Source organism: Equus asinus, chromosome X (genome assembly GCF_041296235.1).
Source record: "Equus asinus isolate D_3611 breed Donkey chromosome X, EquAss-T2T_v2, whole genome shotgun sequence".
In the NCBI taxonomy this organism is placed as follows: domain Eukaryota; kingdom Metazoa; phylum Chordata; class Mammalia; order Perissodactyla; family Equidae; genus Equus; species Equus asinus.
In genome coordinates, this window is record NC_091820.1 from 138,081,668 (window position 1) to 138,149,053 (window position 67,386).

At 62.4% G+C, this 67,386-nt stretch overlaps 4 protein-coding genes across 4 annotated transcripts; all 4 read left to right on the top strand.

The window, feature by feature from the left end:
• The first annotated feature begins 2,917 nt into the window (after positions 1-2,917).
• Positions 2,918-6,543, top strand: LOC139042718 (paraneoplastic antigen Ma6E-like). Its single transcript, XM_070502656.1, has one exon. The coding sequence runs from the start codon at positions 2,977-2,979 to the stop codon at positions 5,212-5,214; it is 2,238 nt and encodes a 745-aa protein (XP_070358757.1). The 5' UTR covers positions 2,918-2,976; the 3' UTR covers positions 5,215-6,543.
• Positions 6,544-18,855: 12,312 nt separating this feature from the next.
• LOC139042635 (paraneoplastic antigen Ma6E-like) lies at positions 18,856-22,819 on the top strand. The gene has a single exon (XM_070501798.1). It carries the CDS (start codon positions 18,914-18,916, stop codon positions 21,488-21,490), a length of 2,577 nt encoding a protein of 858 aa, XP_070357899.1. The 5' UTR covers positions 18,856-18,913; the 3' UTR covers positions 21,491-22,819.
• Positions 22,820-35,132: 12,313 nt separating this feature from the next.
• On the top strand, positions 35,133-38,758 carry LOC139039753 (paraneoplastic antigen Ma6E-like). The gene has a single exon (XM_070502654.1). The coding sequence runs from the start codon at positions 35,192-35,194 to the stop codon at positions 37,427-37,429; it is 2,238 nt and encodes a 745-aa protein (XP_070358755.1). The 5' UTR covers positions 35,133-35,191; the 3' UTR covers positions 37,430-38,758.
• A 12,312-nt stretch (positions 38,759-51,070) lies between these two features.
• On the top strand, positions 51,071-55,385 carry LOC139042636 (paraneoplastic antigen Ma6E-like). The gene has a single exon (XM_070501799.1). It carries the CDS (start codon positions 51,130-51,132, stop codon positions 54,043-54,045), a length of 2,916 nt encoding a protein of 971 aa, XP_070357900.1. The 5' UTR covers positions 51,071-51,129; the 3' UTR covers positions 54,046-55,385.
• Positions 55,386-67,386: the final 12,001 nt, after the last annotated feature.

The following is a 67,386-nucleotide window of genomic DNA, read 5'->3' on the forward strand; positions in this document are numbered from 1 at the left end:
TAAATCCAGCCATAGGAGAAACCACACTCGATGTTAACGGGTTAAACCGTGCGATTAAAAGGCAGAGACTGTCTGGATGAAGCCGAGAGCCAGGCTTTTGCTGCCCACAGGCGCTGCGATTGGACAGCAAAGCCTCAGGCGAGCGGATAGTAAGAGGATTCCGAGTGCTGTCCCACAGAAAGAGCAGCTAAGGAAGTCGGAGCGACCGTGCTGACAGTGGACCAAGCCGAGTTAAAGACAGAGGCAGGTCCCTGGGATGGGAGGTCAGAACGATGGCAGGGTCAGCAGTGAGGGACGCGCAGCGCTAGTTCCCAGGAGTGTCTGTGGCCAGGGACAGAACTTTGCTGTCCAGGAAACCGAGGGTGACGGGACAGAGGGAGAGGCGGACCTTCCCAGCACCGCCGATGGAGATGTCACCCCTCCCGCCCGGGATGGGGACACCGAGAGGAGAAGTCAGGAGGGACGTAGACCGTCTGCGTGCCGCTGCCAAGCACAGCAGGGCACAGACGACCGGGCAGCGGGCCCCACGGGCCCCAGCGGGCTCTGCGGGCGAGCCGACTCTCGGCTCCACGGGCGGCAGGGGCGGAAGCCGCGCTGTGCAGCGGTGGCAGGGGCGGAAGCCGCGCTGTGCTGCCGCGGCTGCGAGCCTTGCGACAGCGCCGTGAAGCCCTCGCCGCGCGGCGTCGCTCACGTGCTCCTCGCAGCCAATCGTCGCCCTGCCCTGAGCCACCTAGAACTTTCTCTCCTGCGCCCGGGGGCTTCTGGGAGGCGCGGGAGCTGGCGTGGCCGAGCGCAGAGTGCGTGAGCCGGGGCCACACAGCCGCCCTGAGGCGAGCCCGCCAGGCCTTCCAGGGGACCGGGAGCCGCCCGCGGGGCCGGCGCAGGTGAGCCACGTCGGCGGGGGACTCGCGGGGGAGGGGGTCCGAGGGGAGGGTGAGCGTGCGGGAGCCGGTGAGGGTGGGGGGCAGCCAGCTGGGGTGTGGGCTGAGGGCAGGGCTCCCAGGGGCCTCAGGAGGGGGGGAAGTGGCGGGGGGGGCGGCTAGTGACTGTAGGGGGGCATGGGAAGCGAGCGCTCCCGGGGCTGCGGCCGGACAGGAGGGCGCCCGGCACGGGGGGCTGCCGGCTGGGGTGGGGGCGCCCGGGGGGTCCGCCTGGGGCGGGAGGCGTGGGCGAGGCCGGCCATGCGTGCGGGAGTGGTGGGCGGCCATGCTCTGGGCAGCGGTGCGCCCTGGCTCGCTGGGGTGCTGGCTGTGGGGCGGGGGGTGGCGGGGGCAGGCTGGCAGGCCTGCATCTGTGGGTGGGTGGGGGTGTGGGGCCGGGGCCGGCTGGCAGCCCCGTATCTGTGGGTGGGGGTGGCGGGGGCGGCGGGGGCAGGCTGGCAGCCCTGTATCTGTGGGGGTGGGGGGGCGGCGGGGGCAGGCTGGCAGCCCTGCATCTGTGGGTGGGTGGGGGTGTGGGGCCGGGGCCGGCTGGCAGCCCTGCATCTGTGGGTGGGTGGTGGGGGGCGGGGGCAGGCTGGCAGCCCTGCATCTGTGGGGTGGGAGGCGGGAGGGCAGAGCTCCCACTGCCGGCACTAGGGGGAGCACTCCGGGCTTGGGGAGCCGGATGGGCAGGATAACGTCCAAGCACGTGGGGGCGCCCTGCTTCCCAGGGCTGGAGGGGAGCGCTCCCAGCTGGGGGGGAGGGCGCTTTTCGGGTCGGGGGAGGATGCGCCCGGGCATGGGCAGGGGGATGGGCGGGAAGGTGGGGGGCCACTGGCTGAGGAGGGGTGCGGGAGAGGAGGGCCTGGCAGCATGGGTGCAGGTGCCACAGAGAGGGCGAGGCGCCGGGGAGGCAGTGGTCTGCGGGAGGCTGGTGCCCTGGGCGGTGGAGTGGGGGAGGGTCCGGGGAGGGGCTCTGCCCCCCGCAGCGGGTGTCTGAGAAGCTCCAGGTCGCCTCAGTGGAGGGTGCACAGAGATTGCCGCGGTGGAGGGCCAGGGCCTTGGCCTCCGCGGAAAGTAGAGGCCCTTCGCAGGGGTCACCGGGGGACGCCATACTTCGGGCCCTAGGAGCGTCTCCCTAAGTTTAAAAGGGTTGCGCTTTGACAGAATAAGTTGCCTGGTCGCCGGGGGATTTTATTTGACGTTAACAACGATTAACCCGTCTCTAAAGATTTGCAAACCTGTAGGTGGACGAAGCAATCAGAGGAAATCAGAGGAACTCAGGAAGCGTTTCAAACCGAGTGATAGAAAAATACAACTTCCCCAAAGTAGTGGGAGGCAGCGCAGGAAGCGATCGATCGGAGGAAGACAGACAGCTCTAAGTGTGCGCCGTAGAACAGGAGGAGGACACGGACTCGGGGCCCTGACGTCCCTTGAAGGAAGCTAGAAAGAGAAGAGCAGAGAGAGCCCAACGTGCCCTACGGAAGAGACCAGAGCGCCCAGAGGGGAGGTCAGTGAGAGAGAGCGGGGGAGAGGGAGGGACAGGGCGGGCCCTCCGCGGGCTCTGCTCAGGCAGCGTGGAACTGGGCCGGAGCCCAGCCTAGAGCGACCCCGAACAGAGAGAGGACAGGAGTCACCCTGCCGGGAAGGAAGGAAAGAGGGCTGTCACTGCAGGCCAGAGCACGTGGAAGAGAAGGAGGCAGGATCCTGGGGAAATTCATGCCCCAAATTGGAAAACGTGAGAGTCCTTGGGGAACAAGGCGACCCCCCCAGCCCCGAGGCTAGAGGAGGTAGAAAATGTGGGTAGCCTTCCATCTTGTGAAGCAACGTGGTTTATGATCGAAGAGGTCTCCTAAGATCCAACGACGAAGCCAGCAGGGAGAGGAGGCGCTCCAGGCCCCAGCGTGAGGGGCCCGGGGCTCTGGCTGGGGCGGTGGGGTGGGCTGTGTGGCACAGACACGCCTCTCTCCCCTTTGCACCCGCAGGCCGAGGCCCACACTGCGAGAGTCCGTGCACGCCCGTCCAGTCCCTTCTGGCCGCCCTCAGGTCCTCAGTGATGGTGATGCCACTGGTGATGCTGTGGGACTGGTGCAGGTGGAGTGGCGCAAACGCACAGCGCTCCCTGCTCATCCTGGGCATCCCGGAGGACTGCGAGGACCGGGAATTCCAGGAGGCCGTGCGGGCTGCCCTGTGGCCCCTGGGCAGGTACCGAGTGCTGGGCAACGTCTTCAGAAAGGAGCTCGGGTTCAGGGTCGCTTTGGTGGAGTTCACTGAGTATTTAAATCGAAGTTTGGTCCCCCGACAGATACCAGGCAAGGGGGGACTCTGGGATGTGTTCTTCCTGCCCCAGGGCCCTGATTCTGAGTCACGGGATAGACCCAATTTCCCTGCACAGCCCCAGAGGCAAGCAGTGGCTGGCAGGGCAGGTGTGGCCAGAGCTGCAGGGGAGGAGGCAGCCGCAGGGGAGGAGGGAGCTGAGGGTGAGGCAGGAGCTGGAGAGGAAGCAGGATCCTCAGATGAAGAGGGAGCTGCAGGGGACACAAGAGTTGCAGGCGTGGCAGGATCTGTGAGCATGGCAGGAGCTGCAGCTGAGGCGGAGGCTCCAGGTGAGGAAGGAGCTGCAGGTGTGTCTGAGGCAGGGGCCCCAGAGGAGGCAGGAACTGCCGGTGAGGCAGTCACTGCCGGTGAGGATGGAGCTGAAGATGTGGCAGGAGCCCCAGTTGAGAGGGAAGCTGCCGGTGAGGAGGAAGTTGGAGATGTGGCAAGAGCTGCAGGTGAGGAAGAAGCCACAGGTGAGGGAGAAGCTGAGAGTGAGGAGGAAGCTGAGGGCGAGGCAGGAGCTGCAGAGGAAGCAGGATCCTCAGATGAAGAGGGAGCTGCAGGGGACACAAGAGTTGCAGGCGTGGCAGGATCTGTGAGCATGGCAGGAGCTGCAGCTGAGGCAGAGGCTCCAGGTGAGGAAGGAGCTGCAGGTGTGTCTGAGGCAGGGGCCCCAGAGGAGGCAGTCACTGCCGGTGAGGATGGAGCTGAAGATGTGGCAAGAGCTGTGGCTGAGGAAGAAGCCACAGGTGAGGCTGGAGGCCCGGGAGTCCCAGGTGAGGCAGGAGCCCCAAGTGAGGAAGAAGCCGCAGGTGAGGACAAAGCTGAGCGTGAGGAGGGAGCTGAGGGCGAGGCAGGAGCTGAAGAGGAAGCAGGAGCGTCAGATGAAGAGGGAGCCGCAGGGGACACGGGAGTTGCAGGCGTGGCAGGATCTGTGAGCATGGCAGGAGCTGCAGCTGAGGCGGAGGCTCCAGGTGACGAAGGAGCTGCAGGTGTGGCAAGAGCCATCAACGAGGCAGCAGCCCGGAGCCAGCACTGGCGGCAGACCTTGCAGCCTCTGCTCGATGCTATGGCCTACCGGGTACTGAGAAGGTTTTCTGGGGTGGAAGAGCCGGGCTGTGGAGAAGAGTCTTTTGAGAGCTGGCTGCACCATGCCAACGACACGCTGTACCTGTGGTGCCTCATGTCAGAGAGGGAGAGGAGGAGGAGACTGGTGGAGAGCTTGGGTGGCCCCGCGCTGGATCTCATGTGCGGCCTCCTGGAGGAAAATCCCGACACCCCTGCGCAGGACTGCCTGGCCGCGCTGGCCTGTGAAGATGCTGCCCGGACCCATGAAGATTGCCTCCCAGCCAATGAGGTCACCACTGAGGGCACCCCTGTCACTGCAGAAGAAAGCAAGCCTTCCCCACCCGAGGAAGATACCACCCTGGCTGCCCTTTCCAAGCAAGACACAGCCGACGCTGCCCCGGCACGTGAAGTGGCCGATGGGGCAGTTCCTGTCACAGTCGACCCTGGAGAGGCTGCTCCTGACCCCCATGATGCTGCCCAGGCCGCCTGGGCTCGTGAAGATGCTGCCCAGGCCGCCCTGACCTGTGAAGACACCGCTGACGCTGCCCCGGCCCGTGAAGAGGCCGATGAGGCAGCTCCTGACACCCATGATGCTGCCGTGGCAGCCCCTGCCCCTGAGGAGACCACCGAGTCCTCTTCTGCCACTGGGGAAGGTGAAAATGTTCCTACTCGTGCGGGGCTAGGTCAGGCAGGACACTCGGGGGCCCCCGGGGGCCCCGCCCCTGCTCAAATGGTCAGTGCCTCTGGGGCGGGCCCAGGAGGTCCTGGCGGTAACCCGGAAGGCCTCGCCCAGGTGGGAGACCAGGAGGCCGAGCAGACCCCCAAGGAGGGGCTCATCCAGGAGGAGCCAGGAAACGAGGACGGGGCTGAGGAGATGAGCCGCCCCGAGTCCTCCTCGGGCAAGTAGGCTCAAAAGGCCCAGGGGCCTTCTCTCCTCCCAGGCAGCAGAGCCCTGGAGGCAGGGGGAGGCGAGGCCAGGGTAGCCGCCTCACCCCACATGGGGACCAGGCCGAGGGAGGGGCCCGTCCAGCCCAAACCAAGCCCCTGGCCCCTCACGATCCCCAAGGGGCCATGACCCGCACCGTCAGCCGTTCCAAGTGACCAAGATGACCATATGTTACCCCAAATGGGCAGGGGAGAGGTGTAGCCCCGCTCAAGGCAGCACCACACCGAGCCCAAGCCCCATCCCAAGCCCTGCCAACTCAGGCAGCCAGCCTGGTGGCTCCCCCGAGTGGCAGCCCCGGCCTGGGTGAGGGGCACCTGAGGACGTCTGCCACCACCTGCACGGGCCTGGGAGACGTTAGGAGGTCATCTCAAGGGTGCCAGCTGTCTGGGCCTCCCAACAAGGGGACCCCCGTTCACTGTCACCTGGGGCAGGCTTCTCCCTGTTCTGGGAAGCCCACTTGTATCTCTGTGGACCCTGTAGTTACCCACGTGTCAAGTAATCCACCCCCAAAACATACACACACACGTGCCATCATTTCTGTGCAGAGCCGTTAGGTGTGTGTGCTCCCGGGGTGGGGGTCCTGGCCTAGCAGGCAGCACCCTCTCGGCCCTGGCACGTGCTGTGAGCTTCAGTGCCAGCCCGGGCTCTGCTCACTCTCGTCCGGTGCCGTGAGCTCAACTCTGCCTTCTCGGTGGAGATGTAGGCCAACCGCTGCTTGTTCCTGTGGAGATGTGTGCTTATCTGAGCAGTGGCCCCCACCCCACCCCAGAGTCCCCGAACCCAGTCCCAGGAGATGCCTGGAAGGATGGACAGACGAGGGCGTGGCCGGCGCTCACCCCGGGACCTCGGGAAGGAAGAACTGGAGCAGGGACATGGAGGGGCTGCGGCAGGCTCCACTGGGACTGTGCTCTCATGTGCCAACCTGCTGTTACTTGTGGCTCAGTTTCCTGGGCTTGGTGTGGTGTCCCCCTGTTGTATTTTCCAGCGTCCTGTGACTGTCCTATGTGGCCCATAGGGCAGGGCCCCGCCCCAGAATGTCAGCCAGAGGGGGAGGGGGTGCCCTGGAGTGAGAAGACATTGCCAGTGTCCATCGTTCTGCCAAGAGGCTGACCGTGGGGCTCCCAGGAAGGGAGACTGTGGTGGGAGGGCCTCAGCATGGGGGGCAGCTGAGGCACCCCGGTAGAGACTGACTGTCCCCGAGACCTGTGGGCTGTAGCGGCCGTTAGAAGTTCCTCTCCGTGTTGTCATTCCCTTCTCTGCAATGGTTTCAGTAAGTGGTTCTCTTCAGTAAATTTCATTGATCGTTCCAGCTGCGTGTCGTCCGTCTCTGCTGTGGGCAACTGAGGCAAGGGTCTGCTGGGGGTGGGGGTGGGGGCAACAGTGGCCTGTCACCTGCATTGGGGTATGATCAGGACAGGGGCCAGGAGGGGCTGTGTCATCCCCTGGGCTGGACGGAGCTGAGTGACAGGAACTTGTGGGCATGGGCAGTGGCTGGTTGGGTCCCCAGGAAACTCGGGGTGTCCCCAGAAATAAGTGGGCTAGACGTTGAAGGGAGGGGGAGGAACCACAGGCAGGATCCAGGGCTCCAGGATCCCTGGCACCGCTGTAGGGGCTCAGGGCACCCAGACGGGTCAGAGAGGTCACGTGTGCAATCCCAGAGACCAGCGGGCCACAGAAGGGCCCAGGCCTGAGGTCAGATGCCCCTGCCAGGAGCTGGGCCCAGGACTCTGGGCTGGGGGGTGGTTGCCCGCTCAGCCCACTCCTGCCGGCCGACAAGTGGCCAGCCTCTGTCTAGCCACCGAGGGACGTTTGGGGACCTGCCGGTGTTTCATGGCCGAGGGATGGAGGGCGGGCTGGGCGAGGGCTCCACAGCCCTCATGCCCTGGGTCGGGGGAGGAAAGGCAGGGAGAGCCACCCTCCACTCTTGAGTCCTGGGCAGGGCGGCCCCTCGAGGGGCCGGGGCACCGCCTTCCTGTCCCACTCCCCTCCCAGCCAACTCCTAGGGGCACCAGTCCTGTGTCCTGGGAGCGGGCAGGAGGCAGCGGGTGTGAGTGGGAGGCTGCAGGCAGGAGCTGGGGAGTGGCCCCTTCCTGCCCAGAGCAGGTGGACTCTGGGTCCCTGCAGCCCAGTGAGCCCTCGGTGCCACCTGAGGAGGGCACCCACCCAGGATGGAGGATGCTGCTGATCCTTGAGACCCTCTCTCTGCGCGCCGTGGCTGGAGGGGCAGTGCTCAGAGAGGGTGTCGTCAGGTGTCAGGAGCCAGGAGCCATCTGCCTCCACCTGCCTGGGCTCTGCCCTCACCTCAGGGGGCTGGGAGCCCACCACAAATTGAGGGCAGCCGGCCATCAGGCGCCGAGCTGATTCAGAGTCTTCGGGAGACGGAACGAAGGTGCGGAGAGGAGAGGGGACGGATGGTACCGTTGTCCCAGAAATGGTGAGGGGCCCTCGAGGGCCTGCCCAGTCTGTGCCCACTGGCGTCCTCCAGCCATTCTGAAGGGGCAGAGTCTCTGACCACCCCCACAGTACAGAAGAAGAACACAGTTCCCAAAGCAGGGAGGGCCAGGGCGAGGACCTTGCAGGGAGCTGAGGCCTGGGCTGTGGCCGTCCAACCGGCCTGTGGGAACCGAGCACGTGGGGAGCCCTGAGCTGTGTGGCGAGAGCTGCAGACAGCGGGTCTGCAGGGACGGGGGGCGGGGGGGCCTGGAGATGCTGGGCACGCAGGGCAATGGAGAGGGGGCGGCGAGGGCTGTCGGGACGGAGATCGTGAGGGCCATGCCTGCAGCCTCTTGGGCCCAATGGACTTGGCTCCGTGTTATAGGGACACCTGCACGTGTCCCATCAAGGGGTACTGCAGGATCCGGGGGGCTCCCAGGTGGGCTCTGCTCTCCCTGCCTCCTTCAGGCAAGGCACCATCCCAGGTGGTCTGTCCCCCGTGTCTTGGCAGGGCCATGGCCACTGGCCACTTTCCACCAGCCCCTCAGGATTTGGGGGCAGGACAAGAGGAGAGGGGATGGGAGGGGCTGATCCCTTGTCTCTCCCTCGTGCAGTGTACCTGTGTGGGCGTGTTCCCCAAGCAGGTGTGAGTGTGCGTGTGAGCGAGTGGGAGTGAGCGTCACTGGACGCGTGTGAGAGGGTGTGCGCGTGCGTGAGGCGGGTGGTGGTGGGTTGGAGTCCTTCCTGGACTGCGTGGGACAGCGGCTTCCCCGCCCCGCCCGTGGAGGGGAGCTGCCGCAGGGCCGGCCCTGGCAGGCTGGCCCAACACGGGCCCTGGGAATCAGCCCTCCTCCTTCTGGGGCTGGCACAGAAGAGAGGGGCCCCTGGAGGCCACCCCTTCCCAGCCTTTCCTCCTCTGCCCGCACCCAGCGAGAGATTTGGAAAGAGACGAGCGCGTACTTGTCTTCCCACCCTCATCCCCCTTTTTCCTTTGCATGTTGAGCGGGTACCCCCTACCCCAGGCCCCTGAGTCCTTCGCCCAGGGCCAGTAGGGCAGAGTCCCAAGCCCAAGTGACTGTCAGCCACTTCCCCAGGACTGGGGGACGGGCCAAGGTCTCTTGCTGCTGGGGGCCCCCAGAGCTGTGCAGCCCGCATTCCTCCCCAGCCAGGCTGGCCCCATGCCCGGGAGCCCGCTTTGCCCTCTGAGATTTTCCCTACCCGAAGTCCCTGTCATTTGGGGTTCAGCCCCTCGCAAGGCCACCATCCTCTTCTAGACCCCACACCCCCTCATGGAGCCTGGAGTAGGGCCTGCCTCCCGAGCCAGCAGACTCTGCACATGGGAGTCCTTCCCGGGAGCGTTTGGCCGCCAGCACCTCCAGCTGCCCTGCTCTCAGCCCCAGCTGTCCGCCTGGGCTCAAACTCATGGCCCCCATTCTCACGGTAGAAAGCCATAGGTCCCTGTTTTCCTAACACCTCATTGGAAGCCCTGGTCCCCATCACAAAGAGTAAAGATCAGCCCCCTAAGCAGATTGCTTTCCTATCCCAGAGGCGGGCTGGGGCGGCTTCTCACCGGCAGGGTTGACAGCCAGCCCAGATTACCAAGGAGTACTCTGGGAACTGGGGTCCTGTTCCGGGGCACATTGTACTGCCGAAGCCTTGGCCCTAATCTCCCTGAGCCCAGATCCAAGTGTTCCAGGTCACACCCACCTGGGCTCTGCACAAAGTGACCCCACGCTGCATGCCGTCCCACGCCGTGCTCTCTTTGGCACTGTTCGAGGCAATGCTTTCTATGGCACCCCCACACTTTGCTTCCCGTCCCACTTGGCAGTCTGAGAGCCGTGATCCCACCTGGCCAAACAAAGGACAGCAGAAATCTGGGACTAATGGCCCTACACCCACCAGCTATGTACCCCAAAGGTGCTAAGGGGTTTGGAGCCTGGGAGAAGGGTGAGCCTCTCCCTCAGAGCTTCTGTCTCTGAGCACTGATTTTGTGCCAGGCAGTGGGCTGAGCAACGGGGCCTGCACCCGCTCCACGAGTCCTCAGAGGAGCCCTGGGGGGAGGAGGGTCCTGTAATGACCCCTCTTCTCCAGATGAGGACGCCAGGCACAGGAAGGTTCAGGCACTTACCCGAAGTACCACAGCTCTGCAGTGGAGGCACTGGGATTCCAGGCCAGGCCAACTGACCACACGACCCAGGCCTGGAAAGGACGCTCGAGGTGTGTGGCTAGCAGTGACAGTCCCAGAAACACAGCTGAGAGAGACGCGGCAGATTATTAATGGTGACAGCCCCAGGAGACGGCCCAAGGAAAGACCCATGGTGCGTGGGTAATGGTGATGGACGCTCTCTCCGAGGGGCGAACATGTGTTGCTTCCGCATCTCACCAACATCAGTGCCTTTTTAAAGCCTCCAAGAAAGAGCCTGGCTGGACACGTGCCACACGTTCATGGCAACTGCCTGTGCACGGGGACACAATGGCTGTGAGTTCTCAGCTTTTCTCTCCTCTTGTGCAGTCTGGAGTCATCTGCGAGAGCCCTCGCTCCTAGAGGCGGCGGCAGAAGAGCCCCGGGGAGGAGGCCCTGGTCTTTGGCTCCCATCTGATCCCGGCACGGCCCTGTTGCCGGCCCTCTGCCGGGGCAGGTGTTGGGGTGTCTCTCTGGCGTCCTCTGGGCCCCGCTGGATGTCTCGATGTGCGCCATTTCTCTGTGCACACTGCCCGGGTCACTCTCAGCCAACCACGGACACACGGAGCCCCGGTCCAAGCTTGATGACAACCAAGGGTGGCCAGGTCCTGCCAAAAACGGAAGAGAGAGCGACAGAGGGGCTGAGGTGAGACTGGAACAGGTCATTGACCTCGCCTGGCCAAGCCCCTGTTCCAGAAAGTGCACCAGACGCCAGAGAGGGAGCCTGTAGACGTGGGCTCTAACCCTGCCACGTCTGACCTTGGGGCACTCCCGGGGCGCCCCCCCCCCCCCCAGGCCTGCTGTCTCGTGCTGCGGCTGCCCTCAGGCCACGAGATGCGGGGACCAGCGCCAGGGCTCTGCGGAGGCCCAGGGCAAGATGGGACACGGTGGGGGGAGGGCAGATGGCTGATGTGGGCAGGGGGTGCATATCGGGGAAGACTCGGGCCCCCACCTCCACCCCCACCCCACTCGGGAGTCAGGCCTCCTCACAGAGGCCAAGGAGCAAGACTGATGGGGCCTGGCACAGCCTTGCAGTTGGTGGGGCCCTGGGACACGGCGGGAGGGAGCAAGATGAGGCTGTGCAGAAAGGTGAGGAGCTCCTGCGGGGCTGGCAGGGCTGAGCTTGGCTGAGGGGTCGCCTTTGACCTTCTCATCCCAGAGCCCGCAGGGTCCTTCCCAGGACAGAATGGTCCCTAGGGGAGGCCTGGGGAAGGCCCCAGATGGGCAGCAGGGCCTCGGGATGAGCAGGGCCGGGCCACAGCTCACACGTGTGCTCCAGACCGACCCTGTGACCCCTGCCGCGCTGTGGGCCACAGCCTCGGGCCTCCTGCCTGCCCCCTCAGCCTGCAGCATCACTGCAGTTTGCAACAAGGAGCTCCTGTCCCCTTAGGCTGCACTTGGTGTTCCCAGGACCGTGGTTCCTTGAGCCAGAGCCAAGCACATTGCTTGTTGTTGGGAGCCCTGAGCCTTGTCCGGCACAGCCCCCAGGACAGGCGCCCGCCCTCTGCCCCCTGCCCTCTCCCCTGCAGCCATGGCTCCAGGATGGCTCCTCCCCCTCCTGGGGCTCAGCTGGGGCTTGCCACCTCAGGCCATGTCCCTGTCTCTCCTCTCTCCAGGATTTCCCGAGGGACATTAGACTCTGAGTGCTATCCCCAGGCCCAAGTTGGTGCACACCCCGCTGCCCACCACGTGCACGTGGGGAGAAAGGGTCTTCCATTTCCCTGTTATTCACGTATGGAGGGCTGGGGGCAGCATTCACACCGCCCTAGCTGAGAGGGCAGCATCCCACTGAGTCTGTCTAGTCCCACCCTAACCTGGGCCGATGCTCCCCTCTCATGTCGCCGTCATCCCCACAGAGGCCCCAAGTGCCCCCCTTCTGTTGTGGGCACCTAGGGGTGCAGGGGCCATTGGGCAGTAGGGACAGGTGTCCCCCTAAGGCCACGGAGAAGTGATCTGGGCCTAGGGGCTTCCTCCAGGCAGCCCTTGCCACTTGCAGGAAGGGTCCCCCTTCCCTCCCAACACGGACCTAGCTTTCTCCTCCCTCCCTTCTTCCTCTCCAGCCTCTTTGGCTCGACGCTTCCTCCAGGACCCTCACTCTGCACGCAGGGTCCGGTCCTCTCCCTTCTCTCCAGTCTCTCTGCCTTTGCTGCAGCCCTCAGCTGGGTGACTCGGGGCTAGCAGTGGGACCAGGGGAGGGAAGCGCTCCGGCGGGAAGGCAGAGGACGTGGACTGTATTCCCCAGAACAGCCACTAAGCAAATTACTTAAAAATATAGTAAGAGAAATGCCAAGAGATTAACCTGGTACACTAGAAGGTATCTATTTAACACAAAAGAGGCCGTAATGGAGACATAGTGGAACAAGAATGATGTAAGACGTATAGAAAAGAATGGCAGACATAATTCTACCTTTTCAGGAATTACATTATCAGTGGATTAAAGATTAAAGCTGCTCAGCATCATTAGTCATCAGGGAAATGTAGATTAAAACCACAGTGAGATAGCCCTTCATACCCACCAGGATGGCTGGAACCAAAAAGATGGACAATAACAAGGTTGGCGAGGAAGTGGAGATATTGGACCCCTCAACGTTGCTGGTGGGAACATAAAATGGCGCAGCCACTTTGGAAAACAGTTGGGCTGTTCTTCAAAAGGTTAAACTTAGTGTTACCACAGGACCCAGCAATTCCACTCCTAGGTACCTACCCAAGAGAAATGAAAACATATGTTCACACAAAAACCTGCACAGAAATGTTTGTAGCGACAGTGTTCATAATTGCTGAAAAGTGAAAACAATCCAAATATTCATTGACTGATGAATGGATAAATAAACATTATTTATTATTCAGCCATAAAAAAAGAATGAAGCGCTGACGCATGCTGCAGCATGGACGACACTTGAAAATATCAAGCTAAATGAAAGAAGCCAGAAAATGCAACATGTTGTATGATTCCATTCATACTAAATGTCCAGAATAGGTAAATCTCTAGAGAATGAAAGCAGATTAGTGGTTGGCAAGGCCTGGCAGAGGGAGATGTGGGGGGAGGGTGACTACTGGCTGGGTAGAGGGTGTCCTCTGGGTGATGGAAAGGTTCTGGGGTCGAGGTGATGACCACACAACACTGTGAGTGTGCCGAATGCCACTCAGTTGTCCACTTCAAAGGGTGAGCGGGACGGTACCGGACTTCTGTCTCGATCTGAAAATGAGCGATTGCTTTACACTGGAGGCCACAGCAGCTCCGAAGTCCACGTGCCCCAGCACACACAGAAGCAGACTGGGAGCCACAGCTGACCTCCTGGATTTCCTCACACACATGCGAAAGAACTTCCACGCACACCTCCTAACAGCCCATCCATGCCACATTAGGGAACGTCACCCAAGTCCAGGACTCCAGGGCACAGGGAGAAGCCACATGGAACACCCTCTATTGTCCGTACCACTAAGGATAGTCAGACTATCCTTATGGCGAGGTCACCCTGGATCGCATTCCCACGTAACCATTGCATGTTACCAGATCAAAAGAGCACCTGGAACAAACTCCTAGAAGACCCCGTCCCTGGGTCGGTTCAGCCCCCTGCTTTTGTCGTTCATGCCACCTCTCTTCATGCCCCGCCGAGGACCAAAGTGCAAATGTTCTGGGCAATTCTGCAGGCACGGTCCCAGTGAGCCAGAGCCACGACAGAAATTGCCGTGAGGAGCTGCGGAGGCGGGGGCTGCCCTGGGCTTGAGACGGCACCAGAGGAAGGGCAGTCCAGCTGGGTCGCTCCACGTCCCTGGCAGAGCCCTGCCCTGGTGGCAGTGGGCTGGGACACGCGTGCATCCATTCGTGTTCCTGCACCCCCGGCTCTGACTTACAGGGAGACCGCTCAGGGTAGGGGCTCCAGCTCCAGGGTTGGGTGCTGACTGCCCCCAGAGGGGAGCGGCACTGGGCGGGAAGGCCGCTGGGCACGGATGGCTGGAGACGCAGCCTGGTCATGTGGGAAAGGGCTCCTGAGAGGGCTGGGAGGTATGCGTGCCTCTCTCTCTCCCTCTCCACCCAACCATGCCAGGCAAATCCCCTGGCCTAGTGGGAGCACAGGGTGATGGCCAACAGGTAAAGTGGCCCAAGTGGCCTCTGGGAGGTCCTGGAAAGGGCAAGACTTGGAGCAGGTCGGGGAGAGCTGAGCCCACCCCATAGGGGCAAAGACCCCTGGCACCTGGGGATGGAGGGCGGGCCCCGCAGACCTCAGGGCCCTGGGCTCTGACTGTGGGAAAGTCCCGGCTGATGCAGTCTCTAGGTGCCCCCCCAAAGAGGGGGAATGCCGGGCAGCGGGCGGCGAAGCTGCCAAGGCCAGAAGGGCCTGGAGGGGCAGACGGAGAGAGGAAGGGAGGGAGCAGCTGAGAGATGAATGAGCACCCTGCAGGTGGCCCCCACGGTGACGCAGGGCCCCAGCAGATCTAGTGAGGAGACTGCCTTCCACCTCTGTCAGATACAACTGCTCAACTAGGGGTCAAACACACACCCTGGGGGGCTGTTTCTTTCATTGGTTACCAAGAGGCCCCAGACCCAGTGCTTTCCTCTCCGGGGGATGGGCGCCGGCGGCAGGGGGAGAGGGGGTGAGTGAGGGGGCTTTCAGTGAGGTTTGTTGCCGGCCTGTTCACTCAAAGCTCAGGGTGGCTGTTCTGTTAGGCATGGTCAGCCCCTGCGCCAGCAGCTGGGCACACGGAGAGGGAGGGACTAATGCTGGAGGAGACGCAATAGTGGTGGCAGGACGGACGACAGTGGCCCTCCTTGAGCACTTGCCAAGTGCTGGGCACCTCCTTAGGACTTTGTACACATCGGTGCTTGCTTGACCTGTATGTAGAGGCCTCTGTCCTTTGTTGGAGCAGCACAGACAGAGCAGCTGGGACTGAGCGTGCTGGGCATGGAGTGTGTGCGTGGGCCAGAGCGGGATCCACGTTGATAAGGTGGAACTCAGTCTGGGGGAATCCACAGGGGCTTCGTGGAGGACACGTGTTCTGAGCTTGATCTTAAAGGCCCAGCCAGCATTAAAGGGAGGGGACAGGGGGAGAAAGTGTGGCCAGTTTGGTCAGAGAGGAGAGCCAGGAGCGCCACAATGCATGTGTGCCTAGAGTGCCAGGAACGCCCAGAGAGGGCAATGATGAAGTTTTTCATACCAGATAGAGAGCTCTTTTGAAATTGCCTATGGATGAGCATAATGTGGAAAAATACGCAAGGGTGATCTGCCTCAGGAAAGAGGGGGCCCGCTCCAGTTTTGCTAAGGGAACCAGTGCAATTACAAGTCAAGAGCGGCTAGAAAGCAATTTGGAAGGATGGAAAGATTTTGAGGATAGAACAGAAATAATTCTCTAGTGAATGAAAAATACAGTCTCAAAAGATAGCACTCTAATATCTGTAAGCGTACTTCATGTGGCGACTGCAGCATAAAGGATGGGTGGAGGGGGAATGAATCTGTATGGTGGAAAGCTTCTTACATTTACGTGAAGTGGTACAACATTAGCCACAAGTGGACAGTGAAAAGTTAAGGAAATAGATTATAATCTCTCGAGCAACCCGCAAAAGCATTTCAAAGCGATAATAGCCTCAAAAGGCAATAGTAAGTTAAAATGCAATAAAAAATTTTTGACTATCTCAGGCAGGAAAAGGGGAACATAGGAAGAGAGAGAGATGGGCAGAGAGTGCTGTGCAGCGAATGTCTGTGTCCTCCCCCAGATTCACCTGTGTAATCGACCCCCTCCACGCCATGGTATTTGGAGGTGGAGCCTTTGGGAGGTGATTGGTTCCTGGGGGTGGAGCCCCCATGAACGGGATTAGTGACCTTGTAAGAGAGACCCCGGAGAGCTCCCTCACCCGCTTCTGCCATAGCGAGGACATGGTGAGAGGATGTCTGTGTGTGAAGTAGGAAGCAGGTCCTCGCCGGACACGGCATCTGCCGGTACCTCGCTTCTGGACTTCTCAGCCTCCGGAACTGTGAGAAATGAACGTCTGCTGTTTATAAGCCACCCGGTCTCTGGTATTTTTTCCTCAGTATCTGCAACAGACTCAGGCAGCCGGTAAAGGGCTGGACGTAAATCCAGCCATAGGAGAAACCACACTCGATGTTAACGGGTTAAACCGTGCGATTAAAAGGCAGAGACTGTCTGGATGAAGCCGAGAGCCAGGCTTTTGCTGCCCACAGGCGCTGCGATTGGACAGCAAAGCCTCAGGCGAGCGGATAGTAAGAGGATTCCGAGTGCTGTCCCACAGAAAGAGCAGCTAAGGAAGTCGGAGCGACCGTGCTGACAGTGGACCAAGCCGAGTTAAAGACAGAGGCAGGTCCCTGGGATGGGAGGTCAGAACGATGGCAGGGTCAGCAGTGAGGGACGCGCAGCGCTAGTTCCCAGGAGTGTCTGTGGCCAGGGACAGAACTTTGCTGTCCAGGAAACCGAGGGTGACGGGACAGAGGGAGAGGCGGACCTTCCCAGCACCGCCGATGGAGATGTCACCCCTCCCGCCCGGGATGGGGACACCGAGAGGAGAAGTCAGGAGGGACGTAGACCGTCTGCGTGCCGCTGCCAAGCACAGCAGGGCACAGACGACCGGGCAGCGGGCCCCACGGGCCCCAGCGGGCTCTGCGGGCGAGCCGACTCTCGGCTCCACGGGCGGCAGGGGCGGAAGCCGCGCTGTGCAGCGGTGGCAGGGGCGGAAGCCGCGCTGTGCTGCCGCGGCTGCGAGCCTTGCGACAGCGCCGTGAAGCCCTCGCCGCGCGGCGTCGCTCACGTGCTCCTCGCAGCCAATCGTCGCCCTGCCCTGAGCCACCTAGAACTTTCTCTCCTGCGCCCGGGGGCTTCTGGGAGGCGCGGGAGCTGGCGTGGCCGAGCGCAGAGTGCGTGAGCCGGGGCCACACAGCCGCCCTGAGGCGAGCCCGCCAGGCCTTCCAGGGGACCGGGAGCCGCCCGCGGGGCCGGCGCAGGTGAGCCACGTCGGCGGGGGACTCGCGGGGGAGGGGGTCCGAGGGGAGGGTGAGCGTGCGGGAGCCGGTGAGGGTGGGGGGCAGCCAGCTGGGGTGTGGGCTGAGGGCAGGGCTCCCAGGGGCCTCAGGAGGGGGGGAAGTGGCGGGGGGGGCGGCTAGTGACTGTAGGGGGGCATGGGAAGCGAGCGCTCCCGGGGCTGCGGCCGGACAGGAGGGCGCCCGGCACGGGGGGCTGCCGGCTGGGGTGGGGGCGCCCGGGGGGTCCGCCTGGGGCGGGAGGCGTGGGCGAGGCCGGCCATGCGTGCGGGAGTGGTGGGCGGCCATGCTCTGGGCAGCGGTGCGCCCTGGCTCGCTGGGGTGCTGGCTGTGGGGCGGGGGGTGGCGGGGGCAGGCTGGCAGGCCTGCATCTGTGGGTGGGTGGGGGTGTGGGGCCGGGGCCGGCTGGCAGCCCCGTATCTGTGGGTGGGGGTGGCGGGGGCGGCGGGGGCAGGCTGGCAGCCCTGTATCTGTGGGGGTGGGGGGGCGGCGGGGGCAGGCTGGCAGCCCTGCATCTGTGGGTGGGTGGGGGTGTGGGGCCGGGGCCGGCTGGCAGCCCTGCATCTGTGGGTGGGTGGTGGGGGGCGGGGGCAGGCTGGCAGCCCTGCATCTGTGGGGTGGGAGGCGGGAGGGCAGAGCTCCCACTGCCGGCACTAGGGGGAGCACTCCGGGCTTGGGGAGCCGGATGGGCAGGATAACGTCCAAGCACGTGGGGGCGCCCTGCTTCCCAGGGCTGGAGGGGAGCGCTCCCAGCTGGGGGGGAGGGCGCTTTTCGGGTCGGGGGAGGATGCGCCCGGGCATGGGCAGGGGGATGGGCGGGAAGGTGGGGGGCCACTGGCTGAGGAGGGGTGCGGGAGAGGAGGGCCTGGCAGCATGGGTGCAGGTGCCACAGAGAGGGCGAGGCGCCGGGGAGGCAGTGGTCTGCGGGAGGCTGGTGCCCTGGGCGGTGGAGTGGGGGAGGGTCCGGGGAGGGGCTCTGCCCCCCGCAGCGGGTGTCTGAGAAGCTCCAGGTCGCCTCAGTGGAGGGTGCACAGAGATTGCCGCGGTGGAGGGCCAGGGCCTTGGCCTCCGCGGAAAGTAGAGGCCCTTCGCAGGGGTCACCGGGGGACGCCATACTTCGGGCCCTAGGAGCGTCTCCCTAAGTTTAAAAGGGTTGCGCTTTGACAGAATAAGTTGCCTGGTCGCCGGGGGATTTTATTTGACGTTAACAACGATTAACCCGTCTCTAAAGATTTGCAAACCTGTAGGTGGACGAAGCAATCAGAGGAAATCAGAGGAACTCAGGAAGCGTTTCAAACCGAGTGATAGAAAAATACAACTTCCCCAAAGTAGTGGGAGGCAGCGCAGGAAGCGATCGATCGGAGGAAGACAGACAGCTCTAAGTGTGCGCCGTAGAACAGGAGGAGGACACGGACTCGGGGCCCTGATGTCCCTTGAAGGAAGCTAGAAAGAGAAGAGCAGAGAGAGCCCAACGTGCCCTACGGAAGAGACCAGAGCGCCCAGAGGGGAGGTCAGTGAGAGAGAGCGGGGGAGAGGGAGGGACAGGGCGGGCCCTCCGCGGGCTCTGCTCAGGCAGCGTGGAACTGGGCCGGAGCCCAGCCTAGAGCGACCCCGAACAGAGAGAGGACAGGAGTCACCCTGCCGGGAAGGAAGGAAAGAGGGCTGTCACTGCAGGCCAGAGCACGTGGAAGAGAAGGAGGCAGGATCCTGGGGAAATTCATGCCCCAAATTGGAAAACGTGAGAGTCCTTGGGGAACAAGGCGACCCCCCCAGCCCCGAGGCTAGAGGAGGTAGAAAATGTGGGTAGCCTTCCATCTTGTGAAGCAACGTGGTTTATGATCGAAGAGGTCTCCTAAGATCCAACGACGAAGCCAGCAGGGAGAGGAGGCGCTCCAGGGCCCAGCGTGAGGGGCCCGGGGCTCTGGCTGGGGCGGTGGGGTGGGCTGTGTGGCACAGACACGCCTCTCTCCCCTTTGCACCCGCAGGCCGAGGCCCACACTGCGAGAGTCCGTGCACGCCCGTCCAGTCCCTTCTGGCCGCCCTCAGGTCCTCAGTGATGGTGACGCCACTGGTGATGCTGCGGGACTGGTGCAGGTGGAGTGGCGCAAACGCACAGCGCTCCCTGCTCATCCTGGGCATCCCGGAGGACTGCGAGGACCGGGAATTCCAGGAGGCCGTGCGGGCTGCCCTGTGGCCCCTGGGCAGGTACCGAGTGCTGGGCAACGTCTTCAGAAAGGAGCTCGGGTTGAGGGTCGCTTTGGTGGAGTTCACTGAGTATTTAAATCGAAGTTTGGTCCCCCGACAGATACCAGGCAAGGGGGGACTCTGGGATGTGTTCTTCCTGCCCCAGGGCCCTGATTCTGAGTCACGGGATAGACCCAATTTCCCTGCACAGCCCCAGAGGCAAGCAGTGGCTGGCAGGGCAGGTGTGGCCAGAGCTGCAGGGGAGGAGGCAGCCGCAGGGGAGGAGGGAGCTGAGGGTGAGGCAGGAGCTGGAGAGGAAGCAGGATCCTCAGATGAAGAGGGAGCTGCAGGGGACACAAGAGTTGCAGGCGTGGCAGGATCTGTGAGCATGGCAGGAGCTGCAGCTGAGGCGGAGGCTCCAGGTGAGGAAGGAGCTGCAGGTGTGTCTGAGGCAGGGGCCCCAGAGGAGGCAGGAACTGCCGGTGAGGCAGTCACTGCCGGTGAGGATGGAGCTGAAGATGTGGCAGGAGCCCCAGTTGAGAGGGAAGCTGCCGGTGAGGAGGAAGTTGGAGATGTGGCAAGAGCTGCAGGTGAGGAAGAAGCCACAGGTGAGGGAGAAGCTGAGAGTGAGGAGGAAGCTGAGGGCGAGGCAGGAGCTGCAGAGGAAGCAGGATCCTCAGATGAAGAGGGAGCTGCAGGGGACACAAGAGTTGCAGGCGTGGCAGGATCTGTGAGCATGGCAGGAGCTGCAGCTGAGGCAGAGGCTCCAGGTGAGGAAGGAGCTGCAGGTGTGTCTGAGGCAGGGGCCCCAGAGGAGGCAGTCACTGCCGGTGAGGATGGAGCTGAAGATGTGGCAAGAGCTGTGGCTGAGGAAGAAGCCACAGGTGAGGCTGGAGGCCCGGGAGTCCCAGGTGAGGCAGGAGCCCCAAGTGAGGAAGAAGCCGCAGGTGAGGACAAAGCTGAGCGTGAGGAGGGAGCTGAGGGCGAGGCAGGAGCTGAAGAGGAAGCAGGATCCTTAGATGAAGAGGGAGCTGCAGGGGACACAAGAGTTGCAGGCGTGGCAGGATCTGTGAGCATGGCAGGAGCTGCAGCTGAGGCGGAGGCTCCAGGTGAGGAAGGAGCTGCAGGTGTGTCTGAGGCAGGGGCCCCAGAGGAGGCAGTCACTGCCGGTGAGGATGGAGCTGAAGATGTGACAAGAGCTGTGGCTGAGGAAGAAGCCACAGGTGAGGCTGGAGGCCCGGGAGTCCCAGGTGAGGCAGGAGCCCCAAGTGAGGAAGAAGCCGCAGGTGAGGACAAAGCTGAGCGTGAGGAGGGAGCTGAGGGCGAGGCAGGAGCTGAAGAGGAAGCAGGAGCGTCAGATGAAGAGGGAGCCGCAGGGGACACGGGAGTTGCAGGCGTGGCAGGATCTGTGAGCATGGCAGGAGCTGCAGCTGAGGCGGAGGCTCCAGGTGACGAAGGAGCTGCAGGTGTGGCAAGAGCCATCAACGAGGCAGCAGCCCGGAGCCAGCACTGGCGGCAGACCTTGCAGCCTCTGCTCGATGCTATGGCCTACCGGGTACTGAGAAGGTTTTCTGGGGTGGAAGAGCCGGGCTGTGGAGAAGAGTCTTTTGAGAGCTGGCTGCACCATGCCAACGACACGCTGTACCTGTGGTGCCTCATGTCAGAGAGGGAGAGGAGGAGGAGACTGGTGGAGAGCTTGGGTGGCCCCGCGCTGGATCTCATGTGCGGCCTCCTGGAGGAAAATCCCGACACCCCTGCGCAGGACTGCCTGGCCGCGCTGGCCTGTGAAGATGCTGCCCGGACCCATGAAGATTGCCTCCCAGCCAATGAGGTCACCACTGAGGGCACCCCTGTCACTGCAGAAGAAAGCAAGCCTTCCCCACCCGAGGAAGATACCACCCTGGCTGCCCTTTCCAAGCAAGACACAGCCGACGCTGCCCCGGCACGTGAAGTGGCCGATGGGGCAGTTCCTGTCACAGTCGACCCTGGAGAGGCTGCTCCTGACCCCCATGATGCTGCCCAGGCCGCCTGGGCTCGTGAAGATGCTGCCCAGGCCGCCCTGACCTGTGAAGACACCGCTGACGCTGCCCCGGCCCGTGAAGAGGCCGATGAGGCAGCTCCTGACACCCATGATGCTGCCGTGGCAGCCCCTGCCCCTGAGGAGACCACCGAGTCCTCTTCTGCCACTGGGGAAGGTGAAAATGTTCCTACTCGTGCGGGGCTAGGTCAGGCAGGACACTCGGGGGCCCCCGGGGGCCCCGCCCCTGCTCAAATGGTCAGTGCCTCTGGGGCGGGCCCAGGAGGTCCTGGCGGTAACCCGGAAGGCCTCGCCCAGGTGGGAGACCAGGAGGCCGAGCAGACCCCCAAGGAGGGGCTCATCCAGGAGGAGCCAGGAAACGAGGACGGGGCTGAGGAGATGAGCCGCCCCGAGTCCTCCTCGGGCAAGTAGGCTCAAAAGGCCCAGGGGCCTTCTCTCCTCCCAGGCAGCAGAGCCCTGGAGGCAGGGGGAGGCGAGGCCAGGGTAGCCGCCTCACCCCACATGGGGACCAGGCCGAGGGAGGGGCCCGTCCAGCCCAAACCAAGCCCCTGGCCCCTCACGATCCCCAAGGGGCCATGACCCGCACCGTCAGCCGTTCCAAGTGACCAAGATGACCATATGTTACCCCAAATGGGCAGGGGAGAGGTGTAGCCCCGCTCAAGGCAGCACCACACCGAGCCCAAGCCCCATCCCAAGCCCTGCCAACTCAGGCAGCCAGCCTGGTGGCTCCCCCGAGTGGCAGCCCCGGCCTGGGTGAGGGGCACCTGAGGACGTCTGCCACCACCTGCACGGGCCTGGGAGACGTTAGGAGGTCATCTCAAGGGTGCCAGCTGTCTGGGCCTCCCAACAAGGGGACCCCCGTTCACTGTCACCTGGGGCAGGCTTCTCCCTGTTCTGGGAAGCCCACTTGTATCTCTGTGGACCCTGTAGTTACCCACGTGTCAAGTAATCCACCCCCAAAACATACACACACACGTGCCATCATTTCTGTGCAGAGCCGTTAGGTGTGTGTGCTCCCGGGGTGGGGGTCCTGGCCTAGCAGGCAGCACCCTCTCGGCCCTGGCACGTGCTGTGAGCTTCAGTGCCAGCCCGGGCTCTGCTCACTCTCGTCCGGTGCCGTGAGCTCAACTCTGCCTTCTCGGTGGAGATGTAGGCCAACCGCTGCTTGTTCCTGTGGAGATGTGTGCTTATCTGAGCAGTGGCCCCCACCCCACCCCAGAGTCCCCGAACCCAGTCCCAGGAGATGCCTGGAAGGATGGACAGACGAGGGCGTGGCCGGCGCTCACCCCGGGACCTCGGGAAGGAAGAACTGGAGCAGGGACATGGAGGGGCTGCGGCAGGCTCCACTGGGACTGTGCTCTCATGTGCCAACCTGCTGTTACTTGTGGCTCAGTTTCCTGGGCTTGGTGTGGTGTCCCCCTGTTGTATTTTCCAGCGTCCTGTGACTGTCCTATGTGGCCCATAGGGCAGGGCCCCGCCCCAGAATGTCAGCCAGAGGGGGAGGGGGTGCCCTGGAGTGAGAAGACATTGCCAGTGTCCATCGTTCTGCCAAGAGGCTGACCGTGGGGCTCCCAGGAAGGGAGACTGTGGTGGGAGGGCCTCAGCATGGGGGGCAGCTGAGGCACCCCGGTAGAGACTGACTGTCCCCGAGACCTGTGGGCTGTAGCGGCCGTTAGAAGTTCCTCTCCGTGTTGTCATTCCCTTCTCTGCAATGGTTTCAGTAAGTGGTTCTCTTCAGTAAATTTCATTGATCGTTCCAGCTGCGTGTCGTCCGTCTCTGCTGTGGGCAACTGAGGCAAGGGTCTGCTGGGGGTGGGGGTGGGGGCAACAGTGGCCTGTCACCTGCATTGGGGTATGATCAGGACAGGGGCCAGGAGGGGCTGTGTCGTCCCCTGGGCTGGACGGAGCTGAGTGACAGGAACTTGTGGGCATGGGCAGTGGCTGGTTGGGTCCCCAGGAAACTCGGGGTGTCCCCAGAAATAAGTGGGCTAGACGTTGAAGGGAGGGGGAGGAACCACAGGCAGGATCCAGGGCTCCAGGATCCCTGGCACCGCTGTAGGGGCTCAGGGCACCCAGACGGGTCAGAGAGGTCACGTGTGCAATCCCAGAGACCAGCGGGCCACAGAAGGGCCCAGGCCTGAGGTCAGATGCCCCTGCCAGGAGCTGGGCCCAGGACTCTGGGCTGGGGGGTGGTTGCCCGCTCAGCCCACTCCTGCCGGCCGACAAGTGGCCAGCCTCTGTCTAGCCACCGAGGGACGTTTGGGGACCTGCCGGTGTTTCATGGCCGAGGGATGGAGGGCGGGCTGGGCGAGGGCTCCACAGCCCTCATGCCCTGGGTCGGGGGAGGAAAGGCAGGGAGAGCCACCCTCCACTCTTGAGTCCTGGGCAGGGCGGCCCCTCGAGGGGCCGGGGCACCGCCTTCCTGTCCCACTCCCCTCCCAGCCAACTCCTAGGGGCACCAGTCCTGTGTCCTGGGAGCGGGCAGGAGGCAGCGGGTGTGAGTGGGAGGCTGCAGGCAGGAGCTGGGGAGTGGCCCCTTCCTGCCCAGAGCAGGTGGACTCTGGGTCCCTGCAGCCCAGTGAGCCCTCGGTGCCACCTGAGGAGGGCAGCCACCCAGGATGGAGGATGCTGCTGATCCTTGAGACCCTCTCTCTGCGCGCCGTGGCTGGAGGGGCAGTGCTCAGAGAGGGTGTCGTCAGGTGTCAGGAGCCAGGAGCCATCTGCCTCCACCTGCCTGGGCTCTGCCCTCACCTCAGGGGGCTGGGAGCCCACCACAAATTGAGGGCAGCCGGCCATCAGGCGCCGAGCTGATTCAGAGTCTTCGGGAGACGGAACGAAGGTGCGGAGAGGAGAGGGGACGGATGGTACCGTTGTCCCAGAAATGGTGAGGGGCCCTCGAGGGCCTGCCCAGTCTGTGCCCACTGGCGTCCTCCAGCCATTCTGAAGGGGCAGAGTCTCTGACCACCCCCACAGTACAGAAGAAGAACACAGTTCCCAAAGCAGGGAGGGCCAGGGCGAGGACCTTGCAGGGAGCTGAGGCCTGGGCTGTGGCCGTCCAACCGGCCTGTGGGAACCGAGCACGTGGGGAGCCCTGAGCTGTGTGGCGAGAGCTGCAGACAGCGGGTCTGCAGGGACGGGGGGCGGGGGGGCCTGGAGATGCTGGGCACGCAGGGCAATGGAGAGGGGGCGGCGAGGGCTGTCGGGACGGAGATCGTGAGGGCCATGCCTGCAGCCTCTTGGGCCCAATGGACTTGGCTCCGTGTTATAGGGACACCTGCACGTGTCCCATCAAGGGGTACTGCAGGATCCGGGGGGCTCCCAGGTGGGCTCTGCTCTCCCTGCCTCCTTCAGGCAAGGCACCATCCCAGGTGGTCTGTCCCCCGTGTCTTGGCAGGGCCATGGCCACTGGCCACTTTCCACCAGCCCCTCAGGATTTGGGGGCAGGACAAGAGGAGAGGGGATGGGAGGGGCTGATCCCTTGTCTCTCCCTCGTGCAGTGTACCTGTGTGGGCGTGTTCCCCAAGCAGGTGTGAGTGTGCGTGTGAGCGAGTGGGAGTGAGCGTCACTGGACGCGTGTGAGAGGGTGTGCGCGTGCGTGAGGCGGGTGGTGGTGGGTTGGAGTCCTTCCTGGACTGCGTGGGACAGCGGCTTCCCCGCCCCGCCCGTGGAGGGGAGCTGCCGCAGGGCCGGCCCTGGCAGGCTGGCCCAACACGGGCCCTGGGAATCAGCCCTCCTCCTTCTGGGGCTGGCACAGAAGAGAGGGGCCCCTGGAGGCCACCCCTTCCCAGCCTTTCCTCCTCTGCCCGCACCCAGCGAGAGATTTGGAAAGAGACGAGCGCGTACTTGTCTTCCCACCCTCATCCCCCTTTTTCCTTTGCATGTTGAGCGGGTACCCCCTACCCCAGGCCCCTGAGTCCTTCGCCCAGGGCCAGTAGGGCAGAGTCCCAAGCCCAAGTGACTGTCAGCCACTTCCCCAGGACTGGGGGACGGGCCAAGGTCTCTTGCTGCTGGGGGCCCCCAGAGCTGTGCAGCCCGCATTCCTCCCCAGCCAGGCTGGCCCCATGCCCGGGAGCCCGCTTTGCCCTCTGAGATTTTCCCTACCCGAAGTCCCTGTCATTTGGGGTTCAGCCCCTCGCAAGGCCACCATCCTCTTCTAGACCCCACACCCCCTCATGGAGCCTGGAGTAGGGCCTGCCTCCCGAGCCAGCAGACTCTGCACATGGGAGTCCTTCCCGGGAGCGTTTGGCCGCCAGCACCTCCAGCTGCCCTGCTCTCAGCCCCAGCTGTCCGCCTGGGCTCAAACTCATGGCCCCCATTCTCACGGTAGAAAGCCATAGGTCCCTGTTTTCCTAACACCTCATTGGAAGCCCTGGTCCCCATCACAAAGAGTAAAGATCAGCCCCCTAAGCAGATTGCTTTCCTATCCCAGAGGCGGGCTGGGGCGGCTTCTCACCGGCAGGGTTGACAGCCAGCCCAGATTACCAAGGAGTACTCTGGGAACTGGGGTCCTGTTCCGGGGCACGTTGTACTGCCGAAGCCTTGGCCCTAATCTCCCTGAGCCCAGATCCAAGTGTTCCAGGTCACACCCACCTGGGCTCTGCACAAAGTGACCCCACGCTGCATGCCGTCCCACGCCGTGCTCTCTTTGGCACTGTTCGAGGCAATGCTTTCTATGGCACCCCCACACTTTGCTTCCCGTCCCACTTGGCAGTCTGAGAGCCGTGATCCCACCTGGCCAAACAAAGGACAGCAGAAATCTGGGACTAATGGCCCTACACCCACCAGCTATGTACCCCAAAGGTGCTAAGGGGTTTGGAGCCTGGGAGAAGGGTGAGCCTCTCCCTCAGAGCTTCTGTCTCTGAGCACTGATTTTGTGCCAGGCAGTGGGCTGAGCAACGGGGCCTGCACCCGCTCCACGAGTCCTCAGAGGAGCCCTGGGGGGAGGAGGGTCCTGTAATGACCCCTCTTCTCCAGATGAGGACGCCAGGCACAGGAAGGTTCAGGCACTTACCCGAAGTACCACAGCTCTGCAGTGGAGGCACTGGGATTCCAGGCCAGGCCAACTGACCACACGACCCAGGCCTGGAAAGGACGCTCGAGGTGTGTGGCTAGCAGTGACAGTCCCAGAAACACAGCTGAGAGAGACGCGGCAGATTATTAATGGTGACAGCCCCAGGAGACGGCCCAAGGAAAGACCCATGGTGCGTGGGTAATGGTGATGGACGCTCTCTCCGAGGGGCGAACATGTGTTGCTTCCGCATCTCACCAACATCAGTGCCTTTTTAAAGCCTCCAAGAAAGAGCCTGGCTGGACACGTGCCACACGTTCATGGCAACTGCCTGTGCACGGGGACACAATGGCTGTGAGTTCTCAGCTTTTCTCTCCTCTTGTGCAGTCTGGAGTCATCTGCGAGAGCCCTCGCTCCTAGAGGCGGCGGCAGAAGAGCCCCGGGGAGGAGGCCCTGGTCTTTGGCTCCCATCTGATCCCGGCACGGCCCTGTTGCCGGCCCTCTGCCGGGGCAGGTGTTGGGGTGTCTCTCTGGCGTCCTCTGGGCCCCGCTGGATGTCTCGATGTGCGCCATTTCTCTGTGCACACTGCCCGGGTCACTCTCAGCCAACCACGGACACACGGAGCCCCGGTCCAAGCTTGATGACAACCAAGGGTGGCCAGGTCCTGCCAAAAACGGAAAAGAGAGAGCGACAGAGGGGCTGAGGTGAGACTGGAACAGGTCATTGACCTCGCCTGGCCAAGCCCCTGTTCCAGAAAGTGCACCAGACGCCAGAGAGGGAGCCTGTAGACGTGGGCTCTAACCCTGCCACGTCTGACCTTGGGGCACTCCCGGGGCGCCCCCCCCCCCCCAGGCCTGCTGTCTCGTGCTGCGGCTGCCCTCAGGCCACGAGATGCGGGGACCAGCGCCAGGGCTCTGCGGAGGCCCAGGGCAAGATGGGACACGGTGGGGGGAGGGCAGATGGCTGATGTGGGCAGGGGGTGCATATCGGGGAAGACTCGGGCCCCCACCTCCACCCCCACCCCACTCGGGAGTCAGGCCTCCTCACAGAGGCCAAGGAGCAAGACTGATGGGGCCTGGCACAGCCTTGCAGTTGGTGGGGCCCTAGGACACGGCGGGAGGGAGCAAGATGAGGCTGTGCAGAAAGGTGAGGAGCTCCTGCGGGGCTGGCAGGGCTGAGCTTGGCTGAGGGGTCGCCTTTGACCTTCTCATCCCAGAGCCCGCAGGGTCCTTCCCAGGACAGAATGGTCCCTAGGGGAGGCCTGGGGAAGGCCCCAGATGGGCAGCAGGGCCTCGGGATGAGCAGGGCCGGGCCACAGCTCACACGTGTGCTCCAGACCGACCCTGTGACCCCTGCCGCGCTGTGGGCCACAGCCTCGGGCCTCCTGCCTGCCCCCTCAGCCTGCAGCATCACTGCAGTTTGCAACAAGGAGCTCCTGTCCCCTTAGGCTGCACTTGGTGTTCCCAGGACCGTGGTTCCTTGAGCCAGAGCCAAGCACATTGCTTGTTGTTGGGAGCCCTGAGCCTTGTCCGGCACAGCCCCCAGGACAGGCGCCCGCCCTCTGCCCCCTGCCCTCTCCCCTGCAGCCATGGCTCCAGGATGGCTCCTCCCCCTCCTGGGGCTCAGCTGGGGCTTGCCACCTCAGGCCATGTCCCTGTCTCTCCTCTCTCCAGGATTTCCCGAGGGACATTAGACTCTGAGTGCTATCCCCAGGCCCAAGTTGGTGCACACCCCGCTGCCCACCACGTGCACGTGGGGAGAAAGGGTCTTCCATTTCCCTGTTATTCACGTATGGAGGGCTGGGGGCAGCATTCACACCGCCCTAGCTGAGAGGGCAGCATCCCACTGAGTCTGTCTAGTCCCACCCTAACCTGGGCCGATGCTCCCCTCTCATGTCGCCGTCATCCCCACAGAGGCCCCAAGTGCCCCCCTTCTGTTGTGGGCACCTAGGGGTGCAGGGGCCATTGGGCAGTAGGGACAGGTGTCCCCCTAAGGCCACGGAGAAGTGATCTGGGCCTAGGGGCTTCCTCCAGGCAGCCCTTGCCACTTGCAGGAAGGGTCCCCCTTCCCTCCCAACACGGACCTAGCTTTCTCCTCCCTCCCTTCTTCCTCTCCAGCCTCTTTGGCTCGACGCTTCCTCCAGGACCCTCACTCTGCACGCAGGGTCCGGTCCTCTCCCTTCTCTCCAGTCTCTCTGCCTTTGCTGCAGCCCTCAGCTGGGTGACTCGGGGCTAGCAGTGGGACCAGGGGAGGGAAGCGCTCCGGCGGGAAGGCAGAGGACGTGGACTGTATTCCCCAGAACAGCCACTAAGCAAATTACTTAAAAATATAGTAAGAGAAATGCCAAGAGATTAACCTGGTACACTAGAAGGTATCTATTTAACACAAAAGAGGCCGTAATGGAGACATAGTGGAACAAGAATGATGTAAGACGTATAGAAAAGAATGGCAGACATAATTCTACCTTTTCAGGAATTACATTATCAGTGGATTAAAGATTAAAGCTGCTCAGCATCATTAGTCATCAGGGAAATGTAGATTAAAACCACAGTGAGATAGCCCTTCATACCCACCAGGATGGCTGGAACCAAAAAGATGGACAATAACAAGGTTGGCGAGGAAGTGGAGATATTGGACCCCTCAACGTTGCTGGTGGGAACATAAAATGGCGCAGCCACTTTGGAAAACAGTTGGGCTGTTCTTCAAAAGGTTAAACTTAGTGTTACCACAGGACCCAGCAATTCCACTCCTAGGTACCTACCCAAGAGAAATGAAAACATATGTTCACACAAAAACCTGCACAGAAATGTTTGTAGCGACAGTGTTCATAATTGCTGAAAAGTGAAAACAATCCAAATATTCATTGACTGATGAATGGATAAATAAACATTATTTATTATTCAGCCATAAAAAAAGAATGAAGCGCTGACGCATGCTGCAGCATGGACGACACTTGAAAATATCAAGCTAAATGAAAGAAGCCAGAAAATGCAACATGTTGTATGATTCCATTCATACTAAATGTCCAGAATAGGTAAATCTCTAGAGAATGAAAGCAGATTAGTGGTTGGCAAGGCCTGGCAGAGGGAGATGTGGGGGGAGGGTGACTACTGGCTGGGTAGAGGGTGTCCTCTGGGTGATGGAAAGGTTCTGGGGTCGAGGTGATGACCACACAACACTGTGAGTGTGCCGAATGCCACTCAGTTGTCCACTTCAAAGGGTGAGCGGGACGGTACCGGACTTCTGTCTCGATCTGAAAATGAGCGATTGCTTTACACTGGAGGCCACAGCAGCTCCGAAGTCCACGTGCCCCAGCACACACAGAAGCAGACTGGGAGCCACAGCTGACCTCCTGGATTTCCTCACACACATGCGAAAGAACTTCCACGCACACCTCCTAACAGCCCATCCATGCCACATTAGGGAACGTCACCCAAGTCCAGGACTCCAGGGCACAGGGAGAAGCCACATGGAACACCCTCTATTGTCCGTACCACTAAGGATAGTCAGACTATCCTTATGGCGAGGTCACCCTGGATCGCATTCCCACGTAACCATTGCATGTTACCAGATCAAAAGAGCACCTGGAACAAACTCCTAGAAGACCCCGTCCCTGGGTCGGTTCAGCCCCCTGCTTTTGTCGTTCATGCCACCTCTCTTCATGCCCCGCCGAGGACCAAAGTGCAAATGTTCTGGGCAATTCTGCAGGCACGGTCCCAGTGAGCCAGAGCCACGACAGAAATTGCCGTGAGGAGCTGCGGAGGCGGGGGCTGCCCTGGGCTTGAGACGGCACCAGAGGAAGGGCAGTCCAGCTGGGTCGCTCCACGTCCCTGGCAGAGCCCTGCCCTGGTGGCAGTGGGCTGGGACACGCGTGCATCCATTCGTGTTCCTGCACCCCCGGCTCTGACTTACAGGGAGACCGCTCAGGGTAGGGGCTCCAGCTCCAGGGTTGGGTGCTGACTGCCCCCAGAGGGGAGCGGCACTGGGCGGGAAGGCCGCTGGGCACGGATGGCTGGAGACGCAGCCTGGTCATGTGGGAAAGGGCTCCTGAGAGGGCTGGGAGGTATGCGTGCCTCTCTCTCTCCCTCTCCACCCAACCATGCCAGGCAAATCCCCTGGCCTAGTGGGAGCACAGGGTGATGGCCAACAGGTAAAGTGGCCCAAGTGGCCTCTGGGAGGTCCTGGAAAGGGCAAGACTTGGAGCAGGTCGGGGAGAGCTGAGCCCACCCCATAGGGGCAAAGACCCCTGGCACCTGGGGATGGAGGGCGGGCCCCGCAGACCTCAGGGCCCTGGGCTCTGACTGTGGGAAAGTCCCGGCTGATGCAGTCTCTAGGTGCCCCCCCAAAGAGGGGGAATGCCGGGCAGCGGGCGGCGAAGCTGCCAAGGCCAGAAGGGCCTGGAGGGGCAGACGGAGAGAGGAAGGGAGGGAGCAGCTGAGAGATGAATGAGCACCCTGCAGGTGGCCCCCACGGTGACGCAGGGCCCCAGCAGATCTAGTGAGGAGACTGCCTTCCACCTCTGTCAGATACAACTGCTCAACTAGGGGTCAAACACACACCCTGGGGGGCTGTTTCTTTCATTGGTTACCAAGAGGCCCCAGACCCAGTGCTTTCCTCTCCGGGGGATGGGCGCCGGCGGCAGGGGGAGAGGGGGTGAGTGAGGGGGCTTTCAGTGAGGTTTGTTGCCGGCCTGTTCACTCAAAGCTCAGGGTGGCTGTTCTGTTAGGCATGGTCAGCCCCTGCGCCAGCAGCTGGGCACACGGAGAGGGAGGGACTAATGCTGGAGGAGACGCAATAGTGGTGGCAGGACGGACGACAGTGGCCCTCCTTGAGCACTTGCCAAGTGCTGGGCACCTCCTTAGGACTTTGTACACATCGGTGCTTGCTTGACCTGTATGTAGAGGCCTCTGTCCTTTGTTGGAGCAGCACAGACAGAGCAGCTGGGACTGAGCGTGCTGGGCATGGAGTGTGTGCGTGGGCCAGAGCGGGATCCACGTTGATAAGGTGGAACTCAGTCTGGGGGAATCCACAGGGGCTTCGTGGAGGACACGTGTTCTGAGCTTGATCTTAAAGGCCCAGCCAGCATTAAAGGGAGGGGACAGGGGGAGAAAGTGTGGCCAGTTTGGTCAGAGAGGAGAGCCAGGAGCGCCACAATGCATGTGTGCCTAGAGTGCCAGGAACACCCAGAGAGGGCAATGATGAAGTTTTTCATACCAGATAGAGAGCTCTTTTGAAATTGCCTATGGATGAGCATAATGTGGAAAAATACGCAAGGGTGATCTGCCTCAGGAAAGAGGGGGCCCGCTCCAGTTTTGCCAAGGGAACCAGTGCAATTACAAGTCAAGAGCGGCTAGAAAGCAATTTGGAAAGATGGAAAGATTTTGAGGATAGAACAGAAATAATTCTCTGGTGAATGAAAAATACAGTCTCAAAAGATAGCACTCTAATATCTGTAAGCGTACTTCATGTGGCGACTGCAGCATAAAGGATGGGTGGAGGGGGAATGAATCTGTATGGTGGAAAGCTTCTTACATTTACGTGAAGTGGTACAACATTAGCCACAAGTGGACAGTGAAAAGTTAAGGAAATAGATTATAATCTCTCGAGCAACCCGCAAAAGCATTTCAAAGCGATAATAGCCTCAAAAGGCAATAGTAAGTTAAAATGCAATAAAAAATTTTTGACTATCTCAGGCAGGAAAAGGGGAACATAGGAAGAGAGAGAGATGGGCAGAGAGTGCTGTGCAGCGAATGTCTGTGTCCTCCCCCAGATTCACCTGTGTAATCGACCCCCTCCACGCCATGGTATTTGGAGGTGGAGCCTTTGGGAGGTGATTGGTTCCTGGGGGTGGAGCCCCCATGAACGGGATTAGTGACCTTGTAAGAGAGACCCCGGAGAGCTCCCTCACCCGCTTCTGCCATAGCGAGGACATGGTGAGAGGATGTCTGTGTGTGAAGTAGGAAGCAGGTCCTCGCCGGACACGGCATCTGCCGGTACCTCGCTTCTGGACTTCTCAGCCTCCGGAACTGTGAGAAATGAACGTCTGCTGTTTATAAGCCACCCGGTCTCTGGTATTTTTTCCTCAGTATCTGCAACAGACTCAGGCAGCCGGTAAAGGGCTGGACGTAAATCCAGCCATAGGAGAAACCACACTCGATGTTAACGGGTTAAACCGTGCGATTAAAAGGCAGAGACTGTCTGGATGAAGCCGAGAGCCAGGCTTTTGCTGCCCACAGGCGCTGCGATTGGACAGCAAAGCCTCAGGCGAGCGGATAGTAAGAGGATTCCGAGTGCTGTCCCACAGAAAGAGCAGCTAAGGAAGTCGGAGCGACCGTGCTGACAGTGGACCAAGCCGAGTTAAAGACAGAGGCAGGTCCCTGGGATGGGAGGTCAGAACGATGGCAGGGTCAGCAGTGAGGGACGCGCAGCGCTAGTTCCCAGGAGTGTCTGTGGCCAGGGACAGAACTTTGCTGTCCAGGAAACCGAGGGTGACGGGACAGAGGGAGAGGCGGACCTTCCCAGCACCGCCGATGGAGATGTCACCCCTCCCGCCCGGGATGGGGACACCGAGAGGAGAAGTCAGGAGGGACGTAGACCGTCTGCGTGCCGCTGCCAAGCACAGCAGGGCACAGACGACCGGGCAGCGGGCCCCACGGGCCCCAGCGGGCTCTGCGGGCGAGCCGACTCTCGGCTCCACGGGCGGCAGGGGCGGAAGCCGCGCTGTGCAGCGGTGGCAGGGGCGGAAGCCGCGCTGTGCTGCCGCGGCTGCGAGCCTTGCGACAGCGCCGTGAAGCCCTCGCCGCGCGGCGTCGCTCACGTGCTCCTCGCAGCCAATCGTCGCCCTGCCCTGAGCCACCTAGAACTTTCTCTCCTGCGCCCGGGGGCTTCTGGGAGGCGCGGGAGCTGGCGTGGCCGAGCGCAGAGTGCGTGAGCCGGGGCCACACAGCCGCCCTGAGGCGAGCCCGCCAGGCCTTCCAGGGGACCGGGAGCCGCCCGCGGGGCCGGCGCAGGTGAGCCACGTCGGCGGGGGACTCGCGGGGGAGGGGGTCCGAGGGGAGGGTGAGCGTGCGGGAGCCGGTGAGGGTGGGGGGCAGCCAGCTGGGGTGTGGGCTGAGGGCAGGGCTCCCAGGGGCCTCAGGAGGGGGGGAAGTGGCGGGGGGGGGCGGCTAGTGACTGTAGGGGGGCATGGGAAGCGAGCGCTCCCGGGGCTGCGGCCGGACAGGAGGGCGCCCGGCACGGGGGGCTGCCGGCTGGGGTGGGGGCGCCCGGGGGGCCCGCCTGGGGCGGGAGGCGTGGGCGAGGCCGGCCATGCGTGCGGGAGTGGTGGGCGGCCATGCTCTGGGCAGCGGTGCGCCCTGGCTCGCTGGGGTGCTGGCTGTGGGGCGGGGGGTGGCGGGGGCAGGCTGGCAGGCCTGCATCTGTGGGTGGGTGGGGGTGTGGGGCCGGGGCCGGCTGGCAGCCCCGTATCTGTGGGTGGGGGTGGCGGGGGCGGCGGGGGCAGGCTGGCAGCCCTGTATCTGTGGGGGTGGGGGGGCGGCGGGGGCAGGCTGGCAGCCCTGCATCTGTGGGTGGGTGGGGGTGTGGGGCCGGGGCCGGCTGGCAGCCCTGCATCTGTGGGTGGGTGGTGGGGGGCGGGGGCAGGCTGGCAGCCCTGCATCTGTGGGGTGGGAGGCGGGAGGGCAGAGCTCCCACTGCCGGCACTAGGGGGAGCACTCCGGGCTTGGGGAGCCGGATGGGCAGGATAACGTCCAAGCACGTGGGGGCGCCCTGCTTCCCAGGGCTGGAGGGGAGCGCTCCCAGCTGGGGGGGAGGGCGCTTTTCGGGTCGGGGGAGGATGCGCCCGGGCATGGGCAGGGGGATGGGCGGGAAGGTGGGGGGCCACTGGCTGAGGAGGGGTGCGGGAGAGGAGGGCCTGGCAGCATGGGTGCAGGTGCCACAGAGAGGGCGAGGCGCCGGGGAGGCAGTGGTCTGCGGGAGGCTGGTGCCCTGGGCGGTGGAGTGGGGGAGGGTCCGGGGAGGGGCTCTGCCCCCCGCAGCGGGTGTCTGAGAAGCTCCAGGTCGCCTCAGTGGAGGGTGCACAGAGATTGCCGCGGTGGAGGGCCAGGGCCTTGGCCTCCGCGGAAAGTAGAGGCCCTTCGCAGGGGTCACCGGGGGACGCCATACTTCGGGCCCTAGGAGCGTCTCCCTAAGTTTAAAAGGGTTGCGCTTTGACAGAATAAGTTGCCTGGTCGCCGGGGGATTTTATTTGACGTTAACAACGATTAACCCGTCTCTAAAGATTTGCAAACCTGTAGGTGGACGAAGCAATCAGAGGAAATCAGAGGAACTCAGGAAGCGTTTCAAACCGAGTGATAGAAAAATACAACTTCCCCAAAGTAGTGGGAGGCAGCGCAGGAAGCGATCGATCGGAGGAAGACAGACAGCTCTAAGTGTGCGCCGTAGAACAGGAGGAGGACACGGACTCGGGGCCCTGACGTCCCTTGAAGGAAGCTAGAAAGAGAAGAGCAGAGAGAGCCCAACGTGCCCTACGGAAGAGACCAGAGCGCCCAGAGGGGAGGTCAGTGAGAGAGAGCGGGGGAGAGGGAGGGACAGGGCGGGCCCTCCGCGGGCTCTGCTCAGGCAGCGTGGAACTGGGCCGGAGCCCAGCCTAGAGCGACCCCGAACAGAGAGAGGACAGGAGTCACCCTGCCGGGAAGGAAGGAAAGAGGGCTGTCACTGCAGGCCAGAGCACGTGGAAGAGAAGGAGGCAGGATCCTGGGGAAATTCATGCCCCAAATTGGAAAACGTGAGAGTCCTTGGGGAACAAGGCGACCCCCCCAGCCCCGAGGCTAGAGGAGGTAGAAAATGTGGGTAGCCTTCCATCTTGTGAAGCAACGTGGTTTATGATCGAAGAGGTCTCCTAAGATCCAACGACGAAGCCAGCAGGGAGAGGAGGCGCTCCAGGCCCCAGCGTGAGGGGCCCGGGGCTCTGGCTGGGGCGGTGGGGTGGGCTGTGTGGCACAGACACGCCTCTCTCCCCTTTGCACCCGCAGGCCGAGGCCCACACTGCGAGAGTCCGTGCACGCCCGTCCAGTCCCTTCTGGCCGCCCTCAGGTCCTCAGTGATGGTGATGCCACTGGTGATGCTGTGGGACTGGTGCAGGTGGAGTGGCGCAAACGCACAGCGCTCCCTGCTCATCCTGGGCATCCCGGAGGACTGCGAGGACCGGGAATTCCAGGAGGCCGTGCGGGCTGCCCTGTGGCCCCTGGGCAGGTACCGAGTGCTGGGCAACGTCTTCAGAAAGGAGCTCGGGTTCAGGGTCGCTTTGGTGGAGTTCACTGAGTATTTAAATCGAAGTTTGGTCCCCCGACAGATACCAGGCAAGGGGGGACTCTGGGATGTGTTCTTCCTGCCCCAGGGCCCTGATTCTGAGTCACGGGATAGACCCAATTTCCCTGCACAGCCCCAGAGGCAAGCAGTGGCTGGCAGGGCAGGTGTGGCCAGAGCTGCAGGGGAGGAGGCAGCCGCAGGGGAGGAGGGAGCTGAGGGTGAGGCAGGAGCTGGAGAGGAAGCAGGATCCTCAGATGAAGAGGGAGCTGCAGGGGACACAAGAGTTGCAGGCGTGGCAGGATCTGTGAGCATGGCAGGAGCTGCAGCTGAGGCGGAGGCTCCAGGTGAGGAAGGAGCTGCAGGTGTGTCTGAGGCAGGGGCCCCAGAGGAGGCAGGAACTGCCGGTGAGGCAGTCACTGCCGGTGAGGATGGAGCTGAAGATGTGGCAGGAGCCCCAGTTGAGAGGGAAGCTGCCGGTGAGGAGGAAGTTGGAGATGTGGCAAGAGCTGCAGGTGAGGAAGAAGCCACAGGTGAGGGAGAAGCTGAGAGTGAGGAGGAAGCTGAGGGCGAGGCAGGAGCTGCAGAGGAAGCAGGATCCTCAGATGAAGAGGGAGCTGCAGGGGACACAAGAGTTGCAGGCGTGGCAGGATCTGTGAGCATGGCAGGAGCTGCAGCTGAGGCAGAGGCTCCAGGTGAGGAAGGAGCTGCAGGTGTGTCTGAGGCAGGGGCCCCAGAGGAGGCAGTCACTGCCGGTGAGGATGGAGCTGAAGATGTGGCAAGAGCTGTGGCTGAGGAAGAAGCCACAGGTGAGGCTGGAGGCCCGGGAGTCCCAGGTGAGGCAGGAGCCCCAAGTGAGGAAGAAGCCGCAGGTGAGGACAAAGCTGAGCGTGAGGAGGGAGCTGAGGGCGAGGCAGGAGCTGAAGAGGAAGCAGGAGCGTCAGATGAAGAGGGAGCCGCAGGGGACACGGGAGTTGCAGGCGTGGCAGGATCTGTGAGCATGGCAGGAGCTGCAGCTGAGGCGGAGGCTCCAGGTGACGAAGGAGCTGCAGGTGTGGCAAGAGCCATCAACGAGGCAGCAGCCCGGAGCCAGCACTGGCGGCAGACCTTGCAGCCTCTGCTCGATGCTATGGCCTACCGGGTACTGAGAAGGTTTTCTGGGGTGGAAGAGCCGGGCTGTGGAGAAGAGTCTTTTGAGAGCTGGCTGCACCATGCCAACGACACGCTGTACCTGTGGTGCCTCATGTCAGAGAGGGAGAGGAGGAGGAGACTGGTGGAGAGCTTGGGTGGCCCCGCGCTGGATCTCATGTGCGGCCTCCTGGAGGAAAATCCCGACACCCCTGCGCAGGACTGCCTGGCCGCGCTGGCCTGTGAAGATGCTGCCCGGACCCATGAAGATTGCCTCCCAGCCAATGAGGTCACCACTGAGGGCACCCCTGTCACTGCAGAAGAAAGCAAGCCTTCCCCACCCGAGGAAGATACCACCCTGGCTGCCCTTTCCAAGCAAGACACAGCCGACGCTGCCCCGGCACGTGAAGTGGCCGATGGGGCAGTTCCTGTCACAGTCGACCCTGGAGAGGCTGCTCCTGACCCCCATGATGCTGCCCAGGCCGCCTGGGCTCGTGAAGATGCTGCCCAGGCCGCCCTGACCTGTGAAGACACCGCTGACGCTGCCCCGGCCCGTGAAGAGGCCGATGAGGCAGCTCCTGACACCCATGATGCTGCCGTGGCAGCCCCTGCCCCTGAGGAGACCACCGAGTCCTCTTCTGCCACTGGGGAAGGTGAAAATGTTCCTACTCGTGCGGGGCTAGGTCAGGCAGGACACTCGGGGGCCCCCGGGGGCCCCGCCCCTGCTCAAATGGTCAGTGCCTCTGGGGCGGGCCCAGGAGGTCCTGGCGGTAACCCGGAAGGCCTCGCCCAGGTGGGAGACCAGGAGGCCGAGCAGACCCCCAAGGAGGGGCTCATCCAGGAGGAGCCAGGAAACGAGGACGGGGCTGAGGAGATGAGCCGCCCCGAGTCCTCCTCGGGCAAGTAGGCTCAAAAGGCCCAGGGGCCTTCTCTCCTCCCAGGCAGCAGAGCCCTGGAGGCAGGGGGAGGCGAGGCCAGGGTAGCCGCCTCACCCCACATGGGGACCAGGCCGAGGGAGGGGCCCGTCCAGCCCAAACCAAGCCCCTGGCCCCTCACGATCCCCAAGGGGCCATGACCCGCACCGTCAGCCGTTCCAAGTGACCAAGATGACCATATGTTACCCCAAATGGGCAGGGGAGAGGTGTAGCCCCGCTCAAGGCAGCACCACACCGAGCCCAAGCCCCATCCCAAGCCCTGCCAACTCAGGCAGCCAGCCTGGTGGCTCCCCCGAGTGGCAGCCCCGGCCTGGGTGAGGGGCACCTGAGGACGTCTGCCACCACCTGCACGGGCCTGGGAGACGTTAGGAGGTCATCTCAAGGGTGCCAGCTGTCTGGGCCTCCCAACAAGGGGACCCCCGTTCACTGTCACCTGGGGCAGGCTTCTCCCTGTTCTGGGAAGCCCACTTGTATCTCTGTGGACCCTGTAGTTACCCACGTGTCAAGTAATCCACCCCCAAAACATACACACACACGTGCCATCATTTCTGTGCAGAGCCGTTAGGTGTGTGTGCTCCCGGGGTGGGGGTCCTGGCCTAGCAGGCAGCACCCTCTCGGCCCTGGCACGTGCTGTGAGCTTCAGTGCCAGCCCGGGCTCTGCTCACTCTCGTCCGGTGCCGTGAGCTCAACTCTGCCTTCTCGGTGGAGATGTAGGCCAACCGCTGCTTGTTCCTGTGGAGATGTGTGCTTATCTGAGCAGTGGCCCCCACCCCACCCCAGAGTCCCCGAACCCAGTCCCAGGAGATGCCTGGAAGGATGGACAGACGAGGGCGTGGCCGGCGCTCACCCCGGGACCTCGGGAAGGAAGAACTGGAGCAGGGACATGGAGGGGCTGCGGCAGGCTCCACTGGGACTGTGCTCTCATGTGCCAACCTGCTGTTACTTGTGGCTCAGTTTCCTGGGCTTGGTGTGGTGTCCCCCTGTTGTATTTTCCAGCGTCCTGTGACTGTCCTATGTGGCCCATAGGGCAGGGCCCCGCCCCAGAATGTCAGCCAGAGGGGGAGGGGGTGCCCTGGAGTGAGAAGACATTGCCAGTGTCCATCGTTCTGCCAAGAGGCTGACCGTGGGGCTCCCAGGAAGGGAGACTGTGGTGGGAGGGCCTCAGCATGGGGGGCAGCTGAGGCACCCCGGTAGAGACTGACTGTCCCCGAGACCTGTGGGCTGTAGCGGCCGTTAGAAGTTCCTCTCCGTGTTGTCATTCCCTTCTCTGCAATGGTTTCAGTAAGTGGTTCTCTTCAGTAAATTTCATTGATCGTTCCAGCTGCGTGTCGTCCGTCTCTGCTGTGGGCAACTGAGGCAAGGGTCTGCTGGGGGTGGGGGTGGGGGCAACAGTGGCCTGTCACCTGCATTGGGGTATGATCAGGACAGGGGCCAGGAGGGGCTGTGTCGTCCCCTGGGCTGGACGGAGCTGAGTGACAGGAACTTGTGGGCATGGGCAGTGGCTGGTTGGGTCCCCAGGAAACTCGGGGTGTCCCCAGAAATAAGTGGGCTAGACGTTGAAGGGAGGGGGAGGAACCACAGGCAGGATCCAGGGCTCCAGGATCCCTGGCACCGCTGTAGGGGCTCAGGGCACCCAGACGGGTCAGAGAGGTCACGTGTGCAATCCCAGAGACCAGCGGGCCACAGAAGGGCCCAGGCCTGAGGTCAGATGCCCCTGCCAGGAGCTGGGCCCAGGACTCTGGGCTGGGGGGTGGTTGCCCGCTCAGCCCACTCCTGCCGGCCGACAAGTGGCCAGCCTCTGTCTAGCCACCGAGGGACGTTTGGGGACCTGCCGGTGTTTCATGGCCGAGGGATGGAGGGCGGGCTGGGCGAGGGCTCCACAGCCCTCATGCCCTGGGTCGGGGGAGGAAAGGCAGGGAGAGCCACCCTCCACTCTTGAGTCCTGGGCAGGGCGGCCCCTCGAGGGGCCGGGGCACCGCCTTCCTGTCCCACTCCCCTCCCAGCCAACTCCTAGGGGCACCAGTCCTGTGTCCTGGGAGCGGGCAGGAGGCAGCGGGTGTGAGTGGGAGGCTGCAGGCAGGAGCTGGGGAGTGGCCCCTTCCTGCCCAGAGCAGGTGGACTCTGGGTCCCTGCAGCCCAGTGAGCCCTCGGTGCCACCTGAGGAGGGCACCCACCCAGGATGGAGGATGCTGCTGATCCTTGAGACCCTCTCTCTGCGCGCCGTGGCTGGAGGGGCAGTGCTCAGAGAGGGTGTCGTCAGGTGTCAGGAGCCAGGAGCCATCTGCCTCCACCTGCCTGGGCTCTGCCCTCACCTCAGGGGGCTGGGAGCCCACCACAAATTGAGGGCAGCCGGCCATCAGGCGCCGAGCTGATTCAGAGTCTTCGGGAGACGGAACGAAGGTGCGGAGAGGAGAGGGGACGGATGGTACCGTTGTCCCAGAAATGGTGAGGGGCCCTCGAGGGCCTGCCCAGTCTGTGCCCACTGGCGTCCTCCAGCCATTCTGAAGGGGCAGAGTCTCTGACCACCCCCACAGTACAGAAGAAGAACACAGTTCCCAAAGCAGGGAGGGCCAGGGCGAGGACCTTGCAGGGAGCTGAGGCCTGGGCTGTGGCCGTCCAACCGGCCTGTGGGAACCGAGCACGTGGGGAGCCCTGAGCTGTGTGGCGAGAGCTGCAGACAGCGGGTCGGCAGGGACGGGGGGCGGGGGGGCCTGGAGATGCTGGGCACGCAGGGCAATGGAGAGGGGGCGGCGAGGGCTGTCGGGACGGAGATCGTGAGGGCCATGCCTGCAGCCTCTTGGGCCCAATGGACTTGGCTCCGTGTTATAGGGACACCTGCACGTGTCCCATCAAGGGGTACTGCAGGATCCGGGGGGCTCCCAGGTGGGCTCTGCTCTCCCTGCCTCCTTCAGGCAAGGCACCATCCCAGGTGGTCTGTCCCCCGTGTCTTGGCAGGGCCATGGCCACTGGCCACTTTCCACCAGCCCCTCAGGATTTGGGGGCAGGACAAGAGGAGAGGGGATGGGAGGGGCTGATCCCTTGTCTCTCCCTCGTGCAGTGTACCTGTGTGGGCGTGTTCCCCAAGCAGGTGTGAGTGTGCGTGTGAGCGAGTGGGAGTGAGCGTCACTGGACGCGTGTGAGAGGGTGTGCGCGTGCGTGAGGCGGGTGGTGGTGGGTTGGAGTCCTTCCTGGACTGCGTGGGACAGCGGCTTCCCCGCCCCGCCCGTGGAGGGGAGCTGCCGCAGGGCCGGCCCTGGCAGGCTGGCCCAACACGGGCCCTGGGAATCAGCCCTCCTCCTTCTGGGGCTGGCACAGAAGAGAGGGGCCCCTGGAGGCCACCCCTTCCCAGCCTTTCCTCCTCTGCCCGCACCCAGCGAGAGATTTGGAAAGAGACGAGCGCGTACTTGTCTTCCCACCCTCATCCCCCTTTTTCCTTTGCATGTTGAGCGGGTACCCCCTACCCCAGGCCCCTGAGTCCTTCGCCCAGGGCCAGTAGGGCAGAGTCCCAAGCCCAAGTGACTGTCAGCCACTTCCCCAGGACTGGGGGACGGGCCAAGGTCTCTTGCTGCTGGGGGCCCCCAGAGCTGTGCAGCCCGCATTCCTCCCCAGCCAGGCTGGCCCCATGCCCGGGAGCCCGCTTTGCCCTCTGAGATTTTCCCTACCCGAAGTCCCTGTCATTTGGGGTTCAGCCCCTCGCAAGGCCACCATCCTCTTCTAGACCCCACACCCCCTCATGGAGCCTGGAGTAGGGCCTGCCTCCCGAGCCAGCAGACTCTGCACATGGGAGTCCTTCCCGGGAGCGTTTGGCCGCCAGCACCTCCAGCTGCCCTGCTCTCAGCCCCAGCTGTCCGCCTGGGCTCAAACTCATGGCCCCCATTCTCACGGTAGAAAGCCATAGGTCCCTGTTTTCCTAACACCTCATTGGAAGCCCTGGTCCCCATCACAAAGAGTAAAGATCAGCCCCCTAAGCAGATTGCTTTCCTATCCCAGAGGCGGGCTGGGGCGGCTTCTCACCGGCAGGGTTGACAGCCAGCCCAGATTACCAAGGAGTACTCTGGGAACTGGGGTCCTGTTCCGGGGCACGTTGTACTGCCGAAGCCTTGGCCCTAATCTCCCTGAGCCCAGATCCAAGTGTTCCAGGTCACACCCACCTGGGCTCTGCACAAAGTGACCCCACGCTGCATGCCGTCCCACGCCGTGCTCTCTTTGGCACTGTTCGAGGCAATGCTTTCTATGGCACCCCCACACTTTGCTTCCCGTCCCACTTGGCAGTCTGAGAGCCGTGATCCCACCTGGCCAAACAAAGGACAGCAGAAATCTGGGACTAATGGCCCTACACCCACCAGCTATGTACCCCAAAGGTGCTAAGGGGTTTGGAGCCTGGGAGAAGGGTGAGCCTCTCCCTCAGAGCTTCTGTCTCTGAGCACTGATTTTGTGCCAGGCAGTGGGCTGAGCAACGGGGCCTGCACCCGCTCCACGAGTCCTCAGAGGAGCCCTGGGGGGAGGAGGGTCCTGTAATGACCCCTCTTCTCCAGATGAGGACGCCAGGCACAGGAAGGTTCAGGCACTTACCCGAAGTACCACAGCTCTGCAGTGGAGGCACTGGGATTCCAGGCCAGGCCAACTGACCACACGACCCAGGCCTGGAAAGGACGCTCGAGGTGTGTGGCTAGCAGTGACAGTCCCAGAAACACAGCTGAGAGAGACGCGGCAGATTATTAATGGTGACAGCCCCAGGAGACGGCCCAAGGAAAGACCCATGGTGCGTGGGTAATGGTGATGGACGCTCTCTCCGAGGGGCGAACATGTGTTGCTTCCTCATCTCACCAACATCAGTGCCTTTTTAAAGCCTCCAAGAAAGAGCCTGGCTGGACACGTGCCACACGTTCATGGCAACTGCCTGTGCACGGGGACACAATGGCTGTGAGTTCTCAGCTTTTCTCTCCTCTTGTGCAGTCTGGAGTCATCTGCGAGAGCCCTCGCTCCTAGAGGCGGCGGCAGAAGAGCCCCGGGGAGGAGGCCCTGGTCTTTGGCTCCCATCTGATCCCGGCACGGCCCTGTTGCCGGCCCTCTGCCGGGGCAGGTGTTGGGGTGTCTCTCTGGCGTCCTCTGGGCCCCGCTGGATGTCTCGATGTGCGCCATTTCTCTGTGCACACTGCCCGGGTCACTCTCAGCCAACCACGGACACACGGAGCCCCGGTCCAAGCTTGATGACAACCAAGGGTGGCCAGGTCCTGCCAAAAACGGAAAAGAGAGAGCGACAGAGGGGCTGAGGTGAGACTGGAACAGGTCATTGACCTCGCCTGGCCAAGCCCCTGTTCCAGAAAGTGCACCAGACGCCAGAGAGGGAGCCTGTAGACGTGGGCTCTAACCCTGCCACGTCTGACCTTGGGGCACTCCCGGGGCGCCCCCCCCCCCCAGGCCTGCTGTCTCGTGCTGCGGCTGCCCTCAGGCCACGAGATGCGGGGACCAGCGCCAGGGCTCTGCGGAGGCCCAGGGCAAGATGGGACACGGTGGGGGGAGGGCAGATGGCTGATGTGGGCAGGGGGTGCATATCGGGGAAGACTCGGGCCCCCACCTCCACCCCCACCCCACTCGGGAGTCAGGCCTCCTCACAGAGGCCAAGGAGCAAGACTGATGGGGCCTGGCACAGCCTTGCAGTTGGTGGGGCCCTGGGACACGGCGGGAGGGAGCAAGATGAGGCTGTGCAGAAAGGTGAGGAGCTCCTGCGGGGCTGGCAGGGCTGAGCTTGGCTGAGGGGTCGCCTTTGACCTTCTCATCCCAGAGCCCGCAGGGTCCTTCCCAGGACAGAATGGTCCCTAGGGGAGGCCTGGGGAAGGCCCCAGATGGGCAGCAGGGCCTCGGGATGAGCAGGGCCGGGCCACAGCTCACACGTGTGCTCCAGACCGACCCTGTGACCCCTGCCGCGCTGTGGGCCACAGCCTCGGGCCTCCTGCCTGCCCCCTCAGCCTGCAGCATCACTGCAGTTTGCAACAAGGAGCTCCTGTCCCCTTAGGCTGCACTTGGTGTTCCCAGGACCGTGGTTCCTTGAGCCAGAGCCAAGCACATTGCTTGTTGTTGGGAGCCCTGAGCCTTGTCCGGCACAGCCCCCAGGACAGGCGCCCGCCCTCTGCCCCCCGCCCTCTCCCCTGCAGCCATGGCTCCAGGATGGCTCCTCCCCCTCCTGGGGCTCAGCTGGGGCTTGCCACCTCAGGCCATGTCCCTGTCTCTCCTCTCTCCAGGATTTCCCGAGGGACATTAGACTCTGAGTGCTATCCCCAGGCCCAAGTTGGTGCACACCCCGCTGCCCACCACGTGCACGTGGGGAGAAAGGGTCTTCCATTTCCCTGTTATTCACGTATGGAGGGCTGGGGGCAGCATTCACACCGCCCTAGCTGAGAGGGCAGCATCCCACTGAGTCTGTCTAGTCCCACCCTAACCTGGGCCGATGCTCCCCTCTCATGTCGCCGTCATCCCCACAGAGGCCCCAAGTGCCCCCCTTCTGTTGTGGGCACCTAGGGGTGCAGGGGCCATTGGGCAGTAGGGACAGGTGTCCCCCTAAGGCCACGGAGAAGTGATCTGGGCCTAGGGGCTTCCTCCAGGCAGCCCTTGCCACTTGCAGGAAGGGTCCCCCTTCCCTCCCAACACGGACCTAGCTTTCTCCTCCCTCCCTTCTTCCTCTCCAGCCTCTTTGGCTCGACGCTTCCTCCAGGACCCTCACTCTGCACGCAGGGTCCGGTCCTCTCCCTTCTCTCCAGTCTCTCTGCCTTTGCTGCAGCCCTCAGCTGGGTGACTCGGGGCTAGCAGTGGGACCAGGGGAGGGAAGCGCTCCGGCGGGAAGGCAGAGGACGTGGACTGTATTCCCCAGAACAGCCACTAAGCAAATTACTTAAAAATATAGTAAGAGAAATGCCAAGAGATTAACCTGGTACACTAGAAGGTATCTATTTAACACAAAAGAGGCCGTAATGGAGACATAGTGGAACAAGAATGATGTAAGACGTATAGAAAAGAATGGCAGACATAATTCTACCTTTTCAGGAATTACATTATCAGTGGATTAAAGATTAAAGCTGCTCAGCATCATTAGTCATCAGGGAAATGTAGATTAAAACCACAGTGAGATAGCCCTTCATACCCACCAGGATGGCTGGAACCAAAAAGATGGACAATAACAAGGTTGGCGAGGAAGTGGAGATATTGGACCCCTCAACGTTGCTGGTGGGAACATAAAATGGCGCAGCCACTTTGGAAAACAGTTGGGCTGTTCTTCAAAAGGTTAAACTTAGTGTTACCACAGGACCCAGCAATTCCACTCCTAGGTACCTACCCAAGAGAAATGAAAACATATGTTCACACAAAAACCTGCACAGAAATGTTTGTAGCGACAGTGTTCATAATTGCTGAAAAGTGAAAACAATCCAAATATTCATTGACTGATGAATGGATAAATAAACATTATTTATTATTCAGCCATAAAAAAAGAATGAAGCGCTGACGCATGCTGCAGCATGGACGACACTTGAAAATATCAAGCTAAATGAAAGAAGCCAGAAAATGCAACATGTTGTATGATTCCATTCATACTAAATGTCCAGAATAGGTAAATCTCTAGAGAATGAAAGCAGATTAGTGGTTGGCAAGGCCTGGCAGAGGGAGATGTGGGGGGAGGGTGACTACTGGCTGGGTAGAGGGTGTCCTCTGGGTGATGGAAAGGTTCTGGGGTCGAGGTGATGACCACACAACACTGTGAGTGTGCCGAATGCCACTCAGTTGTCCACTTCAAAGGGTGAGCGGGACGGTACCGGACTTCTGTCTCGATCTGAAAATGAGCGATTGCTTTACACTGGAGGCCACAGCAGCTCCGAAGTCCACGTGCCCCAGCACACACAGAAGCAGACTGGGAGCCACAGCTGACCTCCTGGATTTCCTCACACACATGCGAAAGAACTTCCACGCACACCTCCTAACAGCCCATCCATGCCACATTAGGGAACGTCACCCAAGTCCAGGACTCCAGGGCACAGGGAGAAGCCACATGGAACACCCTCTATTGTCCGTACCACTAAGGATAGTCAGACTATCCTTATGGCGAGGTCACCCTGGATCGCATTCCCACGTAACCATTGCATGTTACCAGATCAAAAGAGCACCTGGAACAAACTCCTAGAAGACCCCGTCCCTGGGTCGGTTCAGCCCCCTGCTTTTGTCGTTCATGCCACCTCTCTTCATGCCCCGCCGAGGACCAAAGTGCAAATGTTCTGGGCAATTCTGCAGGCACGGTCCCAGTGAGCCAGAGCCACGACAGAAATTGCCGTGAGGAGCTGCGGAGGCGGGGGCTGCCCTGGGCTTGAGACGGCACCAGAGGAAGGGCAGTCCAGCTGGGTCGCTCCACGTCCCTGGCAGAGCCCTGCCCTGGTGGCAGTGGGCTGGGACACGCGTGCATCCATTCGTGTTCCTGCACCCCCGGCTCTGACTTACAGGGAGACCGCTCAGGGTAGGGGCTCCAGCTCCAGGGTTGGGTGCTGACTGCCCCCAGAGGGGAGCGGCACTGGGCGGGAAGGCCGCTGGGCACGGATGGCTGGAGACGCAGCCTGGTCATGTGGGAAAGGGCTCCTGAGAGGGCTGGGAGGTATGCGTGCCTCTCTCTCTCCCTCTCCACCCAACCATGCCAGGCAAATCCCCTGGCCTAGTGGGAGCACAGGGTGATGGCCAACAGGTAAAGTGGCCCAAGTGGCCTCTGGGAGGTCCTGGAAAGGGCAAGACTTGGAGCAGGTCGGGGAGAGCTGAGCCCACCCCATAGGGGCAAAGACCCCTGGCACCTGGGGATGGAGGGCGGGCCCCGCAGACCTCAGGGCCCTGGGCTCTGACTGTGGGAAAGTCCCGGCTGATGCAGTCTCTAGGTGCCCCCCCAAAGAGGGGGAATGCCGGGCAGCGGGCGGCGAAGCTGCCAAGGCCAGAAGGGCCTGGAGGGGCAGACGGAGAGAGGAAGGGAGGGAGCAGCTGAGAGATGAATGAGCACCCTGCAGGTGGCCCCCACGGTGACGCAGGGCCCCAGCAGATCTAGTGAGGAGACTGCCTTCCACCTCTGTCAGATACAACTGCTCAACTAGGGGTCAAACACACACCCTGGGGGGCTGTTTCTTTCATTGGTTACCAAGAGGCCCCAGACCCAGTGCTTTCCTCTCCGGGGGATGGGCGCCGGCGGCAGGGGGAGAGGGGGTGAGTGAGGGGGCTTTCAGTGAGGTTTGTTGCCGGCCTGTTCACTCAAAGCTCAGGGTGGCTGTTCTGTTAGGCATGGTCAGCCCCTGCGCCAGCAGCTGGGCACACGGAGAGGGAGGGACTAATGCTGGAGGAGACGCAATAGTGGTGGCAGGACGGACGACAGTGGCCCTCCTTGAGCACTTGCCAAGTGCTGGGCACCTCCTTAGGACTTTGTACACATCGGTGCTTGCTTGACCTGTATGTAGAGGCCTCTGTCCTTTGTTGGAGCAGCACAGACAGAGCAGCTGGGACTGAGCGTGCTGGGCATGGAGTGTGTGCGTGGGCCAGAGCGGGATCCACGTTGATAAGGTGGAACTCAGTCTGGGGGAATCCACAGGGGCTTCGTGGAGGACACGTGTTCTGAGCTTGATCTTAAAGGCCCAGCCAGCATTAAAGGGAGGGGACAGGGGGAGAAAGTGTGGCCAGTTTGGTCAGAGAGGAGAGCCAGGAGCGCCACAATGCATGTGTGCCTAGAGTGCCAGGAACACCCAGAGAGGGCAATGATGAAGTTTTTCATACCAGATAGAGAGCTCTTTTGAAATTGCCTATGGATGAGCATAATGTGGAAAAATACGCAAGGGTGATCTGCCTCAGGAAAGAGGGGGCCCGCTCCAGTTTTGCCAAGGGAACCAGTGCAATTACAAGTCAAGAGCGGCTAGAAAGCAATTTGGAAAGATGGAAAGATTTTGAGGATAGAACAGAAATAATTCTCTGGTGAATGAAAAATACAGTCTCAAAAGATAGCACTCTAATATCTGTAAGCGTACTTCATGTGGCGACTGCAGCATAAAGGATGGGTGGAGGGGGAATGAATCTGTATGGTGGAAAGCTTCTTACATTTACGTGAAGTGGTACAACATTAGCCACAAGTGGACAGTGAAAAGTTAAGGAAATAGATTATAATCTCTCGAGCAACCCGCAAAAGCATTTCAAAGCGATAATAGCCTCAAAAGGCAATAGTAAGTTAAAATGCAATAAAAAATTTTTGACTATCTCAGGCAGGAAAAGGGGAACATAGGAAGAGAGAGAGATGGGCAGAGAGTGCTGTGCAGCGAATGTCTGTGTCCTCCCCCAGATTCACCTGTGTAATCGACCCCCTCCACGCCATGGTATTTGGAGGTGGAGCCTTTGGGAGGTGATTGGTTCCTGGGGGTGGAGCCCCCATGAACGGGATTAGTGACCTTGTAAGAGAGACCCCGGAGAGCTCCCTCACCCGCTTCTGCCATAGCGAGGACATGGTGAGAGGATGTCTGTGTGTGAAGTAGGAAGCAGGTCCTCGCCGGACACGGCATCTGCCGGTACCTCGCTTCTGGACTTCTCAGCCTCCGGAACTGTGAGAAATGAACGTCTGCTGTTTATAAGCCACCCGGTCTCTGGTATTTTTTCCTCAGTATCTGCAACAGACTCAGGCAGCCGGTAAAGGGCTGGACGTAAATCCAGCCATAGGAGAAACCACACTCGATGTTAACGGGTTAAACCGTGCGATTAAAAGGCAGAGACTGTCTGGATGAAGCCGAGAGCCAGGCTTTTGCTGCCCACAGGCGCTGCGATTGGACAGCAAAGCCTCAGGCGAGCGGATAGTAAGAGGATTCCGAGTGCTGTCCCACAGAAAGAGCAGCTAAGGAAGTCGGAGCGACCGTGCTGACAGTGGACCAAGCCGAGTTAAAGACAGAGGCAGGTCCCTGGGATGGGAGGTCAGAACGATGGCAGGGTCAGCAGTGAGGGACGCGCAGCGCTAGTTCCCAGGAGTGTCTGTGGCCAGGGACAGAACTTTGCTGTCCAGGAAACCGAGGGTGACGGGACAGAGGGAGAGGCGGACCTTCCCAGCACCGCCGATGGAGATGTCACCCCTCCCGCCCGGGATGGGGACACCGAGAGGAGAAGTCAGGAGGGACGTAGACCGTCTGCGTGCCGCTGCCAAGCACAGCAGGGCACAGACGACCGGGCAGCGGGCCCCACGGGCCCCAGCGGGCTCTGCGGGCGAGCCGACTCTCGGCTCCACGGGCGGCAGGGGCGGAAGCCGCGCTGTGCAGCGGTGGCAGGGGCGGAAGCCGCGCTGTGCTGCCGCGGCTGCGAGCCTTGCGACAGCGCCGTGAAGCCCTCGCCGCGCGGCGTCGCTCACGTGCTCCTCGCAGCCAATCGTCGCCCTGCCCTGAGCCACCTAGAACTTTCTCTCCTGCGCCCGGGGGCTTCTGGGAGGCGCGGGAGCTGGCGTGGCCGAGCGCAGAGTGCGTGAGCCGGGGCCACACAGCCGCCCTGAGGCGAGCCCGCCAGGCCTTCCAGGGGACCGGGAGCCGCCCGCGGGGCCGGCGCAGGTGAGCCACGTCGGCGGGGGACTCGCGGGGGAGGGGGTCCGAGGGGAGGGTGAGCGTGCGGGAGCCGGTGAGGGTGGGGGGCAGCCAGCTGGGGTGTGGGCTGAGGGCAGGGCTCCCAGGGGCCTCAGGAGGGGGGGAAGTGGCGGGGGGGGGCGGCTAGTGACTGTAGGGGGGCATGGGAAGCGAGCGCTCCCAGGGCTGCGGCCGGACAGGAGGGCGCCCGGCACGGGGGGCTGCCGGCTGGGGTGGGGGCGCCCGGGGGGTCCGCCTGGGGCGGGAGGCGTGGGCGAGGCCGGCCATGCGTGCGGGAGTGGTGGGCGGCCATGCTCTGGGCAGCGGTGCGCCCTGGCTCGCTGGGGTGCTGGCTGTGGGGCGGGGGGTGGCGGGGGCAGGCTGGCAGGCCTGCATCTGTGGGTGGGTGGGGGTGTGGGGCCGGGGCCGGCTGGCAGCCCCGTATCTGTGGGTGGGGGTGGCGGGGGCGGCGGGGGCAGGCTGGCAGCCCTGTGTCTGTGGGGGTGGGGGGGCGGCGGGGGCAGGCTGGCAGCCCTGCATCTGTGGGTGGGTGGGGGTGTGGGGCCGGGGCCGGCTGGCAGCCCTGCATCTGTGGGTGGGTGGTGGGGGGCGGGGGCAGGCTGGCAGCCCTGCATCTGTGGGGTGGGAGGCGGGAGGGCAGAGCTCCCACTGCCGGCACTAGGGGGAGCACTCCGGGCTTGGGGAGCCGGATGGGCAGGATAACGTCCAAGCACGTGGGGGCGCCCTGCTTCCCAGGGCTGGAGGGGAGCGCTCCCAGCTGGGGGGGAGGGCGCTTTTCGGGTCGGGGGAGGATGCGCCCGGGCATGGGCAGGGGGATGGGCGGGAAGGTGGGGGGCCACTGGCTGAGGAGGGGTGCGGGAGAGGAGGGCCTGGCAGCATGGGTGCAGGTGCCACAGAGAGGGCGAGGCGCCGGGGAGGCAGTGGTCTGCGGGAGGCTGGTGCCCTGGGCGGTGGAGTGGGGGAGGGTCCGGGGAGGGGCTCTGCCCCCCGCAGCGGGTGTCTGAGAAGCTCCAGGTCGCCTCAGTGGAGGGTGCACAGAGATTGCCGCGGTGGAGGGCCAGGGCCTTGGCCTCCGCGGAAAGTAGAGGCCCTTCGCAGGGGTCACCGGGGGACGCCATACTTCGGGCCCTAGGAGCGTCTCCCTAAGTTTAAAAGGGTTGCGCTTTGACAGAATAAGTTGCCTGGTCGCCGGGGGATTTTATTTGACGTTAACAACGATTAACCCGTCTCTAAAGATTTGCAAACCTGTAGGTGGACGAAGCAATCAGAGGAAATCAGAGGAACTCAGGAAGCGTTTCAAACCGAGTGATAGAAAAATACAACTTCCCCAAAGTAGTGGGAGGCAGCGCAGGAAGCGATCGATCGGAGGAAGACAGACAGCTCTAAGTGTGCGCCGTAGAACAGGAGGAGGACACGGACTCGGGGCCCTGACGTCCCTTGAAGGAAGCTAGAAAGAGAAGAGCAGAGAGAGCCCAACGTGCCCTACGGAAGAGACCAGAGCGCCCAGAGGGGAGGTCAGTGAGAGAGAGCGGGGGAGAGGGAGGGACAGGGCGGGCCCTCCGCGGGCTCTGCTCAGGCAGCGTGGAACTGGGCCGGAGCCCAGCCTAGAGCGACCCCGAACAGAGAGAGGACAGGAGTCACCCTGCCGGGAAGGAAGGAAAGAGGGCTGTCACTGCAGGCCAGAGCACGTGGAAGAGAAGGAGGCAGGATCCTGGGGAAATTCATGCCCCAAATTGGAAAACGTGAGAGTCCTTGGGGAACAAGGCGACCCCCCCAGCCCCGAGGCTAGAGGAGGTAGAAAATGTGGGTAGCCTTCCATCTTGTGAAGCAACGTGGTTTATGATCGAAGAGGTCTCCTAAGATCCAACGACGAAGCCAGCAGGGAGAGGAGGCGCTCCAGGCCCCAGCGTGAGGGGCCCGGGGCTCTGGCTGGGGCGGTGGGGTGGGCTGTGTGGCACAGACACGCCTCTCTCCCCTTTGCACCCGCAGGCCGAGGCCCACACTGCGAGAGTCCGTGCACGCCCGTCCAGTCCCTTCTGGCCGCCCTCAGGTCCTCAGTGATGGTGATGCCACTGGTGATGCTGTGGGACTGGTGCAGGTGGAGTGGCGCAAACGCACAGCGCTCCCTGCTCATCCTGGGCATCCCGGAGGACTGCGAGGACCGGGAATTCCAGGAGGCCGTGCGGGCTGCCCTGTGGCCCCTGGGCAGGTACCGAGTGCTGGGCAACGTCTTCAGAAAGGAGCTCGGGTTCAGGGTCGCTTTGGTGGAGTTCACTGAGTATTTAAATCGAAGTTTGGTCCCCCGACAGATACCAGGCAAGGGGGGACTCTGGGATGTGTTCTTCCTGCCCCAGGGCCCTGATTCTGAGTCACGGGATAGACCCAATTTCCCTGCACAGCCCCAGAGGCAAGCAGTGGCTGGCAGGGCAGGTGTGGCCAGAGCTGCAGGGGAGGAGGCAGCCGCAGGGGAGGAGGGAGCTGAGGGTGAGGCAGGAGCTGGAGAGGAAGCAGGATCCTCAGATGAAGAGGGAGCTGCAGGGGACACAAGAGTTGCAGGCGTGGCAGGATCTGTGAGCATGGCAGGAGCTGCAGCTGAGGCGGAGGCTCCAGGTGAGGAAGGAGCTGCAGGTGTGTCTGAGGCAGGGGCCCCAGAGGAGGCAGGAACTGCCGGTGAGGCAGTCACTGCCGGTGAGGATGGAGCTGAAGATGTGGCAGGAGCCCCAGTTGAGAGGGAAGCTGCCGGTGAGGAGGAAGTTGGAGATGTGGCAAGAGCTGCAGGTGAGGAAGAAGCCACAGGTGAGGGAGAAGCTGAGAGTGAGGAGGAAGCTGAGGGCGAGGCAGGAGCTGCAGAGGAAGCAGGATCCTCAGATGAAGAGGGAGCTGCAGGGGACACAAGAGTTGCAGGCGTGGCAGGATCTGTGAGCATGGCAGGAGCTGCAGCTGAGGCAGAGGCTCCAGGTGAGGAAGGAGCTGCAGGTGTGTCTGAGGCAGGGGCCCCAGAGGAGGCAGTCACTGCCGGTGAGGATGGAGCTGAAGATGTGGCAAGAGCTGTGGCTGAGGAAGAAGCCACAGGTGAGGCTGGAGGCCCGGGAGTCCCAGGTGAGGCAGGAGCCCCAAGTGAGGAAGAAGCCGCAGGTGAGGACAAAGCTGAGCGTGAGGAGGGAGCTGAGGGCGAGGCAGGAGCTGAAGAGGAAGCAGGAGCGTCAGATGAAGAGGGAGCTGCAGGGGACACAAGAGTTGCAGGCGTGGCAGGATCTGTGAGCATGGCAGGAGCTGCAGCTGAGGCGGAGGCTCCAGGTGAGGAAGGAGCTGCAGGTGTGTCTGAGGCAGGGGCCCCAGAGGAGGCAGTCACTGCCGGTGAGGATGGAGCTGAAGATGTGGCAAGAGCTGTGGCTGAGGAAGAAGCCACAGGTGAGGCTGGAGGCCCGGGAGTCCCAGGTGAGGCAGGAGCCCCAAGTGAGGAAGAAGCCGCAGGTGAGGACAAAGCTGAGCGTGAGGAGGGAGCTGAGGGCGAGGCAGGAGCTGAAGAGGAAGCAGGAGCGTCAGATGAAGAGGGAGCTGCAGGGGACACAAGAGTTGCAGGCGTGGCAGGATCTGTGAGCATGGCAGGAGCTGCAGCTGAGGCGGAGGCTCCAGGTGAGGAAGGAGCTGCAGGTGTGTCTGAGGCAGGGGCCCCAGAGGAGGCAGTCACTGCCGGTGAGGATGGAGCTGAAGATGTGGCAAGAGCTGTGGCTGAGGAAGAAGCCACAGGTGAGGCTGGAGGCCCAGGAGTCCCAGGTGAGGCAGGAGCCCCAAGTGAGGAAGAAGCCGCAGGTGAGGACAAAGCTGAGCGTGAGGAGGGAGCTGAGGGCGAGGCAGGAGCTGAAGAGGAAGCAGGAGCGTCAGATGAAGAGGGAGCCGCAGGGGACACGGGAGTTGCAGGCGTGGCAGGATCTGTGAGCATGGCAGGAGCTGCAGCTGAGGCGGAGGCTCCAGGTGACGAAGGAGCTGCAGGTGTGGCAAGAGCCATCAACGAGGCAGCAGCCCGGAGCCAGCACTTGCGGCAGACCTTGCAGCCTCTGCTCGATGCTATGGCCTACCGGGTACTGAGAAGGTTTTCTGGGGTGGAAGAGCCGGGCTGTGGAGAAGATTCTTTTGAGAGCTGGCTGCACCATGCCAACGACACGCTGTACCTGTGGTGCCTCATGTCAGAGAGGGAGAGGAGGAGGAGACTGGTGGAGAGCTTGGGTGGCCCCGCGCTGGATCTCATGTGCGGCCTCCTGGAGGAAAATCCCGACACCCCTGCGCAGGACTGCCTGGCCGCGCTGGCCTGTGAAGATGCTGCCCGGACCCATGAAGATTGCCTCCCAGCCAATGAGGTCACCACTGAGGGCACCCCTGTCACTGCAGAAGAAAGCAAGCCTTCCCCACCCGAGGAAGATACCACCCTGGCTGCCCTTTCCAAGCAAGACACAGCCGACGCTGCCCCGGCACGTGAAGTGGCCGATGGGGCAGTTCCTGTCACAGTCGACCCTGGAGAGGCTGCTCCTGACCCCCATGATGCTGCCCAGGCCGCCTGGGCTCGTGAAGATGCTGCCCAGGCCGCCCTGACCTGTGAAGACACCGCTGACGCTGCCCCGGCCCGTGAAGAGGCCGATGAGGCAGCTCCTGACACCCATGATGCTGCCGTGGCAGCCCCTGCCCCTGAGGAGACCACCGAGTCCTCTTCTGCCACTGGGGAAGGTGAAAATGTTCCTACTCGTGCGGGGCTAGGTCAGGCAGGACACTCGGGGGCCCCCGGGGGCCCCGCCCCTGCTCAAATGGTCAGTGCCTCTGGGGCGGGCCCAGGAGGTCCTGGCGGTAACCCGGAAGGCCTCGCCCAGGTGGGAGACCAGGAGGCCGAGCAGACCCCCAAGGAGGGGCTCATCCAGGAGGAGCCAGGAAACGAGGACGGGGCTGAGGAGATGAGCCGCCCCGAGTCCTCCTCGGGCAAGTAGGCTCAAAAGGCCCAGGGGCCTTCTCTCCTCCCAGGCAGCAGAGCCCTGGAGGCAGGGGGAGGCGAGGCCAGGGTAGCCGCCTCACCCCACATGGGGACCAGGCCGAGGGAGGGGCCCGTCCAGCCCAAACCAAGCCCCTGGCCCCTCACGATCCCCAAGGGGCCATGACCCGCACCGTCAGCCGTTCCAAGTGACCAAGATGACCATATGTTACCCCAAATGGGCAGGGGAGAGGTGTAGCCCCGCTCAAGGCAGCACCACACCGAGCCCAAGCCCCATCCCAAGCCCTGCCAACTCAGGCAGCCAGCCTGGTGGCTCCCCCGAGTGGCAGCCCCGGCCTGGGTGAGGGGCACCTGAGGACGTCTGCCACCACCTGCACGGGCCTGGGAGACGTTAGGAGGTCATCTCAAGGGTGCCAGCTGTCTGGGCCTCCCAACAAGGGGACCCCCGTTCACTGTCACCTGGGGCAGGCTTCTCCCTGTTCTGGGAAGCCCACTTGTATCTCTGTGGACCCTGTAGTTACCCACGTGTCAAGTAATCCACCCCCAAAACATACACACACACGTGCCATCATTTCTGTGCAGAGCCGTTAGGTGTGTGTGCTCCCGGGGTGGGGGTCCTGGCCTAGCAGGCAGCACCCTCTCGGCCCTGGCACGTGCTGTGAGCTTCAGTGCCAGCCCGGGCTCTGCTCACTCTCGTCCGGTGCCGTGAGCTCAACTCTGCCTTCTCGGTGGAGATGTAGGCCAACCGCTGCTTGTTCCTGTGGAGATGTGTGCTTATCTGAGCAGTGGCCCCCACCCCACCCCAGAGTCCCCGAACCCAGTCCCAGGAGATGCCTGGAAGGATGGACAGACGAGGGCGTGGCCGGCGCTCACCCCGGGACCTCGGGAAGGAAGAACTGGAGCAGGGACATGGAGGGGCTGCGGCAGGCTCCACTGGGACTGTGCTCTCATGTGCCAACCTGCTGTTACTTGTGGCTCAGTTTCCTGGGCTTGGTGTGGTGTCCCCCTGTTGTATTTTCCAGCGTCCTGTGACTGTCCTATGTGGCCCATAGGGCAGGGCCCCGCCCCAGAATGTCAGCCAGAGGGGGAGGGGGTGCCCTGGAGTGAGAAGACATTGCCAGTGTCCATCGTTCTGCCAAGAGGCTGACCGTGGGGCTCCCAGGAAGGGAGACTGTGGTGGGAGGGCCTCAGCATGGGGGGCAGCTGAGGCACCCCGGTAGAGACTGACTGTCCCCGAGACCTGTGGGCTGTAGCGGCCGTTAGAAGTTCCTCTCCGTGTTGTCATTCCCTTCTCTGCAATGGTTTCAGTAAGTGGTTCTCTTCAGTAAATTTCATTGATCGTTCCAGCTGCGTGTCGTCCGTCTCTGCTGTGGGCAACTGAGGGAAGGGTCTGCTGGGGGTGGGGGTGGGGGCAACAGTGGCCTGTCACCTGCATTGGGGTATGATCAGGACAGGGGCCAGGAGGGGCTGTGTCGTCCCCTGGGCTGGACGGAGCTGAGTGACAGGAACTTGTGGGCATGGGCAGTGGCTGGTTGGGTCCCCAGGAAACTCGGGGTGTCCCCAGAAATAAGTGGGCTAGACGTTGAAGGGAGGGGGAGGAACCACAGGCAGGATCCAGGGCTCCAGGATCCCTGGCACCGCTGTAGGGGCTCAGGGCACCCAGACGGGTCAGAGAGGTCACGTGTGCAATCCCAGAGACCAGCGGGCCACAGAAGGGCCCAGGCCTGAGGTCAGATGCCCCTGCCAGGAGCTGGGCCCAGGACTCTGGGCTGGGGGGTGGTTGCCCGCTCAGCCCACTCCTGCCGGCCGACAAGTGGCCAGCCTCTGTCTAGCCACCGAGGGACGTTTGGGGACCTGCCGGTGTTTCATGGCCGAGGGATGGAGGGCGGGCTGGGCGAGGGCTCCACAGCCCTCATGCCCTGGGTCGGGGGAGGAAAGGCAGGGAGAGCCACCCTCCACTCTTGAGTCCTGGGCAGGGCGGCCCCTCGAGGGGCCGGGGCACCGCCTTCCTGTCCCACTCCCCTCCCAGCCAACTCCTAGGGGCACCAGTCCTGTGTCCTGGGAGCGGGCAGGAGGCAGCGGGTGTGAGTGGGAGGCTGCAGGCAGGAGCTGGGGAGTGGCCCCTTCCTGCCCAGAGCAGGTGGACTCTGGGTCCCTGCAGCCCAGTGAGCCCTCGGTGCCACCTGAGGAGGGCACCCACCCAGGATGGAGGATGCTGCTGATCCTTGAGACCCTCTCTCTGCGCGCCGTGGCTGGAGGGGCAGTGCTCAGAGAGGGTGTCGTCAGGTGTCAGGAGCCAGGAGCCATCTGCCTCCACCTGCCTGGGCTCTGCCCTCACCTCAGGGGGCTGGGAGCCCACCACAAATTGAGGGCAGCCGGCCATCAGGCGCCGAGCTGATTCAGAGTCTTCGGGAGACGGAACGAAGGTGCGGAGAGGAGAGGGGACGGATGGTACCGTTGTCCCAGAAATGGTGAGGGGCCCTCGAGGGCCTGCCCAGTCTGTGCCCACTGGCGTCCTCCAGCCATTCTGAAGGGGCAGAGTCTCTGACCACCCCCACAGTACAGAAGAAGAACACAGTTCCCAAAGCAGGGAGGGCCAGGGCGAGGACCTTGCAGGGAGCTGAGGCCTGGGCTGTGGCCGTCCAACCGGCCTGTGGGAACCGAGCACGTGGGGAGCCCTGAGCTGTGTGGCGAGAGCTGCAGACAGCGGGTCGGCAGGGACGGGGGGCGGGGGGGCCTGGAGATGCTGGGCACGCAGGGCAATGGAGAGGGGGCGGCGAGGGCTGTCGGGACGGAGATCGTGAGGGCCATGCCTGCAGCCTCTTGGGCCCAATGGACTTGGCTCCGTGTTATAGGGACACCTGCACGTGTCCCATCAAGGGGTACTGCAGGATCCGGGGGGCTCCCAGGTGGGCTCTGCTCTCCCTGCCTCCTTCAGGCAAGGCACCATCCCAGGTGGTCTGTCCCCCGTGTCTTGGCAGGGCCATGGCCACTGGCCACTTTCCACCAGCCCCTCAGGATTTGGGGGCAGGACAAGAGGAGAGGGGATGGGAGGGGCTGATCCCTTGTCTCTCCCTCGTGCAGTGTACCTGTGTGGGCGTGTTCCCCAAGCAGGTGTGAGTGTGCGTGTGAGCGAGTGGGAGTGAGCGTCACTGGACGCGTGTGAGAGGGTGTGCGCGTGCGTGAGGCGGGTGGTGGTGGGTTGGAGTCCTTCCTGGACTGCGTGGGACAGCGGCTTCCCCGCCCCGCCCGTGGAGGGGAGCTGCCGCAGGGCCGGCCCTGGCAGGCTGGCCCAACACGGGCCCTGGGAATCAGCCCTCCTCCTTCTGGGGCTGGCACAGAAGAGAGGGGCCCCTGGAGGCCACCCCTTCCCAGCCTTTCCTCCTCTGCCCGCACCCAGCGAGAGATTTGGAAAGAGACGAGCGCGTACTTGTCTTCCCACCCTCATCCCCCTTTTTCCTTTGCATGTTGAGCGGGTACCCCCTACCCCAGGCCCCTGAGTCCTTCGCCCAGGGCCAGTAGGGCAGAGTCCCAAGCCCAAGTGACTGTCAGCCACTTCCCCAGGACTGGGGGACGGGCCAAGGTCTCTTGCTGCTGGGGGCCCCCAGAGCTGTGCAGCCCGCATTCCTCCCCAGCCAGGCTGGCCCCATGCCCGGGAGCCCGCTTTGCCCTCTGAGATTTTCCCTACCCGAAGTCCCTGTCATTTGGGGTTCAGCCCCTCGCAAGGCCACCATCCTCTTCTAGACCCCACACCCCCTCATGGAGCCTGGAGTAGGGCCTGCCTCCCGAGCCAGCAGACTCTGCACATGGGAGTCCTTCCCGGGAGCGTTTGGCCGCCAGCACCTCCAGCTGCCCTGCTCTCAGCCCCAGCTGTCCGCCTGGGCTCAAACTCATGGCCCCCATTCTCACGGTAGAAAGCCATAGGTCCCTGTTTTCCTAACACCTCATTGGAAGCCCTGGTCCCCATCACAAAGAGTAAAGATCAGCCCCCTAAGCAGATTGCTTTCCTATCCCAGAGGCGGGCTGGGGCGGCTTCTCACCGGCAGGGTTGACAGCCAGCCCAGATTACCAAGGAGTACTCTGGGAACTGGGGTCCTGTTCCGGGGCACGTTGTACTGCCGAAGCCTTGGCCCTAATCTCCCTGAGCCCAGATCCAAGTGTTCCAGGTCACACCCACCTGGGCTCTGCACGAAGTGACCCCACGCTGCATGCCGTCCCACGCCGTGCTCTCTTTGGCACTGTTCGAGGCAATGCTTTCTATGGCACCCCCACACTTTGCTTCCCGTCCCACTTGGCAGTCTGAGAGCCGTGATCCCACCTGGCCAAACAAAGGACAGCAGAAATCTGGGACTAATGGCCCTACACCCACCAGCTATGTACCCCAAAGGTGCTAAGGGGTTTGGAGCCTGGGAGAAGGGTGAGCCTCTCCCTCAGAGCTTCTGTCTCTGAGCACTGATTTTGTGCCAGGCAGTGGGCTGAGCAACGGGGCCTGCACCCGCTCCACGAGTCCTCAGAGGAGCCCTGGGGGGAGGAGGGTCCTGTAATGACCCCTCTTCTCCAGATGAGGACGCCAGGCACAGGAAGGTTCAGGCACTTACCCAAAGTACCACAGCTCTGCAGTGGAGGCACTGGGATTCCAGGCCAGGCCAACTGACCACACGACCCAGGCCTGGAAAGGACGCTCGAGGTGTGTGGCTAGCAGTGACAGTCCCAGAAACACAGCTGAGAGAGACGCGGCAGATTATTAATGGTGACAGCCCCAGGAGACGGCCCAAGGAAAGACCCATGGTGCGTGGGTAATGGTGATGGACGCTCTCTCCGAGGGGCGAACATGTGTTGCTTCCGCATCTCACCAACATCAGTGCCTTTTTAAAGCCTCCAAGAAAGAGCCTGGCTGGACACGTGCCACACGTTCATGGCAACTGCCTGTGCACGGGGACACAATGGCTGTGAGTTCTCAGCTTTTCTCTCCTCTTGTGCAGTCTGGAGTCATCTGCGAGAGCCCTCGCTCCTAGAGGCGGCGGCAGAAGAGCCCCGGGGAGGAGGCCCTGGTCTTTGGCTCCCATCTGATCCCGGCACGGCCCTGTTGCCGGCCCTCTGCCGGGGCAGGTGTTGGGGTGTCTCTCTGGCGTCCTCTGGGCCCCGCTGGATGTCTCGATGTGCGCCATTTCTCTGTGCACACTGCCCGGGTCACTCTCAGCCAACCACGGACACACGGAGCCCCGGTCCAAGCTTGATGACAACCAAGGGTGGCCAGGTCCTGCCAAAAACGGAAAAGAGAGAGCGACAGAGGGGCTGAGGTGAGACTGGAACAGGTCATTGACCTCGCCTGGCCAAGCCCCTGTTCCAGAAAGTGCACCAGACGCCAGAGAGGGAGCCTGTAGACGTGGGCTCTAACCCTGCCACGTCTGACCTTGGGGCACTCCCGGGGCGCCCCCCCCCCCCAGGCCTGCTGTCTCGTGCTGCGGCTGCCCTCAGGCCACGAGATGCGGGGACCAGCGCCAGGGCTCTGCGGAGGCCCAGGGCAAGATGGGACACGGTGGGGGGAGGGCAGATGGCTGATGTGGGCAGGGGGTGCATATCGGGGAAGACTCGGGCCCCCACCTCCACCCCCACCCCACTCGGGAGTCAGGCCTCCTCACAGAGGCCAAGGAGCAAGACTGATGGGGCCTGGCACAGCCTTGCAGTTGGTGGGGCCCTGGGACACGGCGGGAGGGAGCAAGATGAGGCTGTGCAGAAAGGTGAGGAGCTCCTGCGGGGCTGGCAGGGCTGAGCTTGGCTGAGGGGTCGCCTTTGACCTTCTCATCCCAGAGCCCGCAGGGTCCTTCCCAGGACAGAATGGTCCCTAGGGGAGGCCTGGGGAAGGCCCCAGATGGGCAGCAGGGCCTCGGGATGAGCAGGGCCGGGCCACAGCTCACACGTGTGCTCCAGACCGACCCTGTGACCCCTGCCGCGCTGTGGGCCACAGCCTCGGGCCTCCTGCCTGCCCCCTCAGCCTGCAGCATCACTGCAGTTTGCAACAAGGAGCTCCTGTCCCCTTAGGCTGCACTTGGTGTTCCCAGGACCGTGGTTCCTTGAGCCAGAGCCAAGCACATTGCTTGTTGTTGGGAGCCCTGAGCCTTGTCCGGCACAGCCCCCAGGACAGGCGCCCGCCCTCTGCCCCCTGCCCTCTCCCCTGCAGCCATGGCTCCAGGATGGCTCCTCCCCCTCCTGGGGCTCAGCTGGGGCTTGCCACCTCAGGCCATGTCCCTGTCTCTCCTCTCTCCAGGATTTCCCGAGGGACATTAGACTCTGAGTGCTATCCCCAGGCCCAAGTTGGTGCACACCCCGCTGCCCACCACGTGCACGTGGGGAGAAAGGGTCTTCCATTTCCCTGTTATTCACGTATGGAGGGCTGGGGGCAGCATTCACACCGCCCTAGCTGAGAGGGCAGCATCCCACTGAGTCTGTCTAGTCCCACCCTAACCTGGGCCGATGCTCCCCTCTCATGTCGCCGTCATCCCCACAGAGGCCCCAAGTGCCCCCCTTCTGTTGTGGGCACCTAGGGGTGCAGGGGCCATTGGGCAGTAGGGACAGGTGTCCCCCTAAGGCCACGGAGAAGTGATCTGGGCCTAGGGGCTTCCTCCAGGCAGCCCTTGCCACTTGCAGGAAGGGTCCCCCTTCCCTCCCAACACGGACCTAGCTTTCTCCTCCCTCCCTTCTTCCTCTCCAGCCTCTTTGGCTCGACGCTTCCTCCAGGACCCTCACTCTGCACGCAGGGTCCGGTCCTCTCCCTTCTCTCCAGTCTCTCTGCCTTTGCTGCAGCCCTCAGCTGGGTGACTCTGGGCTAGCAGTGGGACCAGGGGAGGGAAGCGCTCCGGCGGGAAGGCAGAGGACGTGGACTGTATTCCCCAGAACAGCCACTAAGCAAATTACTTAAAAATATAGTAAGAGAAATGCCAAGAGATTAACCTGGTACACTAGAAGGTATCTATTTAACACAAAAGAGGCCGTAATGGAGACATAGTGGAACAAGAATGATGTAAGACGTATAGAAAAGAATGGCAGACATAATTCTACCTTTTCAGGAATTACATTATCAGTGGATTAAAGATTAAAGCTGCTCAGCATCATTAGTCATCAGGGAAATGTAGATTAAAACCACAGTGAGATAGCCCTTCATACCCACCAGGATGGCTGGAACCAAAAAGATGGACAATAACAAGGTTGGCGAGGAAGTGGAGATATTGGACCCCTCAACGTTGCTGGTGGGAACATAAAATGGCGCAGCCACTTTGGAAAACAGTTGGGCTGTTCTTCAAAAGGTTAAACTTAGTGTTACCACAGGACCCAGCAATTCCACTCCTAGGTACCTACCCAAGAGAAATGAAAACATATGTTCACACAAAAACCTGCACAGAAATGTTTGTAGCGACAGTGTTCATAATTGCTGAAAAGTGAAAGCAATCCAAATATTCATTGACTGATGAATGGATAAATAAACATTATTTATTATTCAGCCATAAAAAAAGAATGAAGCGCTGACGCATGCTGCAGCATGGACGACACTTGAAAATATCAAGCTAAATGAAAGAAGCCAGAAAATGCAACATGTTGTATGATTCCATTCATACTAAATGTCCAGAATAGGTAAATCTCTAGAGAATGAAAGCAGATTAGTGGTTGGCAAGGCCTGGCAGAGGGAGATGTGGGGGGAGGGTGACTACTGGCTGGGTAGAGGGTGTCCTCTGGGTGATGGAAAGGTTCTGGGGTCGAGGTGATGACCACACAACACTGTGAGTGTGCCGAATGCCACTCAGTTGTCCACTTCAAAGGGTGAGCGGGACGGTACCGGACTTCTGTCTCGATCTGAAAATGAGCGATTGCTTTACACTGGAGGCCACAGCAGCTCCGAAGTCCACGTGCCCCAGCACACACAGAAGCAGACTGGGAGCCACAGCTGACCTCCTGGATTTCCTCACACACATGCAAAAGAACTTCCACGCACACCTCCTAACAGCCCATCCATGCCACATTAGGGAACGTCACCCAAGTCCAGGACTCCAGGGCACAGGGAGAAGCCACATGGAACACCCTCTATTGTCCGTACCACTAAGGATAGTCAGACTATCCTTATGGCGAGGTCACCCTGGATCGCATTCCCACGTAACCATTGCATGTTACCAGATCAAAAGAGCACCTGGAACAAACTCCTAGAAGACCCCGTCCCTGGGTCGGTTCAGCCCCCTGCTTTTGTCGTTCATGCCACCTCTCTTCATGCCCCGCCGAGGACCAAAGTGCAAATGTTCTGGGCAATTCTGCAGGCACGGTCCCAGTGAGCCAGAGCCACGACAGAAATTGCCGTGAGGAGCTGCGGAGGCGGGGGCTGCCCTGGGCTTGAGACGGCACCAGAGGAAGGGCAGTCCAGCTGGGTCGCTCCACGTCCCTGGCAGAGCCCTGCCCTGGTGGCAGTGGGCTGGGACACGCGTGCATCCATTCGTGTTCCTGCACCCCCGGCTCTGACTTACAGGGAGACCGCTCAGGGTAGGGGCTCCAGCTCCAGGGTTGGGTGCTGACTGCCCCCAGAGGGGAGCGGCACTGGGCGGGAAGGCCGCTGGGCACGGATGGCTGGAGACGCAGCCTGGTCATGTGGGAAAGGGCTCCTGAGAGGGCTGGGAGGTATGCGTGCCTCTCTCTCTCCCTCTCCACCCAACCATGCCAGGCAAATCCCCTGGCCTAGTGGGAGCACAGGGTGATGGCCAACAGGTAAAGTGGCCCAAGTGGCCTCTGGGAGGTCCTGGAAAGGGCAAGACTTGGAGCAGGTCGGGGAGAGCTGAGCCCACCCCATAGGGGCAAAGACCCCTGGTACCTGGGGATGGAGGGCGGGCCCCGCAGACCTCAGGGCCCTGGGCTCTGACTGTGGGAAAGTCCCGGCTGATGCAGTCTCTAGGTGCCCCCCCAAAGAGGGGGAATGCCGGGCAGCGGGCGGCGAAGCCGCCAAGGCCAGAAGGGCCTGGAGGGGCAGACGGAGAGAGGAAGGGAGGGAGCAGCTGAGAGATGAATGAGCACCCTGCAGGTGGCCCCCACGGTGACGCAGGGCCCCAGCAGATCTAGTGAGGAGACTGCCTTCCACCTCTGTCAGATACAACTGCTCAACTAGGGGTCAAACACACACCCTGGGGGGCTGTTTCTTTCATTGGTTACCAAGAGGCCCCAGACCCAGTGCTTTCCTCTCCGGGGGATGGGCGCCGGCGGCAGGGGGAGAGGGGGTGAGTGAGGGGGCTTTCAGTGAGGTTTGTTGCCGGCCTGTTCACTCAAAGCTCAGGGTGGCTGTTCTGTTAGGCATGGTCAGCCCCTGCGCCAGCAGCTGGGCACACGGAGAGGGAGGGACTAATGCTGGAGGAGACGCAATAGTGGTGGCAGGACGGACGACAGTGGCCCTCCTTGAGCACTTGCCAAGTGCTGGGCACCTCCTTAGGACTTTGTACACATCGGTGCTTGCTTGACCTGTATGTAGAGGCCTCTGTCCTTTGTTGGAGCAGCACAGACAGAGCAGCTGGGACTGAGCGTGCTGGGCATGGAGTGTGTGCGTGGGCCAGAGCGGGATCCACGTTGATAAGGTGGAACTCAGTCTGGGGGAATCCACAGGGGCTTCGTGGAGGACACGTGTTCTGAGCTTGATCTTAAAGGCCCAGCCAGCATTAAAGGGAGGGGACAGGGGGAGAAAGTGTGGCCAGTTTGGTCAGAGAGGAGAGCCAGGAGCGCCACAATGCATGTGTGCCTAGAGTGCCAGGAACGCCCAGAGAGGGCAATGATGAAGTTTTTCATACCAGATAGAGAGCTCTTTTGAAATTGCCTATGGATGAGCATAATGTGGAAAAATACGCAAGGGTGATCTGCCTCAGGAAAGAGGGGGCCCGCTCCAGTTTTGCCAAGGGAACCAGTGCAATTACAAGTCAAGAGCGGCTAGAAAGCAATTTGGAAGGATGGAAAGATTTTGAGGATAGAACAGAAATAATTCTCTGGTGAATGAAAAATACAGTCTCAAAAGATAGCACTCTAATATCTGTAAGCGTACTTCATGTGGCGACTGCAGCATAAAGGATGGGTGGAGGGGGAATGAATCTGTATGGTGGAAAGCTTCTTACATTTACGTGAAGTGGTACAACATTAGCCACAAGTGGACAGTGAAAAGTTAAGGAAATAGATTATAATCTCTCGAGCAACCCGCAAAAGCATTTCAAAGCGATAATAGCCTCAAAAGGCAATAGTAAGTTAAAATGCAATAAAAAATTTTTGACTATCTCAGGCAGGAAAAGGGGAACATAGGAAGAGAGAGAGATGGGCAGAGAGTGCTGTGCAGCGAATGTCTGTGTCCTCCCCCAGATTCACCTGTGTAATCGACCCCCTCCACGCCATGGTATTTGGAGGTGGAGCCTTTGGGAGGTGATTGGTTCCTGGGGGTGGAGCCCCCATGAACGGGATTAGTGACCTTGTAAGAGAGACCCCGGAGAGCTCCCTCACCCGCTTCTGCCATAGCGAGGACATGGTGAGAGGATGTCTGTGTGTGAAGTAGGAAGCAGGTCCTCGCCGGACACGGCATCTGCCGGTACCTCGCTTCTGGACTTCTCAGCCTCCGGAACTGTGAGAAATGAACGTCTGCTGTTTATAAGCCACCCGGTCTCTGGTATTTTTTCCTCAGTATCTGCAGCAGACTCAGGCAGCCGGTAAAGGGCTGGACGTAAATCCAGCCATAGGAGAAACCACACTCGATGTTAACGGGTTAAACCGTGCGATTAAAAGGCAGAGACTGTCTGGATGAAGCCGAGAGCCAGGCTTTTGCTGCCCACAGGCGCTGCGATTGGACAGCAAAGCCTCAGGCGAGCGGATAGTAAGAGGATTCCGAGTGCTGTCCCACAGAAAGAGCAGCTAAGGAAGTCGGAGCGACCGTGCTGACAGTGGACCAAGCCGAGTTAAAGACAGAGGCAGGTCCCTGGGATGGGAGGTCAGAACGATGGCAGGGTCAGCAGTGAGGGACGCGCAGCGCTAGTTCCCAGGAGTGTCTGTGGCCAGGGACAGAACTTTGCTGTCCAGGAAACCGAGGGTGACGGGACAGAGGGAGAGGCGGACCTTCCCAGCACCGCCGATGGAGATGTCACCCCTCCCGCCCGGGATGGGGACACCGAGAGGAGAAGTCAGGAGGGACGTAGACCGTCTGCGTGCCGCTGCCAAGCACAGCAGGGCACAGACGACCGGGCAGCGGGCCCCACGGGCCCCAGCGGGCTCTGCGGGCGAGCCGACTCTCGGCTCCACGGGCGGCAGGGGCGGAAGCCGCGCTGTGCAGCGGTGGCAGGGGCGGAAGCCGCGCTGTGCTGCCGCGGCTGCGAGCCTTGCGACAGCGCCGTGAAGCCCTCGCCGCGCGGCGTCGCTCACGTGCTCCTCGCAGCCAATCGTCGCCCTGCCCTGAGCCACCTAGAACTTTCTCTCCTGCGCCCGGGGTCTTCTGGGAGGCGCGGGAGCTGGCGTGGCCGAGAGCAGAGTGCGTGAGCCGGGGCCACACAGCCGCCCTGAGGCGAGCCCGCCAGGCCTTCCAGGGGACCGGGAGCCGCCCGCGGGGCCGGCGCAGGTGAGCCACGTCGGCGGGGGACTCGCGGGGGAGGGGGTCCGAGGGGAGGGTGAGCGTGCGGGAGCCGGTGAGGGTGGGGGGCAGCCAGCTGGGGTGTGGGCTGAGGGCAGGGCTCCCAGGGGCCTCAGGAGGGGGGGAAGTGGCGGGGGGGGCGGCTAGTGACTCTAGGGAGGGCATGGGAAGCGAGCGCTCCCGGGGCTGCGGCCGGACAGGAGGGCGCCCGGCACGGGGGGCTGCCGGCTGGGGGGGGGGCGCCCGGGGGGTCCGCCTGGGGCGGGAGGCGTGGGCGAGGCCGGCCATGCGTGCGGGAGTGGTGGGCGGCCATGCTCTGGGCAGCGGTGCGCCCTGGCTCGCTGGGGTGCTGGCTGTGGGGCGGGGGGTGGCGGGGGCAGGCTGGCAGGCCTGCATCTGTGGGTGGGTGGGGGTGGGGGGCGGGGGCCGGCTGGCAGCCCCGTATCTGTGGGTGGGGGTGGCGGGGGCGGCGGGGGCAGGCTGGCAGCCCTGTGTCTGTGGGGGTGGGGGGGCGGCGGGGGCAGGCTGGCAGCCCTGCATCTGTGGGTGGGTGGGGGTGTGGGGCCGGGGCCGGCTGGCAGCCCTGCATCTGTGGGTGGGTGGTGGGGGGCGGGGGCAGGCTGGCAGCCCTGCATCTGTGGGGTGGGAGGCGGGAGGGCAGAGCTCCCACTGCCGGCACTAGGGGGAGCACTCCGGGCTTGGGGAGCCGGATGGGCAGGATAACGTCCAAGCACGTGGGGGCGCCCTGCTTCCCAGGGCTGGAGGGGAGCGCTCCCAGCTGGGGGGGAGGGCGCTTTTCGGGTCGGGGGAGGATGCGCCCGGGCATGGGCAGGGGGATGGGCGGGAAGGTGGGGGGCCACTGGCTGAGGAGGGGTGCGGGAGAGGAGGGCCTGGCAGCATGGGTGCAGGTGCCACAGAGAGGGCGAGGCGCCGGGGAGGCAGTGGTCTGCGGGAGGCTGGTGCCCTGGGCGGTGGAGTGGGGGAGGGTCCGGGGAGGGGCTCTGCCCCCCGCAGCGGGTGTCTGAGAAGCTCCAGGTCGCCTCAGTGGAGGGTGCACAGAGATTGCCGCGGTGGAGGGCCAGGGCCTTGGCCTCCGCGGAAAGTAGAGGCCCTTCGCAGGGGTCACCGGGGGACGCCATACTTCGGGCCCTAGGAGCGTCTCCCTAAGTTTAAAAGGGTTGCGCTTTGACAGAATAAGTTGCCTGGTCGCCGGGGGATTTTATTTGACGTTAACAACGATTAACCCGTCTCTAAAGATTTGCAAACCTGTAGGTGGACGAAGCAATCAGAGGAAATCAGAGGAACTCAGGAAGCGTTTCAAACCGAGTGATAGAAAAATACAACTTCCCCAAAGTAGTGGGAGGCAGCGCAGGAAGCGATCGATCGGAGGAAGACAGACAGCTCTAAGTGTGCGCCGTAGAACAGGAGGAGGACACGGACTCGGGGCCCTGACGTCCCTTGAAGGAAGCTAGAAAGAGAAGAGCAGAGAGAGCCCAACGTGCCCTACGGAAGAGACCAGAGCGCCCAGAGGGGAGGTCAGTGAGAGAGAGCGGGGGAGAGGGAGGGACAGGGCGGGCCCTCCGCGGGCTCTGCTCAGGCAGCGTGGAACTGGGCCGGAGCCCAGCCTAGAGCGACCCCGAACAGAGAGAGGACAGGAGTCACCCTGCCGGGAAGGAAGGAAAGAGGGCTGTCACTGCAGGCCAGAGCACGTGGAAGAGAAGG

What these genes read in the sequence shown, in the direction of transcription:
- LOC139042718 (XM_070502656.1), top strand. Translation starts at nt 2,977, where the DNA reads ATGGTGATGCCACTGGTGATGCTGTGGGACTGGTGCAGGTGGAGTGGC.
- LOC139042635 (XM_070501798.1), top strand. Translation starts at nt 18,914, where the DNA reads ATGGTGACGCCACTGGTGATGCTGCGGGACTGGTGCAGGTGGAGTGGC.
- LOC139039753 (XM_070502654.1), top strand. Translation starts at nt 35,192, where the DNA reads ATGGTGATGCCACTGGTGATGCTGTGGGACTGGTGCAGGTGGAGTGGC.
- LOC139042636 (XM_070501799.1), top strand. Translation starts at nt 51,130, where the DNA reads ATGGTGATGCCACTGGTGATGCTGTGGGACTGGTGCAGGTGGAGTGGC.